Consider the following 72089-nt stretch of genomic DNA (forward strand, 5'->3'; position numbering starts at 1 on the left):
TTCACGCAGAAACGTCGGCCGTTTGTTTCCAGACGTCGCCTTCAGCTCAGCGCCTGCCGGACATGGCAACCTCTGTGGGCACAAGGAGCTGCTGCTCCTCCTCACTGAGAGGGTCGTTTCTGGGACGGATCAGAAATTTATCCTGGATACACCCTGGAAATCTGTCCAAAGCAAACCGGAACAAAAAAGGAGAAAGGAATACTTTGTGGTGAAAAGTATTTTCACGCTTTTTAAACGCATCTATGAAGGTTTTCCAAAGTACTTGATGTATATTTTTGACCAGTTAGACATGCAAACACACACATTGAGACAGTTTTTATTATTTGATGAAGACATTATTTTGTGTCTGTCATCAACAGGGGCGGGTCAGCATTGGACTCTCAGGAACCAAACTTCACATTTTTCTCTCTGAACTGAGTTCTCTCAACTTCCTTCATTTGTCTGCTGTTCCTGTTCTTGTATTTTCCCCTCCAATCTCGCCTGACCGTCCCAGCAGGCCTGTGTTGTAGTACAATCTCTCTTCCCCTGTACCTCTTCTTTACTTTCTTTCACACATTATATCTTTTTCTCCGTAGAGGGCCGCTCCACCTCTCAGGCTCAAACCTCTTACACTCGCTCTGTCTCTCATTCAGTTTTCCTTCTCTAAGTCTGACTGCTGCTGGCCGTGTTAGCTTCATGCATCTGTCTTCTAATGCTCAGAAATCCTGATTTCACCATGTCGTTCCCAAACCATCAGCATTGCCTTGCTAAATCCACTCACTGCAGGCTGGAAAAAAACAAAACAGATTCAGTTTAGAAGATACTCTGATCTTCAGCTAGCAAATTAAAAGTTGCCTAATGAAACCAACTGACCACATGATGAAGACCTGGTGGTATTTGGATTTTTATTAATATTGGGATTAAAAGGAGAAAAGAACAAACCATATCAGTAAATACAGTAAACAATGCTGCTCACATTCTCAGTGAAAGCAGGAAGATAGAAAACATCAGCCTAACACTGGCTTCCTGTGGCTCAGAGAATAGACTTTAAAATGCATCAAAGACTTTTTACTGCATCAAACTTCCAGTCGATTCAGATCTTCTGGTTCTGGTTTGTTCTGCATCCCCAGAACCAGGAGTTTAAAGGCTCCACTAATCTGGAACAAACTTCCAGAAAACTGCAAAACTGCTGAAACACTGAATTCCCTCAAATCAAACTCATTTGTTTAGAGCTTCCTTTGAGTATTAATAAATGGAGCGTTGACTAATTCCAAGCTAGATTGCAGATTTTCATTACTGCTCTTTATTTCACCGCTTTATGAACAATTGCATTGCTTTCATGTTGTGGCACATTTAAACATTTCTCCCTTTTAATGTGTCTATTGAAGTACTTTATATCATGATGAGAGAAAAATGTATTAAAAATGTTAAAATCCTTTAATGAATTAAGCCTATGCTGGAAGAAAGACAAAAAAAAAACAATTTCTGAATATATCAGAAATAGAAGATATCAAACTCTAACAAGGAATGAGTCTTTTTGCATAATGTACGTGATAATAGAAATTAGTTTTTTAAGTACTATCGTATGAATTAAATACTGATTGCTTAATGTGAACGTCGGTGAATAATTGGGTCGGCCTGTTTTATCTAACTCCTCTCTATTCTGGACACATTCTCTCCTCGAAGCTCGGAGAATCTGTCTCTTAATCCATCACCACCCTCCCACAGTGCACAGCCTCCTCTACACCCAGAAACGACTCCACCCGTTTCTTCTCCCAAACAAAGTGAGGAAGGATGGGCAGATGACGATGGAACGGTGGAGGACTTCACCTTTCAGACAGTTTGAACAATAGTCTGGGGATCTCGCTGGGAAGCCGCGCTCTGCAGCAAAACACTTTCCCTTTTCGTGCTGCATGTCTGCAGCCATGACCCTGCAGCAAACACAGACCTTTGGTTTGCCTCCAACACCAAAAGCTGTCAAAGCTCATCTCAGAAGTATATAATAGGCGACAGCTTCCTTGCAAAGAGGAAGGGGATCCATCACTCTGGCTTCTGCGGCTGCCCGGCCACTCATCCTGGTTTGCATGCGAGGCGGGTATAAATGTCTTGTTGTTTGGCCGGCTCTGTGGCCGTAAGTGCAGCCTGTCACACAGGAAGCAGCTGTTAGCATAGAACAAATGGCAAACCTCTCTGGATCTGTATAATTTCGCCTGCCTCTTTGGCTGCGTCTCATCTCCTCCTCTTCCTACTTAACACCAGGCATTAGCATCAAAGCTCCTGGTCATGCACTCTATATTTTCGGGTTGACAAATTGATGATGGTTAATTTGCACCTGGAGGCGGCGCGGAGCGGGGCGAGACAAACAAAGACATAAAGAAGGAGATTTTATGATAGACGAGCCGGACAGTGCTGGACAAGGTCCTAACTCATCGGTTATTCCTCGGAGAGCCTCAGGCAAACAGCAAGCTTATGTTTTATTGAAGGAGATTTGCGCTTATCTAAAACAATAAAATTCAAAGAAAAGATACAACGCGTTTGTTTATATGTGTGTTGAGTAGAAACCTAATCACATTTCTGTCCAGTTACGAGAATCGGAGCGAACCCGAGGCGGTTGCTCATTGGCCCTCAGAGTAACTGGAAGTGAAGATGATTGAATTATCTGCAGGCACAAAGGAGCATATTGGAACGTGTATCTCCGCACACTCTGAGGCCCAAAACACTGGAAACATAAACCCCTCTATTCAGCTGAATTGATCTCATGTTTCTCTGTAATTGCATTGGGGAAGTTGTGCAGTGAAGGAGGGAAAATGGCTGAGGGCTCAGGAAGGGAGAACCTGCTGTATCGCTATATATTTGGCGCTAAAGCAAACAAGAGTGACTGTAATCACATTTTCATTCATGTATTTATTTGCACTTAACACTTCCAGTTTCACAGGTTTTAGTCATAAACTGTTTGAACAAATCAAGACCAGTAGGATTATAAAATTGCCGGAGCTCCATCTACATTAGATGAAGTAAATGTTGAAAACATTTATTTTAGTTGAGAAAACATTTTTGTTAACTGAAATAAATGAAAGTGGTCGTTCGTAGGGAGAAACTATAACTAACTGGAATTATATTGAGCTTTTATAAAACTAAAACATGCTGAAATTATAGATATGATGTCCTTTGTTTCCATGTTTATGAATCTATTTATTAGCCTTTTATTCTCACGTCAATCCTTTTTCCTTTTAGCTGCTGTTCTGGTTGGTTCAAAATCAAAAAATTATGACGTGTAGATCATTCTAAATAAAATAGTCAGCTGCCATTTCAGGTGATGTTTGAATAAGATTATGGAAATTTGGGATCTATGTCACAAGAAGGAAAATGTTTATCAGAGAAATGTCCAAATACTGAGACGAGCTGCAGGCTGCAACCCCTGCATGTGTGACCTCTCATGACCTTTCTGAAGGAATGTGATGCTGACCTTCCAAGGACTAAACATGGCTGTGCTAATGCAACACAAACAGAAGCCCAGACAGCATTCGATGACCTGACCTTCACCTTGTCACACCTTCTGTCAAACCTACACACATGTAAATGAATAGATCTGAAATTTCACTGTTATAAACGTGGCCTGTCTCTTACATAAATGGTTAAGTAAGCTGAGCAAATGACTAAAACAAAGTGTCGAGTAAACGTTAGAATACCAGAGATTTAAAATATTATTTGGAAAAAAAATTATAAAAAAGAAAAAAGTCAATTTTTAGGACATGTAGGGTTTCCTAAAACTAAAGCAAAGTGCCAGCTACTGGAATCCAAAAGTTCCCCACTCGTTTCTGTTTCCATCCTCACAACCATAAGAGAACAGCACAAAAAGTTTTTAAATTCAGGAGATTCATACTGTGATCAGTCAATTGCACCAGAATTCAGAATAAGCACTTTTGCAAGATGCACTTACACAACAAACAGAAAACATCAGGAAGATGATGGGGGTGCAGACGGAACAGCAGAGCTGTAAAATAAATAGATTCAGAAGGTGAATGAGTTTAAATACCTTCAGTCAACCTTCCAAAACCAGGACTGGTTCACAAGAGAGGTTAAAAAACGAGTGCAGGGATGTTTACTCAGAATATCAGGACCTGGAAAGAGACGATGATCTCAACTGCTGCTGAATTTCTCAGCTTTATCGCCCATTTCTGCGGTATTTACGGCCGATCCGGCTCGCTCTCACCGCTTTAATTGACGCGCTGCACAGTTCAATAAATGTAAATCCACTTGATGTTGAGCAGGAGCAAAATTAATCAAATATATTCAGCAAGGCTCTCTGCTTTGAACCACAAATTTATATGTAAAACGAGGCCAAAGATATATAAAATAAACAGATGAAGAAACATTGAAAAAAAGAAAAACAGGATAAACTTGGAACAATGGCATGACAGAGAGATGGAGAAGGAATCAGAAGATCACAGAAATATAGAAACACCAAGGAGGAACTTTTACTGATCACATTCATTAAGTATTCAAGTAAAAAGAAAACTGAATTCGACTTAGTTATTAATCAAATGATATGTTCCCCTTTTCAGGCATTTAGAAACAAGGAAAAGGACTGAGGGTTCTCTTGTTTCCATAATCAGACATCTGGTAAACAAACCACTAGACTAATCAGAAACAGGGTTTTCATCAAGAGAAATTCCTCCTTTGATCATTTGAAGAGCCATTTATTATTTTAGTTTGGTAGAAGAATCGCTTTTATTCCACTGTCAATAGCTCAAGGTTATAAAAGTCAAAATGCAGAATCTCGTTTGTGCATTTAATTAGCAATGCAGGAGAAAGCAGCGGCGCGTTGGTCGGGTCACAGGGACAAAATCAAACATCCAGCGAAGCCTCATCGTTTCTTCCACGCACTTTGACATGTGAAGTGAACGCAGCAGCTGAGTTCTGCGTCAAAGGAAGGAATGAGTAATGTTCCTGATACTGTGAAGCGTGCGCTGCAACCAAGCGGACGCCATTTTTATTGTCACTTTTGGCTGCCCACTGACAGCCTGGCACCATCACATGTAGCCTAACCTCACACCACAACTCTCAGGCCTAACGCACATCGGAAAACGCTTCAGGAACACACACACACACACACACACACGCACACACACACACGCACACACACACACACACACGCGCGCACACACACACACCCCCACACGCACACACACACACAAGGCCCATGCTGCATTTCCAAAGGGGAAACAAACACTTACAGCCATTTAGGTCATTTTTTGCTTGGTTGGACGCAGCTGATCTGCAGCCACAATATTTTGAAAAATAAGGGGAAATAAAGCATCGGCGGGTGACGAGGTTTTTATTGTTGATCACATGAAATCTGATCTGCTGACCTAATCCTTGCAATCTTAATGGACTTGAGTGCTAACCAGTAAATCCAGCTCGAGCGTGCTTCCTCCAGAGCGCTCAAGGTTATTCAGCTTTTACTGCAGCGAACAGGAAATAAAAAGAACCGTTTATATTCAGTTGGGATGTTGGTTTTTCATTTTCCCTTCCATCACTGAGTGGAGCTTAATTTTCAGTCATCAGACATACACCTGCCTTAGATCAAACGAGATCTGCTTTTTTTAACCAGCCAAAAGACAAATCTCTTAAAAAATGGATGTTTTTCAAAGAGCCAGATTTGAGAATGGAGTCTGGTTTTCCTGGAGGGAAGCATCTCCATGTTCAGTGTTTCTCACTCTGGCTCTGTTCAGGCCCAGCTGATACTTTGCCTGTGGCTGCAGCTTCACGTCGGAGCTGTATCTCTGCAGCCCGGCGGTTTGCAGGTGTCAGTCCGGACTCTGAGCCCCGTGCAGCTTTTAGCTGCACTCTGTCAGTCAAAGCTGCCACCGGGCCATCATCTGTTAGTCATCTGAGCTGCTGGGACCGAGCAACAAGCCCACTGACTGTTCATGTCACATTAAGACGCCAGCTGAGTTCAGTGGCTGCAATATCTGTAGGAAAACCTGCTTCTGTCCAGCTGCTGGACACTGAATACACTGAATATGTTCAGAGAACAATTATCCTGTTGTGCTCAGTCCTGACACCATTAATGTGCTTCTCAGCGTTTCTGTCATCAAAATAACCCAAAAATAAAATGCACCAGATAGCTGTGTACACAGATGAATAAATAAACTTGATGGATCTGTGTGTTTTCAGCTCCAGTCCAACGTCCTCCATCATCCTACCACTGCATCTGAACCTGCGCTTCTGATCCTTTTAGGACTGTAATCCTCCTCTGCAAACAATCTCTCACGGTTCTACTGTTAGCTGTTTTCCTGTGATGGTTTGATAACACAAGTAAATTGGAAACTAATCCTAAAATGTTGTGTTTTTCCTCTGCGCTCTCTTTGGCTCTATAGAGGATGGAGGTGGATCTGCTTCTTTCACTTTAAGTTTATTTTATACCATGAAACTTGAGCACTTAGAAATGAAGCTTATTAATTTGTTTTTATATAAAATTGGATCTGCACTTTGTCAGTGGAGCCATAAGTAAATGTTGATTTTTGTGATTTTTTATTTTCTTTTTTAAAGCTTTAATTTTTTGTTGATACTTAGAAATATTTGTGAAATTTCTTCTCATAAAACCAGATCCAAACTCTATGTACTGAAAAAAGAACAAAGGTAATAGACAAACAAACAATTTTATTCATTAAAGAATCCAAAAGCTCGATTATTCTCACCCGCCATGTTTTTGACAACATTTGCGTAAAATTTGCTTACAATTATAAATTAGAACTGAAAAATGTGGAAATCTTTTGATTTTATGTGGAATCACAATAAACTGGATAAAAAGGAGAAACACAGTCATTCACACACTGACAAGCTTTTGTGTCTCTTTATCTGGTAAAGTATAAAATGCATCAGCAATTTGAATCAGTTTAGAATCAAAGCACTGAGAATTAATAAGACAAATGCATTTAAGAAAAAGCTTTCATGTAACTTAAACGTCAGACCAACATCTTCATGACAAACAGATCTGCATTGGGAAATAAAACTGTTTACTGCAAGCCTCCGTCTACTGGGACAATCCACCAGAAACCCTCCAGACCAGCTGAAGGAGCAGAATATCCAGTTTGATAATGTTGACCTTTACTCCAGAGAGGTCAATCAGATTAAGGATCTGTAGTTTGTTAGGGACAAAATAGGTACAAAATAGGTCCAGATGAGTCTGTGGTTGACAAGATCAACCTGAATATATGTTCAAAATTTGCTCCTGAGGTCGTCATGTTTCTGAGAAAAACAACTCTAAAAGGGAAGGAAAATACGGAGTTTATCTGTTGCAGGATTCCTGCTGACTGGTTTGCCTGTCTTCCCGCTGTGCTGGTCTCTGCTCCTCTTTTGCTTGCGTTGGCATCTTCTCCGCTCGCTCGCACATAACATGCATTCCAATACATTACACTAACAAAGAGACGAGCGCCGCCGCAGACAGACACGCACATCGGCTCGGTCTCAGCTCATGAAGCGGTTAGTGAGTTGTCCCATGTGTCGGACACATGGGTCATTACCCGTCCACTGGATCGCCTTAAACGCTTTGGCACATTCTTGTCCTGCCATGATTGTTTTAATGGATGGCAATAATATACAGTGCATGGGAGAGATCCAGCGCTCGTGGGTGGATCCATATGTTTTTCTTTGGGGAAGATGAGAAGTCTGCTTGTTTCTTTCTCTCTTCTTATACTTTTACTCTCAACCGTGTGTGTTTGTCTTTCAGCGCATGTCTGAGGAGTACATGAGGGGATGTTTATGTTTATGACTCTGTGGATGTAATAGACTGCTTTACTGGGATTAGTTGTTTTGCAGCCGAAGCACTTTTGGACTCATGATACAGTTCTGGCTTTTCTAGAGGATCCATGAATGTCTTGAATTATCTTGGCATCAAAGTTGCCGCTGCAAGACAATCCACTTTAAAACAGGCTTTCTGGATCACAACCTAAGCAAATGTCCGTTTCTCTCCTCGTCAGACAAATAATCATTTGTTTTTGGACTCTTAAGTCATAAAAATTTAATTCAGTTCAATTCAAATCTGAAATACTGTTTTGTTCCTCTTTAAATGTCTGAGTGCCCGTATGGTTGGAAAGATGTTGGAGTAGGGGATTTGACTCTGGTCAATTACGATGGAGTTTGATTTTCCTTTTCTCTCTGGTCTTTTGCTCCGACCGTATTTATCAGGCCTCCATTTCAAGTTATTCAGGTATTATTGTTGCTGTTGTAAAGTTAAAAACAAAAGTATTACCATGTTTCTTCTGTGTGAGAGAAAATGATTTAAAAAGTTAAAAAAGCACGTATTTTATATGGTATTTAGTATAATCCCTGTTTTGAAATTTATTGAAAATATTGCAGAAAAAAGTAAAAAACACATTTTTTATTCTATCTATATTTAAAATATTAATTAGTTATTTTTTAAAATCTCTCATCCAGCTGTTAAAATGCCACTGTGGAAGATACAAATATTTCTCTTTTGCTTCTTTTAGATATTATTTCTCATCAGGAGACGTCAAACAAGAAAACGCAGTTAGTTTGTCACTGTGGGAACATGGATTAACTTATCATGTCCTGATGATGAATGATAAAACAATATTGTGATTCTTAAAGTTAGTACAGTGAGTTTTATGCTGGCTTAATGAGTTCCTGCTCATTTCTTGGAGACAGAATAGCTGAAGGTGATCCAGAAAATATGCACAGATAATGCAAATATTAATCACTGAATGAGCCAGGATGGTCAACCCCCACAGGCCTGCTGTGTTTCCAGTAAACGATTAGAAAGTTTGATATATCCTATAAATGATGATGATTCACTTTAAATGCTCTGTGATTCGGAAAATGTTTATTTCTAAAACCCTATTTTTGATGCAGCTTTAATGTTTTTTATAGTTCCATCCTCCCTTTACCTGAGGGACTTTATTTTAAACATCAAACCTTGATACACATCCTTAATCTCTTCCTCATCTATTTGTAAAATAAGTAATCCAGTCTCATGCTGCTTTAGCTGAGATGCAGATACTAGAAATGTTTGTTGTCACTCTGAAGAAAATCAAACACATCGTAATACCCATGGTTATGCCTATTTTCTGGTACATTTCTTCTACACCCAGAAAAAAATGAATGTATGTTTATCCAGACCAGCGATGGCTTTCTAAAGGTTTTGATTTGTAAAGGGCTTGCAGGTCACTGATGATGTCACCAGTAGCATCCGACGGTCGGTCGGCACAGAGAGAGCAGATCAGGCGGCGTCACACGCCGTTCATGGAGTCATATTGTGTGTCTGAATGAGGTTAGGTCGTCGTATCTTGCGATGGCCGACACATGGCGGGCAATTTCACTTTTCCCCAACTGCCAATTAACACTGTCTGCGTGTTGAAACTAGGAAAACGGAACAGTTGGTTTGAGCACGACTTTAGTTCATCTGTAGACGGGAGAAGAACTGCTGCGTTCAAGAGCTTCATTTCATCAACCTGAACAGAATAAAGCTGGAAACTTTGTTTGTTTTCTTTGATTAAATTCTTAAAATTGACGCTGCACATCTCCAGTGTCACAACCTCCACACACAAACGCATCACATCCTTCCACACACGCACACACACACACACACACACACACACACACACACACACACACACACACACACACACACGCCTTCGATACAAGAGTGTGACTTTAATTATCACCTTGCCTTGGCCTAAATGAGGGTGTGAGGCTGAGCTAATCACCACATGAACTGTGTGAGAAAAGTTCCTCATTAAATCATCCCAGCATTCTGATCTTCTCACTCATAGAGTTTTTTTTTTCTACTTAAATGTGACAGAATTATTTTTTTTTGTCATAACTGATGATAGAGTGTTTCACCGACTGTCGATGTTCACCACCGAACCCAAAAACCTCTGTGTCGGATATTATTATGTTCTAAAGATTCATCTGTTTCTTTTTAAATCACATATACAGATATGTGTTCAAATATATAATCACAAGGTCTTTAATTAAAAATAGTTGTCCTAAATCAGGGAAGTGGATGGTTGCTGGGGTAACTTTTGCAAATGGAGCGTCCTCATGTTGGATCGGTTCTGCAGATCTGTCACGTCCCCTAATGCGACGTTTCTGAGAGTTTCTATGATGTATGATTTTATTACCATCACACATCTCTGACATTTCAGTAAGCTGGAAATCGACGGATCTCAATGCAAAGGATGTATCACAGATAAATCAAATCAGCTCTTCACCCTTCTGTGACATTAAATGTAAAGAACAGCAGAGATGCTGGGTGGAAAAAAAAGTTTTAAAACTATGAGGAGAAAAAAAAAGAAGTTGAGCGATGAATACAGATAAATGTGGGGAAAGATTAGCACAACAAAGAGGAAGAAATTAAATTTTCAAAGGGGCTGGAAAAAATGAAAAGATTAAGATGCAGGAAAGAGATTAGAATGAAATAAAACAGATAAAAACAGATATGGTTGCTATTAAATTACAGATCACTCTGAGATGTGTGTTCAGGCCTGGAGCTTCCTGTCGGAGGAAAATGTTTTAAAGCAGTACCAGCTTCATACTGTACACACACATAATGTCCACCTTCATGCAAACCTGCATTTGAACCTGTTTAATTCACCTGACCAGCTGCATCAGAGTAACCCTAACCAAACCCTAACCAAACCCTGACCCTGACCCTAACTTAACCCTAACCCTGACCCTGACCCTAACTTAACCCTAAGGGAACGGCGCTGATTTCATGTCCAAGTCCCGTCTGATCTCTGATGCGGACAAACAGACTGTGACAAACATCATGATAAATTATGACACTTTCAATAAAAATTTGATATCATTAAAAATGTCTTTGTTACGACAACTTGACATGAACCAAGAAATCATGTTCTCACATAAATCTGTTATAAACGTACAACTGATTAAACTTTAAAAAATGATGTAGCTTTATGTTATTACAGCTAAAGTTTAATCAGTAATACTTTTATAACAAATGTATGTCAGCTCATGATTTTCCTGTAAATGTTCTTCAGCTGATAGAAGACTGTCTTTGTAACCGTCTGTTTGTGACTCTGAAGGTTCAGGTCAGAGTTCAGGCCTTACTGTTAGTTTCTAGATGTAATAATAACTTGATTTTTGTTTCTGTTTGTCATGGTTTGCTCCCAGTTATATCTGTCGCGATATAACTGGGTTCACTGTGACACATGTTTTAGTATGTCCAAGGTTGGACTAGGCTCTCACCTCAATCCTATTGAAAATGGATTTATGTGCTTCAAAGTCAGGTTATTGTCAGAAAAGTGACCAGTTTTGTTATTTCTGAATGGTGTCAAAGAAAAAGCAAGAGCTGCATTTTCTCCTGTGTGTAAAATCTTTAAAATTGATAATTGCATTATCATTTTTGCCCAACAAATCATTGGGACATTTTTTGCACCTTCTACCAAAATCGTTTTCAATAAAGTTCAGAGGAAGTTACTTTCAGATTCTGTCGTTTTGCTAATGCTGTTAGGCAAAGAGATGCAAACTCGTGTTGACTTCCTTCTTCCTGTTCAAGCTCAGCATGAGGTCATTTGGTTTTAATTTCTGTGACATTTTACGTTTGGTTAAGCCTCCCTATGTAAACTCCTGTTTTAATATCCACATGTGTCACTGCGATGTTTTCCTGGTTCTTCCACCAGCTGCTTCCTTCTCCTGGTGCACCTGCTCACAACATTTAATTAGGACTCACCAAAAACAAGGCACTCTTTGAGTTTCCAGTAAACAAATTAATGCATCTAATAGAAATGGGAGAGGCTGTGAGTTCACCCTGCTGCTGCTGAAAATAACACAATGAAGCCATATTGTTCTGGTTTTATACTGAAACTCGTGAGTTGTTTACTTTGTCTTAATTAGCTCTTCTTTAAAGTTGATCTATTTTGAAAAGGTCACCTATTTCCTTTGTTTTGTAGCTTTAATCCTGTCACATTTTATTTCTTGCCCTCCAGGCCATTTTATGGTGAAATAAAACTCCATGAGGATGAAATAAGACTTAGATCTGCAAGATCCAGTTGTATTATGAGATGTCGTCCTTCTGCTACTCTTCAGGCTCCTTGTAAACAGAAGCAATCTCATTCAGACAATAACTTCTCTACTCATTTCTAAAAGTTTGATCACAACAAAAACAAATGTCGCCTCTCAGTGTTTTATCAGCCCAGAAAAGCCAACGTTGGCTTGATGATACTAAACAAACGCAGACATCTCCTTTTGTTTGCATTGATTGATGAATCTCAGAAAATATTGAGACAGCAGAGTTTGTTTTAATCAAATGTTGCTGTTTTGATGTAAAATCAGAAATGCCTGCTGGACATATAAATGTTTCAGTGACCTTGCGCGCTCTTCCTCCTTTCTTGGGAAATTCCCATCATTGTAAAAGTTTACGAAGAACTCATTAATAGTGTGCTCGACCCGACAACCGCAGACCTGCCTGTGAAACGTCTTGGAGGGGTTGGACTTCGTCTGAAGCTGGGGGAGGCGTTGTCCAGGGCTTTATCCTGTGCAGGTTGGCAGGTTTGGTGGGGGCCAATTCAGGAATCAAAATACAAATCTGTGAGCTAACGCTCAGTTTTAAAGCATTTATATACAAGACCTGGTCTTTGTATACACCAGACTGCTGTTTGGAAACAGACATTATCAGATATTAAAGCTGCGTTATTCCACTTCTATAAAAAAAATCTGTTTTCTCGTGATGAGGCAGATAACCTTGAGCTGCTTAGCGATCTGCTACGGCGATCTCATCTAAACAAAGATGGAGAGCCTCTAAATGTGGAACATTTTCCCACATATAACTTCCATAGAAAATATATTTCTTTACATATTTGTTAAAGCTATCATAATGAGACATCTGTGTACACGAGCCTGATTGTCAGCGCTACGACTTTACGTCACATCATAACAAAACCTTTTCTTGTTTTTGCGATATAATATCCATCCATAATCTAATTTATGGTCCAAACATCAGAAATATTTTGTTAGAGCTGCATATTCTTGTTGGAAGTTAACAATTTTGGTTTAATATGCAAACATGAATATGTTAGTAACCGATTGTAGTGTTCAAATGTGAAAATATTTTACAATAAGATCAAATTATATTCTACAAACAGGATATTGCTAGAACAATGTAGCCTGAAACTTATAATGTAATTGTTTCATCTTTGCAGAAAATGAATAAAACAGCAACAGCTGCACAGAATATTTTAAATCTTATAACTGGATTAAAGTCAGTTAAACATATATAACGTACATCAGTACATTTATATGCACTAATACAACTTCCACTAAAAATTAGGAGCAGTACATGTGCGGTCAAGGGCCAAACTTCCCATTACGATGGTTATGCAACAGGACAAAGTACAGCAAGGAGCCATTACTGCAGAGCGTATCAGATTGAGGAGTACATTCTCCATTTGCATGTAGATGTGTATCAGGAAAGCCTGACAGGCATGCAGGAGCCGCTGGCGTGTGTATGGTTTGCATTCAGCCTGACATAGAAAGCTTCTGTGTCACGGAGTTAAAGTAAAGCTGCCATGTCAGTGAGAGTTTTATGCTGTAACTTCAGACCAGCCTGGTCCATGTTCTGCTCCAGCTTCAAATCGAGCTTGTTTTAAATCAATGTGTCTCTAATATTAACATAAAATGCTGGTTCCATTGACATAAATTATGATGTTACAACATATTTTCTCCATGTTGGAAGTGAAACGATCTCGCAGTGGATGGCAATATTCTAATAATGTGCTTCCATATTTCAACCAGAATTAATAACAATGTTAATTGTTAATAAAGACATTTGCACAAAACTAGACAAAAATGACTTGGTGAGATGTTGTATTTTGGCATTGAGAGGATTTTGAAATATTTCAGTTTTTTGTGGATGCCTTCTTGCAACCTTGCAGACTTTGAAAAGATAAATCAAGCATTTATTGGTTTTGTTCAATAAAACCAATGCCTGATTTCCATTGCTTTCTTACCTCAGAAGGTAGTTCTATTTTCTAAAAAAATTTAAATGTATCTAAAATGTGAATCTTATAATTAGACATCGTCCATTATTTTTCCTACTCTACTTCCTCAGCTCTTGTTTTAGTGAGCAGGATGTTGTGGACTTACTTGATAAGGACAAAATGACCTTAGGAGATAAGAAAAGATATATAACATATTTACCAGGTCATTTATCATCTGTTCACTCCTGAAGATCTCCTCTGTATCCGTCTTCAGCCCTCGGCTGCGTGCAGGGATCATCCCTCTGAGTAGTTTTGATGAATCGTCCCTGGAGGTCCACTGTCTTCTCATTCCCATGCTTACTGTCCCCTGCCCTGCCCCTTCCCCCCGTACTCCTCCTGCCCCGGTCCCCAGGGCCCTGTGGTGCTGGCATCCACCCAGAGTCCCTCCATTTCCTCCACATCTGATATAATCAGGACAAAAAGAGCTGAGAACATTCTTTTCCCATGATTCTTAAGTGGCACCAGGGGCCGGCCGCTCGCTTGGCCAACTGACTGGCCAGATTCCTTCCCAGCATGCCAAGCACTCATCTGTGACTTTTGACAGTGTCATCTGCATGGAATGAAAACTTAAGAGACATATTGAAGTTTTTTTTATTATCATTATTGTTTTTATTCTCCTGAGGTTGTCATTTGAATTAACCACAACAAGATCAACACCTGCGATTCATTTCTGTTCCTTTCTTCTTCTTCTTCCCCCTAAAACACTTACATACGCTGGCCATTTAGCCATTCGTCACGGCATGCAGCAAACTCCGCATCACAGAACCAATTAGGTTTTGAAGTTTAGTAAAAGTACAGTTCTTTGTGCAGGTAATTAAAAACATAGATTATGCTGCGATGAGACGGTGCAAGTCGTTTACTTTTGAGTCCAAACAACGTAACGATCTCCAGTTTTCTATTAATGGTCTTTGCTGAGATTCTCTCTTGCTGGTGGTGCAGTGGCGGCTGCACATGCTGTAAGTTATTCTCATCACAAACTGCTATCATTAGGGAGAATTTCGGCCATGTGTGCCCAGCCACATTCATCAGATAAAACGGAACCAGACCGTTTGGGCCACTTGCTGCTGCTGCAGACTCTGTGTGCAGATCCGCCACAAGCAGGGCGGCTATCACCGTTTCACACGTACATTTAGATTAAACTCAGCGCTTCGTTCTGGGAAGTGTCAAAGAAAACTCTGTGCCAAATATTGACACACTATAAATATGCTTTTGGCGAAGATAATTGAATTGAAAAACCTTCACGATTAAAGATGAATGAGATTAAAAATCTTATTATTTCATTCAGACACACTGGATTGAATCAGTGATGAGGATCCTCTGAGTATTAACTCATTAAAAAACATAAGAATCGTTTACATTTTTCATTATTGAGTTGCACTGTATCAATCAGTAGCTAATGCTGCTAATTAGGACTGTTTTTAAGTTAATGGAGACAGAATGAATATGATGACCTTCATTGTTTCTAAAAGCTCCTTACAGCCGCAGTGAGTTTCTGGAGAAAAGCCTCTCAGCAGCAACACGTCCCAACCCACCAGACCAACAAGCACCGTTCCTGTGAACACAAGCACTAATTGATTGGTTGAATGACGTGCTTTAATAATGTGTTTCTCTTTCACACGGTTGGAGTTTTAATGTTTGCAAGTGACAGAGTAGCAGCAAGATCCCATGAAGTCACAATTTCGAGCTGAAAACTCAAAGTTTCCAATGAACTTGGACTTTAAAATGCAGAACTGCTTCCATGTGGTAAAAGCTGAGTGATGGTATATGACCTTTATTTCAATTTAAATCTCATTAAACATTTTGTACACAGAGTTCTTGACAAACTGCTCGAACACTTAGGTTTTAGTTTGTGTTACCAGTGGTGGTTAGAATGGTAACAGAACACAACAATCAGCAAATAACACCGATTCTGAAGTTGGAGCTCAAACGAGGTTCGTTTGGGTTTGATGTCCCTTCCAGGTCCAACTTGTAGACCCGTTGCTAAGCGGGGCTCCGCCAATGTTGCCCGTTTGTTTTGATCAACAAAGTGCAACCAAGTTTTCTTCTGCGTTTGTGAAAGGTCTGGCAGAGCAGCTCAAGAACCGCGTCAGAGGATGATGATCGCAGGTATATGAAGCGAAAACCACCGGCTTCCTTTAATTTCTTGAGTGTTTAATCGTTCCTGTTTGTGGGAGGGAAACGTTGGGTGGTAACATTTTGTCCTGATGAGGATTGGAGTGATTTACAAAGGATGAACCGCACAAACTGAACGACTCCGTCAGAACCGCAGGGCTTTTTTTTTACGTTGTTCACACTTCACCGCTTTTCTGTATTTTTAAGAGGGGTCAAAGGTGACAGTGACAAGGTCATGAGCAGCCGGTCGTCAAGAAACGAACACTGCAAAAAAGTATTTTTGTTAGTTAATTATAATAACCTTCCCGTTCTCTCTAACATGCCATATGCTCACCACATGATGTATGTATGCTTCTGTTTATTTATCTGTGTTAATCTCCTCTGCAAAGTTTCAAACAGTGATCTGGATGTGGGGAGATCGAAACAAAATGATCCAAAATGTCGACATGCTCAGGAAGATGCAGCCTTATTCTGAAGACGCATGTCTACTTCTTGAATGGGCCGTGACGGACGCTGGGCCAGATGAGGGCGGCTCTGCTCTGGCTCCGACCCAAAGCTTCAGCCTCACTGACAGCGGGGACAGAAGAGGTGCCAAGTTCCCCTGCAGCAGCGACAGGAGGCCCAGGTTCTATTCAACGCGGCGGCGCCGCATGGGGTCCAGCGGGAATGTTTGCTCTCTTCAGGAGGTTTTATTGATTATGGGTGGGCATTTATGAGGCTGTTTATGTGGACTGATGGCGAGCGAGTGCAGGCTGCATGAAGAAGTGCTGACTTCTTGGGTTTCAAGGTCAGAATGAAGCCCTTCAACAGCAGTAAACAGAGGGGATTAGCACATACAGTCCTTATGATAGAAAAATATTAGATACTTTTTTGCAAAGGTATGAGGATTACACAACTGTGTGAAAAGATTTAGCCTCAGGAACAATGTTCGCAGGATATTACTTTGCATTGTCTTGAAAACAAAAGGTACGAAGCAAAAGAGGGAAAAAAAAGAGAAACATTTTACAGTAATTCCCTTTATCGGAAATTGGGAAAAAAATGTATGCATCCACAAAGCTCAGATTTGACTTCATAATCCCTGTTCTTCCCACAGTCAGGAGCGTGCTGAGGGAGAGTTTTGATTAAGTGAATTAAAGCGAAGCACAGCTCTGGCAGACGGCACAGGCATGCTGTCCTTGGGGAAAAATGTAGGTTTCTGGCAGCATTTTCAAGAACAACAAAACAACAATTGTTCTTCCCGCTTCGCTCTGCTGTTGGATTCATTGACGGCAGATCAAATGTACGTTGGTGGTCTGGAACATGAACAAATCCCCTTAATTATATCCATCAAGACGCAGGAAGTATCAGGGGGAAGCGATCTCTCATTTAGTGAGTTTCTGAGTCACTCTTAACCTGCTGTGACGACGTCTGTGAGGACGATTCGAGAACTGGCTCTTCTTCCGGGAGAGGGAATTCATTCTATTGGCATTTTAAAACAGAGAAGTTTCAAACATTTCACTAAGAATGGTAGAGTTAAGTTGTGAGGAACACTTTCATGGAGAATTCAGACCTGAAAGTTTTTCCAAGCCTTTAACTTTGGACAAAATATTTGCACTTGTCCATATTATGTTCAGTTTTCAGCCTTTCACCCCAGAAAACCCTGCAAAGGTGAGCAAGTGCAGACAATGGATGGACGCATGAAATGTCAAACATGTCAGTGAAAGTCAGCTTGACTGAAACCATTTCAGATGACGCAGCGCGTGCGTTTAAATGTCCTAAAATAAGATGGATCTGTCAGAAAAAAAGGACAAAAACATGAAATATCAATACAAACATGTGCGTGTATATTTTAAAGGCTTTAATTTGTTTATTATTATTGACGATTAGTTGACCTTTCCTCTCTTTTTTGTGGTATTTGATACACTTAAAGTTTGTGATGTCATTTTCTTGCGTGTTATTATTATCTGTGGCCGATGTAAGAACACATCGCAGACGTTTCTTAAGCCTATTTTGCTTTTGTTAGAGAGAACATATTTACCCAAAGCTTCAAGTAATTGATGGCATTTTAGGAGGAAATCAGAACAAGTTGTTAAGGCACCAGCTGTTTTTTTTACGGCATAAATGGCTGGAGCCAGACAGCAGCTAGAAGAGCAATAAAAAACACTTTGCAACGAATATCTTGTTCGATATTTTGAACACAGAAGCGAGGCAGTAAACACATCCAGTCCTCAGCTGATGAATAATTCAACTACAGTGTTAAAGATCCCTCTGACAGAGACGCAGACACAAAGATCTCAGACTGGCATGCAGGTCAGGAAGCTCAGTCTGTTTGTGGCAGTATAGATTTTTAAGTGAACCTCACAGGAGCTGGAGTGCCATCGAAGTGAAAGCAGATGTTAATATTTCATTGAGGAGGTGGAAGTCGAGCAGCATCTGCACAGACTGCATTGTTAAACCCTGCTCAGCACAGGACTGGCATTATTTCAATCTGTGGGCACATTTAACGGGATACAAAACCTGATTGGTGAGTAAGCGCATAAAACTGCTGGAAGATTTATGAGGGTTTAAAAGATGAATAATTTAGGGCGGTGAATTATGGGCTTTGTAGAGAGGGCAAGAAAAGGAGCACATTTCTGACAAACTCAGACATTTTTAGATTAATCTCAGACATTTTCTAGAAACATTTTGAGCTCCAAAAGTCAAAGTTTGAAGGGACAAGATAAAAAACACAAATTTTAGATTAATCTCAGAAATTTTCTAGAAAAACTGGACATGAAAAAACAATGTAAAAATCATGCATGTTTCAGTTCATTAAGGCAAAAATAGTCAACTAGTTATGCTAGATGTTTCCTCAAAATTTTAGATATTTTCTTTGCAAATCTATTTTTTTTCTATTTACAATGGCCATGTTGGGCCATTGTAACAATTAACAAAACAAAATAAAAAATCTGCATTCTTTGTCACTCATTCCAGAAAGAGAAACTCGAATATTATTTTGAGTCCTTACACATAGAGTGAATTATTCTCACTCTTCATGCATATTAGATCATTAAAAGGTCATTTAATGACCTTTTAATGGTCATTAAATGACCTTTAACCACAGGATATCTGTTCAGATATCCTGTGTTTCAGGATATCTGAATAGATTGTCGATTATTGTCGGTTTCAACATGACGCAGCGTGATGTCACGGCTAAACAGGAAGTGTAAACACATTTAATCAAAGTGTATCCAGAAAACGAAGCTTTCTGGATACACTTTGTAAGACTAGGAGAAGCGAAGTGCAGCTGAGGTTTCTACCTTTAGCTGTTAAAAAAACAACCAAACCGGAGGAGGAACAGAAGGAGTCGAGGTTAAATCTGAACTCGTTTGAAATTTCATGAACTGGCAACTCACAGTCTATAAATAGTGAGGTAACAGTATGATGACAGGTGGTTTTATAGAAAAACAACATAAAAATCACGGAGAACAGAGTTTACCACATTTCCAACACCAGTCTGGTGTTGAGCTTCATCAAACTCCCAATTATCAAATTGATACGTACAAGTGAAAGAATGGCGGGTGCGAACGCGGCTGTCGCTGAACCGGCAGGAAGCCTCTGTTTGCTCATTATCACATTCAAGCAGAGATGATGAAAGCAGCTGGAATGAAACTGGGATGGAGAGCATGTCGTGTTGCTCCAACGTCTTTGTGTTGGATTTGTTAACGTCATCCGTCAGATTCCAGAAACTTCGTACAAACTGCTGCTGCTGATGATGTTTTTCTGCCGAGACGTTTTCAGCGTCTTGTTGATGCTATCAAAGAGTTTTTCCCGTGGTTTCTGTGGGGCGGAAAGATTTGCTAGATAGACGAGAGGAAATCTGTAAACGCTTGCAGAAAACGCTGTAGTTCGTACTCCGTCGCTCCCGACCGTCAGATTGAGATAATCTGCAAGATTCACAAATAATCTAAACAACGAAAAGTTATGTTTTCTACAATGTAGTTCAGTTACTTCTGATTTGTGGTTTAATTTTTTTGTTTTTTTGCATGAGACATTGAAAGTTTGGACAATGGTCCAGCGCCTCTGAAAAAATACTCATAATCCTGACTTTAGGCCCAGGATTTTGACACTTCTTCCTGTAATTATGACTTTAAACTCCAAACTGTGAGAAAAAAAATCTGAATCTTCTGATATTAAAAGTCAAAATTAATATTTCCCTCTGGAAGCCTTAAGCCTCTCCCATACATTTTGGATTTGTTTTTGCTGAAATGACTTTTGCTCTTTTTTAGTTTTGAACATTTGTCAGTGATGTATTGTTTTTACAACTGGAAGTGGTGGATTACCATCTTTAAAGCTCATATAATGCCTGAACTTTGACCCCAAGCCGCAGAGGAGTCAGAAATAACGCTTCACTGATGCAGAGAGAAGAAAGAAGTTCAAACCATTTTATCCAATCAGACTCCAGATTTCAGAACAAATCATTTACATAAACAGAGCATTTTAATTCTAACATTAGTTCATGATATAAGCTGTTGTGTGACTTAGACATGTTTCTATACATGTTGAAAACCAGGTGAGTGGCTGAAATGCCATCTGTCCATTCTAGTTTTCACTACTGACATTTAAAAATGTACAATTTAGATCCTGAAATCAGCCCAACGTCCAGCTGGACCTCACTGAGAGGAAACATCACCGACCAGAGCTCCACCCTGCAGCCTGGCGTCAGAAACACAAATATGTTTTTGCAGTTTTCCTTGGGGAGCTGCGGGTTTCAGATGCTCTGCTGCTTCGACTCACCAGGGAAACATCAAAAGCTCGCAGGCCAGCAGGTTTCTAACGACCAGCACTGAGGATCTGCCTCTGCAGGGCATTTTAAACTTTATTTGTTTCCAGAGTCTGCAGCCAGTTTACATTTTTATATATATTTCTTGTACATTAATCTCAGCCCTTTAGCTAACTTTACCTCCTGTTACCTCTATGCTCTTTCGCCCTGGTGAATTTTCCCGAGCCCGTTTCCTCTTTCAGTGTGAAACACCTGGTGCTAATAAACCCACCTGAACAACAATTATCACCACCACAGCCATCAGTTTCTACTCAGATCCTCTCTGCAGCCTTTGTTGTGTTTGTTGGCTTTCTCTTCATGTTAAACCTGGGGTTAGCGACGCGTTTGCTTTGCAGCCTTTGTGCATCTGCAGCACTTTAGGTCGATTTATCTTCACCTGTGCGCCTGCTGAGCTTACATGTGTTTCCTCTCTGCGCCAGTGGTGGGTTAAAAAAATATCACTTTTCTCGTCTTCAACCGCGCAGTCTTTAAGAATAAGTGTAAATATTAGAGTTGTGATTTTAGTGGCTCTCTAAAGGGTGGCTGTGCTTGTCTTTATCTGTTCAAAGACTGCGCTTGATGAAAAGTGAAATTAAACTGACCTGTATCTGAGGTCATCGGCTGCAGCGGAGACTCAAACAATCTCTCTAATTAATATTAATGATTTCAGGTCAGCAGCCATGTAACTATTACAGTTTGCACATTAGATCACGGTTTGCCCGTGTTCTCTTTTAAAACCTATTTGCATGCATAATAAAGAATATCAATAAAAGGTCATCTTTTATTAATACTGTCATTTATATTTATAAGCTGTGTGCTTCGCAGAAGGGCCAAGCGTGCAGGTTCGCTTCGGATCAATACGTCTGAGTACTGACCTCTGTTTGTTAGAGCCCAACAGAATCACAGGACATCATGAAACCTCGCCAAGTCAACTCGACTTTCTGCTTTTCTCAAAGATCTGGAAGATTACCGAAAAATGAAAACAGGTTAAGGTTGTTTCTGCAGAAGGAAGAGAAACAACGCAGTCCTGTCTGCAAACTACTAAAACTGATGTAGAAATATAAAATATTCATGTAGATTTATATCAATGAGGGTATTTTTTTGATTCACTTTGTCAAATATCATTTGGATAAAATGATTTTTTTTATTCAGTGGTTTTGCTTTAAAAAATAGTTTTCTCAAAAAGATATTTAAAAAAGTGAATCAACAAATTTATTGGTATTCATATAGCTACTTGAAAACTGTTAGATCAGTTGGTTTAAAGACAGGAATGCATTTTCTTTAACTTCTATAGGAACAATGATCTTGTAATTTTCTCAGTGAAATATCAGACGTAAGTGCTTTTCTTGCTAAGTGCAGTATAACGTTGCAATCTTCTCCCTTCAAATCAGAAAAAAAAACTTTTCTTTCATACTCAGAAGTGGTCATTATGTTGCTATCGTCTACAATGAGGCTGCTGATTAGCCCTGGCTGCCAATAACAGCTGAGGCAGGCCTGAACCAGGGCAGCAAGGAAACAAAGGGGAGAAACTGTGTGATGCATATTGACTGGAGGAGGAGACCAGAGGAGAGTGGACAAGGTTTGAATGTTTTCCAGTATGAGTGGATGAAGTGTGACATGCTTTCAGCTAAAAGCAGCAGCTTCCCACAAATGTCTGCCGATGGGAACAAAGAGCTTCACAGAATCTGTGAGGCTTCAGCTTTTCTCTCAGAAGTCCTGCAGCTCTGTGGTTTCTCATATTTTGTCAATATTTCTGCCAGATGTGGCCTTTGATGGGTCAAGTTGGTGTCATTTATAAGAGCAGCTTTTTACAAGACGTCCTTAATTGAGGGTGTAAAAATGTGGAGACGTCAACCTGTTGAGTTTTTGCAACTGGCCGATTTGTCGATACAATATCAGAAAACCAGTTTGAATGTTGTTTTCAGAAGTGAGGAAAGTAATTCTGACTTAGTGTCTAGTGCAAATAGAAATTTAGAAGTACTTTCAGCAAGAAATAGGAGCTTACTGGAGTAAATAATTTCTAAATATTGATGGAAAAATTCCACTAGCAGATTATTTCACCTGTGACTATTTTGTAGGTGCTTCAAAATGTAACATATTTAAATTCAGTCAGATACTGAAATGCTTCTCACCTAATTAGTATGAAAGAAAATAAAAAATCCTAAAACACAGAGAGCAGGAAAATGCTGAATAGCTGGTTGCTGGTTACGGAGGGAGGAGCACTGGGACCACAGCGAAACACGATTCATCCCACCGGCAGACAGAAACACAGAAAACAACTGAGGCAGTAACTGGTATCAAAACATTTCTGGAGCTCAGAGAGACCAAACCTTCAGGATATTAAATAATTAGTATTGAAGTATAATAACTGTGAGTATATAAAACTGCTTCACGTCGCCGTTCTCCCCCGGATTTGAACTTGCAAAAACACTAAATCTTGTCATGTAATTTTGGTTTAGTTTCTGGTGCAAATGCCTTTGTTTCCTTTAAATAAGACAAAACTAACTTGCAAGTTAATTTTCAGCAAGATTTAGGTAAATATTTTAACTAGGTAATTCCTTAAGATTGATTTAAAAAAGAACTAGTTCCACCGTTTAACGTTTTCCCTTGTTATAAGTGAAATAATCACCAGCTTTTCATCAATATTGAGGAATTATTTACATAAAATAATTTCCTATCTTATGCTGAAAAGCTACTTGTAAGTTAGTTTTGTCTTATTTAGTAAATCATGACAATTAACTGGAAATTAGGCCAAAAATTCTTGGAAAAATGCATAAATGTAGCAATTTTGACCAATTGAAATGGTTGAAATCTTGCAGAAAACATGTTGACAGAAGAGTGAAGTTGGTATCTGGTTGTGATGACAAAAGGCACTGAATCAGCAGCCAATCAGATTTCACCAAAGATATTCCAGTTTCTTCCCACCTGTTTAAGGTCAGCAGTGAGAAGTTTTCAGACTGCATGACCTCAATGAGGGGAGTCATTAACAATTAAACTGCACTTAAACTGAAGGGAGTTTTATTCATGATTCATTACTGCGAAAACAAATGAACCACACAGATATGACTCAAATGTCACTGATTTAAAGATCGAGCAAGAAACAATAACATCACACCCACATGGTTACAGTTTGGACATGTTTGCCCATGTTTGCATGGTTCATGCACACAAACACGCATGTTTAAATGCACTGTGCCACAGTAGGCGCATTTACACGTTCGCAAGTTTATTTGAGTTGCAACCGCTGAGAGACTTCAATGAGATCACTCAACAGATGGGCAAATGATCCACTCAATCCAAACCGGGTTATTTATAATGTTTTTGAGAGTGCAAAAATACCACCCCTGAGAGCGCGAAGAAATATGGTGTGAAGAGGCAAAAAATAAATAGAAATCTTGCACCCTCGCAAAGATGTCACACTCTACATGAGAGGCATCATTTTTAATGCAGAGAGAGGAGACTCAAGTTGGAGCCCCCAAAATAAACCCAGCAAGAAAGAAGGAAAAAAAAAAGCAGCTTTCACATGACCTCTGCGAGAGCCAAGCAGATTTGCCGCCATCTGTTTGTAGCTCTGACAATGATAGGAATTGAGTTTTTAATAAAGCAAAGGAGGCCAGGCCGTGCAGAGGCATCCAAATGAGAAGCAGCGCGAACATGTCTGTTCTTATTACTGTGAGCTGGGAACAGTTTGTGCTGCACTACATGTGTGTCGCCCTTTGTATGTGTTCATAAAGAAGTAGGAGCCGAGATGTGTTGGGAGTGTGTGTGTGTGTGTGCGTGGGGGTGTGTGTGTGTGTGGGTGCGTGCGTGTGTGTGTGTGTGTGTGTGCGTGGGTGTGTGTGTGTGTGTGTGTGTGTGGGTGCGTGTGTGTGTGTGTGTGTGTGGGTGCGTGTGTGTGTGTGGGTGCGTGTGCGTGAGAGAAAGAGAGGAAACACATTCTTCATCGGCAGGAGTGTGGGAAGGAAGAGGATGAAAGAACGAGGAGAGAGTAGAAACGACAAACATCTCGTCTCTAAAACATCTCTTCAAATCCACGCCATCCCGTCTCATCAGACCTAACTTCCCTAAAACAAACACGTCCAAATGAAATTTCTAAAATTACTCTGTTGAAACCTGACTTGGCTTGTTAGGGTTAGGGTTAGATCATTGACCGCTGGAACAGACTCCTGCTTGCCACTGATGTCGACGAGTTAAACAGCTGAAATCAAAAGTTGACCGTTAATAAAACCTTTCTTAAAGCTAAGGAAAGTTTCCAATCAGTCTTCTGACAACGATTAATTGATTATTTGGATGAATAGTCGGCCACGTTTTGCCCAAATTTACATATCTGTGCATCCCCAACATACTCTTTTGTAGCTTAGAAAATTAAGCCGTAAAAATAAAATAATAGTTCACTTTGTAAGTCAACATGAACAAAAACAGAAAATATGGAGAAATTGTTTTGTGTTGTATGTCATTAGTTTAAAGGGGGCAAATTATGCAAAATCCACAATTTTTTTTTACTTCCATTTGAGTTTCTGCTGCTTCTATAAACAGCCAACGACAAAAGGTTTATGTTTTTATGTGTCTTGAAAATAATTTGTTTCAAAACCTTTGGAATGTAACATCACACATCACACAACGTACAATGGCTGCTGGAAAAGACAAGTGTTTTGTTGTTGACTCATCATCCAGAAGCCGCTGGCTGCGTTCTTGCTGGTTGTGCAGGTGACTCCACTTCTGCTTTTCAAGGATTCAAGGATGCTTCTGTTAGCAGCCATTTTTGATTGTTAGCATAAACGTTGAGTTTGGGGCTTGTTTGAATTGAAAGTCTCCTGAAAAATGATAATGGCCCACACATTTTCATCAGTCAATAAAATCCTTCCTGTTTCCTCTGACATGATGTGGAAACTGATCATGTCTGGGGGAAAGAGAGTGTTTGCTAATAGTCAGCAACTAACAGGTGGAAGTGAGAGCGTTGTGCAACACAAATAATCATTTGGTGGGAATACGGCTTCCCAAACAGTAAAATATAATCAAGGCAGGCAATTTGCTGGACGAATTTAAAAAAATGGAGGCTCTTGAATCATTCCATAAACCGTTATCGCCCTGAAATCAATAAATGTGCCTCCTCTACTGTTCGATGCATACTGTAAAAACCAAGAAATCCACTTAAGGTCCAAACCTGCATAGTTGCTTTGCTGGAGTGAGCATATGGCTTGGGATGCAGAAAACACCATACATCATAAACGCAGCCTGAGAAGCATACCAAAGCATCTTCATTATGTCAGGCAGTGGAAGATTAATAAGGTGATGTTTTTCAGCTATAATTGACCCAGTTAATGAGACCCTTGTTTTGTGGTTTCTTCCCCAGTAAACCAACTGTGATGGGGCTCCGAACAAGTGCCAAAAAACTCCCAGCTCCGCCAAACAAAATTGGCTTATTAATTCCAATTATACTGATCATTGAACACTCAAATGAAAAATGAAGATGTTTCAACTTGACTAATTGGCCCCAGGAGTGAGCGGATGGTTTTCTGCATGTGTGTGTTTGTGTATATACTCTATCTGAATGAGAGGATGGAAAATTAACTTTTCATGTTAAATATTCTGCACGACATGGATTGTTCATGATGAAACCGAGGCACTCGGCTCACACACACAGTCGGCTGCTTAATAAAACATGCAGCTCGTGTCGCAGAGGGGGCTCAGGTGGGAGACGGGTCCAGCCGTTAGAGTCGGGGTCGAAGGTTTGAAAACCCAGCTGCTCTTTCCTCACAAGTTCAAAGTGTCCTTCAGGAAGAACCCGACCCCAAAATCACCGGCCAAGAGAAAAATAAACCAAAAACAGCAGAAAAAAGGAAGAGTCTTCTGAATGTAGACCATCACATTGTATGAACTGAACTGAACCCATAGCAAAATTAATTATTTGGAGTATTACGGCGGAAAACCCATTTTTTGGTTTTGCAGGCATTCTAGAGACACACAATGTGTTGGAACACAACATCCCATTTGCAAAGGACTTCTTGGATGCAATATTTGGTAGAATAGCACTAAATGAGAGTCAAACTCTGAATGATTCTAAATTTAGTGAGTTGGATTACCCTCGACGCTCACACCACAGCTCAGATGCTAGAGCTCATAAAGGGGTGATAATGTAAGATGCTAAAGAGAGTTTGGTTGGTCTTGAGTAATTTTCTGCTTGACGCTTTTGCTAATTTTCAAAAGTTAGCGCAGTTAGCTTTCTATATGAATTCTAAAGATATATTTCATTTATTTAAACTTTCAAACTGAATAAAGTTCAGCATCTGGTTTGATGTTTTTTTTTTAAATGACTGATAAAAATTCTTCCAAAAGTTAGTAAGACAGCAGAGAGCAAGATGCAAATACATAAATACAATAACTAAGAGCATCATAAAACATCTCAGTTATAATGACAAAATGAAATCGGTGTTTGAGATTTGTGGGACTTTCAGGTGCAGAAATAAGTTGAATTGAAGTTAGTGCTTAGCATTAGCTTCTGCAGTTAGCATTAGCTTGAGTTGCAATGCCAACCCAACTGGCATGGCATTGCATGGCATTAGCCTTGGATAAGCTAGCATTGAGCATATTTAGCCCTGTTGTCCGCAGTACTTTAGTTGTCTCTAATTAGCACTCTAAGATTAGCATCAAATGGACATTAAAGTGATGCTTGAGTGTCATTTTTCAACAGCGGCGAGGATTTAAAAACAGTTTCTTGAAAGATTAGCTCACAATCAGTTAACATAGCATCGCCTCACATGTGAACAATTTGAATTTAAGCTGTTAGTCAGTTTTACAAAATATCACGCCTTCTGTCTGACGACTTTCCTTACAGAACCACCCACTGGTTGAAGATGATTGCAGAGGATTCCTCAGACTCGTTGCTGTCTTTAATTGTGAACAAGTGGACTCACTCAGCACGCATCGTTTAGCTTGTGTCAGCAGTGAATTCACTTTCCTCTGACTGAATAAGGGGAAATAAACTTCAATAAAAAGGCGCCTGCATTTTTTTCCCCCCGCAATGCTGTGATTTATACGACCTGACCAGACTGAAGGCCTTTTCTTTGTTTTGTTTGCAAACCTGGTAGTTGCAGTAAACGTTCAAAGATTTATGCAGAAAGCCACGCTTATGTTCAGTCTCAACATTTCTGCAGCAAAAATCAATTTCATATCAAGTCTAAACAAGTTCTGCACTGATGTTTGCACTCACATGTGCAGTTTTTTCCCCCCCCTAAGAAGTGATTTAAATGCAGCGTAGGAACTAATTTCTGCAGCATTGCGGGGAACAGTGAAGGCGAGGCAACACTCAGCACAGACGACAGACCCCACAGCACGAAAGCCCCCACAGAGCGGTCTTTCACGGAGCCGGAGAGGCAGGAAAAGTGTCGAGCTATTTATTTAGCTTTGGGGTTGGGACAAAAAGGCGAGCTGATCGGAAATGACACACATCCATGCATGCACGCAGATAAATATACACATCCACAGCATGTACACACAAGGTGCTTTTAGAGCGCTGCAGTGTTTGCATGCTGCTGTCTGAGGAAGGTTTTTGCAATTCATGAATGAATATGTGCACAGAAATCCATTCTGATTTAGCAATAATTTCATCCCTTTAACTAATATCTTCATGATGTGTTGATTATCGTAAAGCTTCATTTTAAATCTGGTGATGAAGATTTGAAATAACTTCATTGGAAAAAAGCATTATATTTATTTAGTTTTAAATCAAGATGTCATCAGGACATTTTTCATGAAAGCAGGTCCAATTCCAGCCCAGGTTGTCATAAAATTGTTGTCCACATTTCCTCTGATGCGTCTAATATGTTCCGAGTCCAGTTTGACCTCGCTGAAATGCATTTGCTGACAATGACATTGAGGACAATCAGAACAAAATTCAAAAACCCATCAGATGGTTTTCTATTTTTACTCTGATGCAATATGTTTATCCTAAGCAAGCATGGACTGGGAATGAAAAGTAATAGCTGGTTTTATAGCCAGTCAGTTTTGTATTTTAATAACAAGATGTATAAATGTCTTTTAAAGATTTTTTTTGAAAGTTTTCCTGGCATTGGGGCTCATTATATTTTTACATTTCAAACAGAGGCAACATTGTTTTACAAATTATTTAAAACAAATTCAAAATGATTTCATCTGATGTTAGCTATTAGCACATTTAGCATTTCAAAAACACCTTTCTGCATGCGGCTGTAACACCAAGAGAACATGTTAGCCTTCCTGTTAGTCACTGATTGTCTTGCTCTCTCTTGCTATGGCGCAGTTGGGTTGTTGTGCACCCAGTACAACAACCCAACCTGCATGGCATTAGCCTTGGATAAGCTAGCATTGAGCATATTTAGCCATGTCACCACGACTCCCACTTTCTTCTTTCAAAAAAACTTTAAAAGAAAATGGTTGACATGCAATATTTGTAGCTACATACATTAGAATCATTGAAATGTGTCTTTTTGACATTTTGCAGGAATCCAAGGTGACGCCAAGCGTGAACATTCTGTAATTGGCCCACGATTGAAGCTAATGCAACTTACTAGCTTCCTTGTCATTAGCCAGAGCCGGTTGCTAAACTACACACACATCTCAATAATTATAACAATGAAGTTATCTTCTAATACATCTTACTTCATATCCATGCTTCTCTCAGAAACATCTGCTCTGAAGACTGTTATCACATTGTGGTTTCACTGGTTCGGAAAAATAAACAGCAGATTTATGAGTATAAAAAACAAAAAACAATTTACAGCAGTCTGAAAAATATGAGGCTGTATCAGCACAAATATTGACATTGATATTGCCATTTTCAGACATGATATTTTCTTCTGCCTTTTTGATTTCTCTCATTGTACCACTGCTTTCTGCTTCGGTGCTCTAAGGCATCTGTTGCTCTCCTTTATCTCCCTCCTCCGTGACTCAGACGAGGAAATAATTGGCAAGTTTGATAGACAGAGTGGATAATAAACATTACTGCAACAATGATGAGGATCTTCCACCACTACCATTAATATGATGATTCTGTTGTTCTTACTGACGCCAAAGCTTAAAGCCTCACACAGAACGCGGGGGTGTAGAATATGATTATAGGCTTTTATTATGCACACAAATAAATGCTAGAGACAGCCAGAGGAAAAAAGAAAACAAGAGGATGAAGAGGTTAGCTTATGCATTTGAGCTGAAGGATGAAGACAATAAAAACCATAATGGCTGTAAGAAAATAAGCAAGCCAGGAAAAGTCCAATATTTTAGGCAAAAGGGACAGAAAAGAGAAGGAGAGCAATATTAGATGTAAAGGAAGCAGCACTAATCCACTTGCCTCATGCAGAGATGTCAACCAAAGTGACTTCTTCACACAGCTGGGATTAAATCCATTTAGTTTGGTAATAGCTGCTCCTATCGTCGCCTGACTCAGTATAAAAATATAATGTAATATTTTTAATGCTTCCGTCCAGGAGCAGAACTGGATCTTCTGTTCACTAAGCAGAAACCTTGCAGAAAAACTTTGCTGCTCTTTTCACTTCTTGCAGGGGTTAAGCACCTCGTCTTTTACGTAAGGGAGGAGAATCTATGTAAACCCTTTTCTCCCGAGGCTTTCTGCTAATCTGACAGCATCTCAGCATGTTGTGCTATTTTTGTTAAAACAGAACAAAGATTTTTTTTTAAAAGTCTTGCAGGCTGTAAAACCCCCTCTTAAATATATCTACTGTTCTCTGCGTTTTTGTCACCTTTCATGTCAGAGTTTGTTGGATTTTGAGTTTCCTGCTGCGCTCATACTGATTTCTCGTTTATCTTCTTTATTAAATCCTCCATTTCCATCTGGGTCCTCAAACAACTTTAATTGTGACTTTACATATTTCAGAATATTAAACAAACTAATATCTGATGAAGATGAGCCGAGTAAAGCCACAAACCGTCTATAAAATAAAACATATATATTACTTGAGAAAAATAATATATATTTTCCAAACCAATGTGACGTCAGGTGAAAAAGTATTTGACCTCTAAATATTTTTGCACTTCTTTTCAGGCTACAGATGTCAGTGACTCTTTTATTTATTTACATCATGCGCTAATGTTTTGCTTCATTTTGTCAGACATGTTCTGTCTATTTGATTATCCAGATCTTCACTACAAGAACCCAACAAAACAAATAAAAAATAGATTCAACAGGTGTATTAAATGGTGTAAACACAGAATAATTACAATTACAGTTTTTTGTGAAGAGGCAGAAGCATTAAAATAAATTTGATCTAATCATTAAAATGAACAAAACGGGGTGAATATTTTCTCACCATACTAAGTTGTGAGAAAGATTTTGGTTTCTTGTCTTGTGTCTGAAAAGGTGCAAAAACTTTTATGTGGAGTGGAAACGATATTTAATTTGTTGGTGCTGAAACACCTGAATGTTTTCAATGCAGCTGAATCTTCATCTTTATTTTAATTTAACAAAAATGCAAAAAAAAGTTCAAGGAATCCAAACAGGTTCTGAGGACGACCGGACACTGAACGAGGTCAAAGATCGCGGCTGAAAGTCTGTCACGGTTTCCCTCGGCTTTGTGCCTCCTGCTGTGAAAAAGCATCAGCTGATCTGTGGCTGTAGCTCTGGATTCAGGCAGTTAATTCATCCCCTGCATCCGCTCCTCGCTCTGATTCCTCCAGAAGCTCTTTCAGGAACTTCCCATTTATGCCGTGGATTGGTGCGTCATGAGCTGCGTCTCCACCAGCTGCTGTTGTGGTCGGAATGGCAACGCGGCGGCTTTCCGTCCTTTTCTCGCTCTGCTCGCCTCAACGCCGCTCAGAGCCGGCGACACTCAGGCTCACGTATTTAGAGGACAACAAAAGTTTATTTTCACACTTTGAAGGATTATTTCTGTACTGAAACTTTTTAAATTTTAATGGAGTGATAGTTGTTTGTTTTTCTAAACTGTTATTTGAAAGTAAAAAAAAGACATAATTTGGAAAGTTATTCATTAATTAGAATAATAATAATTTTTTTGCAATATTGGGACAAAAAGCTGGACTGCGATTGCGCTGCTAGTTCAGTGATAGATTTTTTGTGAAGCAGGTTAGACGTCCAGGAGGCGACACTCAGCTGATTGCTTCACACTAAATGCTCCAAGTTACGGCTTGACTTGGACTCTTTTATGCTGAACTTGAAATTATGGATGGATCTAAACAAAGATTTTATAAAATAATCTTCTTTATACATTCACTGAAACCCAGTTATTGTATTAAATGTCAGGTTTCAGGGAAAATCTTTGCTCGCCGGAGTGTTTTTGCCTTTATTCTTAAAACTATTACGCCGCTTTTATGCATTTTCATTTGCAGAAAGTGTAGCGTAATTAAATCAGAGCCAAATCTGAAGCTGGGGTGAATGTTTTACAGGATGATCCCTGAATACCAAAACAATGTCTGGGCCTGAGAGCCACTGTGCAGAGCAGCAAAGCTGAACACTTTGTAGGACCAAGAAAAGCTGCAAGAAATTGTTTACCAAAAACAGACACTTAGAAGATGAATTATTTATCGCTAATTGACTTCTGCCTGAATATTTTATGCTAAGAGAGGAAAGACTTTGCACTGGTGCAGATAGGAGAGACTTTAAAGTGCGACCGAATGAACGCACACCACACTGCAGAACCTGATAGGAGTGGACAGGTGAGTGCCGACTGAAAACACACACACACACACACACACACACAGCGTGTGGAAAAGCAGTCAGTGTGTCTCAGTGCAACAAAAACACGTCAGATTATAGGGAATCTGAAATTACAAAGACTAAATCTGTGTTTTTATGAGTTTACCATCTTTGATTTGTCTGATTGCGAAGCTTTTAAATTCATCCCAACCAGGTGGAACGATCACAAGACGACTTCCACTTAAGAATTATAAACTGAATTTAACTGCTTTGTTTGAGGTTGGGGAATAAATTCATCTTTTTATTTTGCAATATTCTTTGATATTATTTGTGTCGTTCCAGGAACTTGTGCAATAAAAATAATGTTTTGTTTATTTGATTGATTTTTAAATTTAAATGCTGTTTTGTGCTGTTTTGTCATGTTTGCAAAAGGTGCGTAATTTGAATCAAATTCAGGAGAATTTGCAAATCTAATATGAGAAGCTGCAGCAACACGCTCATGCTCAAAGTCACTGAATATAAACTTTATTATGTATTTTACAGCACAATCGTTTATCTGTTACCTCCAGTAACATTGCTATATTAATCATAAATGACTTTAAAGAAATTTGATTTCATAATTTAACGCCACCAGATATTTGCTAATTCCACCTGGCTAGTGTGAAGGAACCGAGTGGGTTCGAAGGTCGGGCTGCTCTGTGAGGCTCTCGGTCCAACCAGGAGATTAAAGGATTTCCCCAACAAGCATGAAAGAATCAAGTCAACACTCCAGCATGTTTCTGATGAGGAAAAACATCACAACATGATGTAAAGCTCAAAAAAGGTGATTTTATATCATTGTAAGAGTGGACTGAAGAATGTGGCGTACCAGAATCAGCAGTTTATGGCGACTAAATGAAATGGAAAGCTGGGAAAAAGTCCAATTCCCAGTTGCTTTGCTCAATGCACTCCTCTGAAAATTATTCATGAAAAATGTCGCTGTTGCTTTGTTGTTCTGCTGACCCAAAAACATGTTTCAGAAAATGTTGGACAGATTAAAATATCCCCCTGCATCTCTTCCAGGTTGTGCATCACTCCCCGCCCCGGGCTCCTCCACCCTGGCCCCCATCACTGCACAGCGACGCCTTTCAAGGCGTGGAAAGATGAGAGGGTCTGCTCTATCCACCAAACTGGGAAGAAGTGAGACACCTTAGCTGCATCTCCCTGTGAGAGTCGGCAGCCACAATGAGGTTCCCACACACGAGGCATCGGGTTCGAGTCTCACCCTCGCCTCCTCGCCTTTCACCATTCATCCTCGTCTCTGATAAGGAGGGAGAACGAGACGGGGGAGGGGGCAGGAGGAGGCATTAGTGTGAAAAAGAGCCAAGATGAATGGAAGGAAAACGAGAGGCACTTGGGGAAGGGCGAAAGAAAGGCAGGAACGAGGGGAGCGATGAGAGCAGCGTGTGGAGGAGAGAGCAGGAGAGATTAGAGAGGAAGAAAAGAGAGAGGAGAAAGGATGGAAGAATGAGGCAGCAGATGTTGGTGATGATACTGTTTCCTACTATAACAGCTGTATTATAATAACAATAATAATAATAAGAGGTGGTTATGTTTAGAATCCTGACCGTTTTCCTGAAAACTCACAAACCGTCTTCCTAACTTCATGAACCTCTTCACCGATTTGCTTTGGCAATTATTGAGATACGGTACAGTTTCTGTTTGAGGCGCCTGAAAATGTTTAGCAGGATTAAATAGTCAGACTGAAAGCGGAAAAGTTATTTCATCTGCAAATACCTGAAAATGATCATCGCAGCGTTTTAAAGGCCGGTATCCATGTTTTCTCCAGGCTTTGCTTCAGATCCATCAGCATCCCAGGACTAATGCGATGGGAACATAAAGGCCGGCTTCGGACCTGTAATTGGCTTGGAATCCAGTTAATTAGAAAATATCTTGTAGAACGAAACTCAAAGTTGAAAATAAACCACTTTTGATTTTGAAGGTCACGCTCTGGTGGCTTCGGTGGTTCAGGAAATTCTGCTGAGCAACGAGAACATTAAGCTGCAGTGAGGTCAGCAGAAAGGTCTCACTGCACTCAAGGATTTGCTCCACCCACAAAAATGGCTATAAAGCATGAAAAATGTTGGATTTCTGAAAAGTAAGCATCCATTGAAAAAAAAAAAAACTACTGGTAGACTTTATGCAGCCTCTAAATGAACCTTGTTGCTGGCTTATATTTAATCAAAAAATCCCCCTGCTTCCACTGGACTAACTCAAATCCTAACCCCAATCCTAACCCTAATCCTAACCCTAACCCAGTTTTACAGAATGTTCCTGCTGTAATGTGCAAATCAACATCAGCTGGTTTAACGTTACCTGATCCGCTGTTGAGACAAAGAGTTATAACTGAATTTATTAACTCAGTTTTACAATAAACATCTCAAAAGTTACAATAAGAGAGGATCTAAAATGCTTTTACGTTTCCATTTCCTGTAATTAGTTACCTTTAGACTAGTTTAGTAATTAACTTATTAATGTTATTTTTAAGTAACTGGTAATCATAACTAATTATTTTCCCAACACTGCATTCATAAACCTCTTTATCTATGAGTAGAAAAACTTTTATTTCACCACCAACTGGCCTCGACCAGGAGCTTCCTGTCATATTTATGGGCGAGGATTTAAAATAATGATCAAAACAGCTTCAGAAAACCTGGAAACAGCAGCCAGATAGTAACTTACTGCAACTTGAAGCTTCATTAAAGGTGTAAAGTTAACTTAAACGTTCCTGATATAATGTTATTCCCTCGTTAAAAACACACCTGGAGTTTTGTTTTGATTCGTTCGTTCATGTTTAAGAAAGCTCCATGGCAACTATTCAGATGTGCAAAACACCTGGGTGGATCTACCTTCGCCTTCGAGACAAAAGCTCCTCCTCAGAACTGCAAATTCGAAGCTCCTGCACTTCCACCCGACAGAGCAGATCTCCACTCAGCTCCTGCAGACTAGCCAGCAGCAATTAGCAACCAGCTGGTGGAGCTGCAGAGCTCATTACAGCAGCTACTTCTCAGTGAAACGCTGGTGAAAACGTTGCTAAAAGGTTGATGGGCGGAGCTTCAGAAAAAGCTGAAGCTTCTTAAAGAGACAGAGGACCAGTTTCAAGGTTCTAAAGTATGAAATCAGATTTCTTTTGTAGCATTTTTATAACATCTCTTAGCTACTTGATTGTGCTACAACGTGGCACTATGGGCCTGAGAAACATATAATACGGCTCCTTTAAAGTTTTCTGCTGAAACCAGTGAAAAATGAAGAAAAATTAGGTTTAAAGCTCAGAGGTTTTTATTTACAGAAAACCAGGAAGTAGAACAGTCCTGCATTTAATATCAGTTACGCCGTGATGAAATGGAAAATTTCAAGTGGGAACATCAAGATGAATGGAAATAAAGCAGAACATTAATGCCAAGAATCTGAAGACGATTTCTAAACAAGATGCTTGGAGAATCACTGCTTTCTGACAAAGGAGTAATAAAACGTTTAGATTGGCCAAATTCACCGCCTGACCTTTATTCAATTGAAAATGAATGGAAAAAAACTGAAGGTCAAAGTTCACAGAAAGAAAGAAAGAAAGTTTCTGTTCAAGAAAAGATTAAAAACACGTCAGAGAAACTCTTGTGATTCTTTCACATCTTTAAATTGAGATGAACAAAAACCTGCTTTTTCACAAAGCCAGTAATTATTTCATTTGCTTTGATTCCTTTGTCTTCTTGTGCATAACTAATTATGTCGTTATAAACACCTGACATGATGTGATTTCATTAGAAATATATTTAGTGGTGAGAAAACTACTGACATTTAAAATAACCCCCTCCCACCCTGCTGCTCAGTATGCTGCATTTAAACAAAGTAGCAGCCAGAAATAAACACACTCAGACCTGCACACACCCACAGAAGATAACGCTGTTGTTGTCCTCACACACACACACACACACACATACCCCCCCCCCCACACACACACACAGATCAGCAGTCTTTTTACTGAAGTGGATTAGTCTGCACAATGCCAGCCTTTATTCCCAATGGAATGTGACTTTTTGGTAAGAGCCCCCACACACACACACACACACACTCACACACACACTCACACCGTCACCTCCACCACTCAGGAAAAACCGTCTCAACTATTTTCACTTTTTAAAAACAATATCATCAATCAAGGCAGGTGGGCGGCTGTCAGAGGCCAGAATGCCCCACTTAGACATCGCATGAGGTTGATTTTTGTCTTCATTGTCGGGTGGAGTTGGTGGGGGTAACACCAGGAGGGCTGGGGGCGGATATGACAGAGTTACCCTTAATAAAGCATCTATTGTCTGGGCAGAGTCTGCTCTGTTCTAATGTTGTATTAAAATAAGCATATGATGTAAATATGACATTTCTTTTGTCTTAGTTTTATAGTGAATTGAATATTTTTCTATGCTCATCTGTGCTTGCAACCTTTCCCACAAGTCCTCTGCGTTCACGTGACTCCTGTTTCTATGACGACGTGTACGGTTGAACAGACGCTGCCTTATAAATATGCTTGGTTGCATCATGACTCAAACCAACACGCTGATTTTGTCCTGGCTGCTGTTGAAGGATGGAGGTCAAGTCGAGTCAGAGGACTTCCAGCCGCCGCGTCGTTTTGCAGCAGCGTTTTCCTCCTGATGCATGAGTCACAAAACTCAGCTGTAGGTCATAATATATGCATCTGAGTCGACATCTTACATGAACTGAATATCAACAGCCAGCGCAAATGCAATGTGACTGCTGCTGCACGTCAGGGGTTAGACGATATAGGAACGCATAGGAGCAAGATATGTTCATTTATTCATGCATTACATTCAGAAAGTTTTCCTTTGCTACACAATCACTTCACTTTGCGAGGTATTAATTCACTTCTTCTTTTTTTTTTACACGTTTTGTGCCTGCTTAGGTTTTGCTAGACTTTGCATCTAATTTGCAAAGCAAATAACACAGACAGGCTGGTGAAAACATGTGCTAAAATATGAGCCGTTTGCACTCTTTTGCATCAGATAGCAAGTGTTGTCACCTCAGGATGTAACTTTAATCATCTGCCAAAAACAGCAGGCAGGAAAAGATGGATAAAGATGCTTGGTGTTTCTGTAAAGAATCACTTCTCTGGTGTTTTCTTTCTGAATCAGATCCTTTAACAAATTCATGGATAAAAATACAAATGAATCCTTTGTGTTTTTTGTGATGTGCAGTCCGTCCAAAGTAGAGCTGATTTTCAGCCATTTAGCATAACTTATAAAAATATTTACTAAGACATTTTACAGTTTAAATGGGAGGAGACAAGACACTGCTACAGAAATGTGATTTTCTTGGAAATGTTCAAATTTGGTGAATTTACACATATTTTACTGGTGGTAAAATTTCTCTGTTATGCAGAAAACATAAAAACATCTTTAATAGTTTAAATATGTGTTAATATTGGATAATATCGTTGTTAAGTTCTGCAGTTTTCTTTGTCTTTGCTTGTTGGGAAAATGACGGATTGGTTGATGTGCAAACGGGTCGGGTTGCATCGCAGGAGCTGCAGCTTTTCATAAACCAATGAAACTGAAACGTTTACTGGGGAATAATATCATCTGAAATATAAGCATATTTGAAAACCATAAATAAAAATGCATTTCTTTGCATTTTGTCCTTTTCAATACCTTTTCACAGAAGAAACCTATGAACTGTTCTTGTGAACAAAATATGTTTGTCCTTTAAATGCAAGAGACGTGACTTTATCTCTTTAAATTCAAACCTTTGGGGACCTTTTGGTTAGACGTTCTGAGCTGCAAGCTGAAAATGTAACACCAGAATAACTATAATTTGACGTACCATGAAGGGCAAATGGATTTGATGTTGTTGTTTTTTGACATAACCTTTTAAATGATATAGTCCATTACCGCTGTTGGTTGGAAATGTCCAGTTTTGTTTTCACTGAGATGTTACTCCATTTTATTCAAGCTTCTTTTTTAATTAAAAGTGTCGTTACGACTGGCTGTGACTCACTTGATCACCTTTGGTTCAGAAACACAATAAAAATCAAAACTAAACCATTTCACCAGGTAATCCTGCTTTATAACGACATCACAAACATTTTCATGACTCTGTATTTTAGAATTTGGTGATTTCAAGACACCGAACTCCCAAAACAACCTTGAGGATATGTTGTAGCGCCATTATTTCACGCTGTCAAGGCATGTCCCCTGGGAAGCAGCGTGCTACTCATAACTCCACGTCTAAATACGCTGCAGCTTTGAGCAATGAGGGGAAATGCTGCGTGTTCCTCGGGGCAATGTTAAAGAAGTTAATTAGCTCTTTTTAGTGGGTGTAGCGTTTTATAAATGTGTTTAAGAACACCGCCATCGATGTAAAATAGCAACACAGTTCACTTTTGTTTTTGCAAGCACAGCATGGCTATGATGTGACACTGAAAACTGATTATGAAGTCAGACTGATGTGTAACTTTGGTTTAATATGTTAAAACATATGTAGAAGATGTGCTTTCTATAAAAATGAAAACACTTTTTGTTGTTTTTTGTTTAGATATTGTTACATTACAACCACAAACCTGAATGAAAATAATCAGGTTTTATGTATTAAAGAGCAACTTTTATTAGTTAAATTACATCCAGGTGAACTATAATTAATAAAAAATGACTTCAGTTGTATTAAAATTTACTTTGAGGTATCAGAATAAAGGAAATTGTCAACATATTCCAATTTTTCTGCATTTGCGTCATATTCAGAAACATATTTCATCATTAAATTGTTTAACCAGGAAGGATTTTATCTACTGCAGACAATTTAAATGAAATTTAAAGATTTACCATTTTGCTCCTCCTTTATATCAAAAGCTGTGGAATCATTATGAGATGTTATAAATATTTTTGGTCACAAAATGTTCTGGCAGCAGAGAATATTTTCCGGTTGTGTTAAACGCTGAAAGTTGCCGTCTAATGAGAGGTTGCCACGGTTACATCAAAGAGCAGGTTGAGGTGTTTTGATTGGTCAATAATTATTTCAGCTATAACTGAGCTCAAACCAAAAGGAAACCTGAGTCACTCACAAGATATTCTCAGCGAAGATCGATTCTGAAGTTTTGTCATGAAATCAGCGAGTAGTAAAACAAAAACTGCAGCGTTTCGTTTTCACAAACAAACGCCGTAAATGAATTTGGTTTGGGAGTGAAGCTCTGAGTCCTTTTGTTTCCATGTGGCTGACAGTTTCCGACTCCCAGCAGCAGCAGCAGCAGAGCTTCAGATGTCTGTGATTTATGGAGTGGCAGAAGCTGTGGCAGAGAAAGGCCTCGCCATCATCCGCCGCAGATGGAGCCCGACGGCTTTCTGCGTCCAGCGGTTGCACACGTCACTTCAGAGGCATGCGCCTTTCATCCTGAATCGCTGCGCCGCTTTTATTGCGACTGTGTGCAAGCTGGGCCGCGTCACGACACTTTAAATTGCGCCCCGGCCTTTGACGGCCTTGATGTTGCTCTGGAAATGGGATCTTCCAGCCGGGAATCGGTTTGCTTTTGGTTCCCCGTTTAACCCATAAATAGAGACTTTATCAAGTGGAGGTTAAGGAAGTCGGAAACGTTGAATATTCTCCTTAATTCCTCAAATCAAATTTCGTGGCTCCCCTTCTCCAACCCCGTCTTCCTCCTCTTCCTTCCTCTTCCTCCCCCCACTCCGCCTCCGTTGCTGTTTCTTTCTTGCAGGGCAGTAGGTTATGCCACGAAGGTTCAGACAGGCAGGATATAGTCACTCAAACTGTCAAAAGTCCTGATTAATGCTTTTCCCCCTTCAGGGCAACCTCGCCAGCCTCTTTGCATCAGTCCATCCATCCATCTACTCCTCCACCCTGCTGCCCATCTTGCATTGCAGACCTCTTTTTATACGTCCTTTCATCCATCTATTAGTCAGTCCATCCATCTATCCATCCTGCTTGCACAGCATGTATCCATCCATAAAGCCGAATACCCGATTTCCTATTGATTTCCCTGCCTGCCACGCCTCTCCATCCATCTGAAAAACTTTTCTTTTTTTTTTTTTGTCTGGCTCGAAATCACTTCTAGCACTTAAAGAATTTAAACTTTGTTTTGGCTTCACCTTCTAAATGTTGCTTCTGCCTCTACCTTTGGAGCAGACCCATTTCAGATTAGTTTCTTTTTCTAAAAAGCCTGCTAACATTAATAACACCTCTGCCACCGTTTCATTTTTCAGTTAGCAATAGCAATTTAAGAAATGAAGAGTGAAACTGGAGGGAAAAGTGGGATAAAAGTCCCGCTGTTGAACTGAATCTGGCAGCAGACGTTTAGTTTCCGAAATGTTCTTGGTTCTGACGGTGAGCCGAGTCCAGGGACGCCGTTTCCATTGTTTCATCTCACTGCAGCTACTTCCTTTGAATTAATGATTATTTTAGGTTATTTGGCCTTGTATTTTATTTATTTTTTGGCAGTGTGTTTGATGTCAACCTTAGCAGCTGTGGAAACAAATCTTCCTTATTATGACAAACACTGTCAATCTGTCAGCTCACATTCTCTTCTGCCCAGATATGGAGGAAAGCCAAAGAAAAATAATCTCTCCTATTTGCTTCATTCACTGTTAGAACCATTTTAAGCAGTGGTTAGAGACTACAGAAACGGCAGCATAAATGTTATGAATCCGTATTGGGTGTTAGCGCTGTTAGTCATGGTTGTGTACACGCTGCTGAATGTGCTAAAAGTGAAGAAACAGCTTTGGTTTAGCTGTCATCGGTTTCCATACTAACTAGCCTTAGCATTCATGCTAACTAGCCTTAGCATTCATAGTGCGGTGAACAAGCTGTAGCGTAGCAGAGAGCAAAGCGTGTACACGAGGTTGATTGACAGCACTAAGACCCTCCTCCTGGCTCTGATTGGTTGTGTTAAACGGCTGCAGGAGCAGAGGGATTTTCTCACTGATTATCTGTCTCATGCTGTCACAACATACTGACACTTTTAACAACAATAGGATGTAAAAAACATAGTTTGTAAATATTTAATAAAATTTACGTTCTGTAAACGACCATATGATGCATCGTCACATCAGACGAGTTTAACCAGCTCAAGACTGAAAATCAACAAAACTCATAAAATATAATTCACCCCCTAGAAAACAAAACAGACTTGATTTTTTTCACCTTATTCTGATTTTTTTAGCTATTTGGTAATTTATGGTTTAACTGGATCAAATTCACTCTTATTACCAACCAACTTCCACCTTCAAAACACTTTAGAGACGTTAAACTAGATCTTAATGACTTCTTGTGTTAGTCTGTGTTTTTATTCCTGAGTGTTTTGTTGAGAAGTTTCCAGATAATGAAGGTGGTTTTTGAAGAGAACAGGGATGGACTGGAATGGACATATTTTATTTTTAAGTGCCAATTACGCTACAATCAAACATTGATGTAATTCTGTGTTTTTGCATACCGATCCAAATCCTGAAACTGAAACACATTTTTTTCCAGCGTTTGTCTCCAGCCTGCTTGTGTTTATGCTTTCTCTGTTGCGATCATCAATATTGCTCATTTTAAGGTTTTAAATTGTTCCTCAGTGGTTTTAGTTTGTTTATTTTTTATTTGAGGACTTGAACTGGACTCAGCTCAGTTTGGCAGCGTCAAACAGAAATCTGTTATGAAATGAGCGGCTGCTGAAAACTCAAAGTTTTCTAAGAGAAAGTTTAGATGCTTCAGTTTGAGGAAAACCTGAATTTTTTACTTTCACCCGGTCTTAAGAGCTGGAGTTATTTGGATCTCATGAGTGTTTCACTCTGTGTGCGGTCCCGTGTGATTTCACAAGGTTTCTTATTTGTGTGTAGTTCCGGGAACTGACGGTCTGACGGAACATTTTCCCTTAGCGTCGCACTAAGACCATGAAGGTTAAAAACACAACATTGTTCTCTGCTCTGCACTTCCTGCGTTATCATGTTGGTTTACACCAGATACTTTCTAATTTTCTGAGTTTGTGCATGTTCACACTGAAACTATGAACCAGGCCAATTAATGTGTTTCCATGCAAGAAAAATCATTTAATAACGTTTAACAACCTTGGACCACTGATCCTGCACATTCAATGCAAAAACTAGATGAAAACAAAGGCTAACAGCAACATTTCTTACATCAGAAACAAAAGTCTGATCTGGTTTTGTCTGACCCCCAGTGGAGGGGCTGAGGAGCCGCAGGCTGCAGACCCTGACAGAGTCTCTGGGGACGGATCTCTGGACTCAACCTGTTGCATGGATGAATAGAGAGATGCTTTGAATATTTTAAAATGTGTTAAAAATGACTCAAATAGGATCATCTCATAAACCTTTGGTTGAAGGACGGAGTTCTCTCTTCTCCTGCAAAATCACAAAATCTATCAGAGCAAATATCTTATTTGCTCTGATAGATAGTATAGTTTCTTATATTGATGAATACGTTTAGGCAGATTATTTCCTTTGTGAAATGGGAAAAATGTCTTGTTATAAATGATCTGCCAATGAACCAAATTATTGACTTAAAACAAGCTCCTATATCTAACTGAAAACTTCCTTCAGTTAGATATAGGACTGCAAGATAATTGCAGTGGAAACTGGACCAAAATTACTTGGTAAAATTGTTTGTTTCTGCAGCGTCTATCAACTCACTGGAACCACAAACCTCACCACCATGAGCAACTGCAGTATTCACTTCCTGTTTTCCCATCTCCATGTTTGAAATCTGTCAGGAATTAAACACGCTCTGCGCATAAGGTAATACGGACGGGAGGCGGATTAAAGCGATGATGAACACACAGGAGTGGAGAAGGAAAGTCTCAGAGACGGTAATGCTGAGTGACACGGCGGGAGGCTACAGATGCGGACCAGAAAGGAGAAGAATGAGCGCGTGGTCTTGTTGAACACGGGGACGTAGCGTGCGTGAGGGGGCTTAGAGACGCACATAGACACGCGGGGAGACGCAGGACGGCTCAGACTGAGCTGACAGGTGTAATTGGAATCCAAATAGCGGAGAGTGACGTTGATTGACAGCGGCTTAAACCTCCCTGGTTCCCTTTCCTCCCCTCTCCGGCTCCCACTTCCCCCGACACACAACCCACTCACCCTGTGAGAACAGCACACACACCAGTTAAAGGGTTTGACCCCTGACCTTCTCCACCTAACCCTGTGCCCCGACATTTGCATCTCAGCCCCTATTGGCGATTTGAATTTTGTCTGATGAGCTCAAGCAGCTGCTTTTCAAACAGGCTGGCTGCATAATAATCACGATTATCGTCACTTTATTACCTCCAGATCAGTTCCTGGGCTTCTTGTCAAGAGTTTGAAACTCCATCCTGAAAGTTGCTTCTCTCTGTAAACAAGCACCAAAGCTGTAGTAACTTACATATTAGCGAGCAAAACGTGGGTGTATGAAAGGTGGTAAGTTGCCGGCGCTCTGTTAGTGGGGTAATAGAGGAAGACTGTTCCCATGGCAACCACTGTAACACACACACACACACACACACACACACACACACACACACACACACACACACACACACACACAGAGACGGCATTGGATCTAATTAGCCAGAAAGCTGACAATGAGATGCTAACTCTGGTAATGGAACGACGCAAAAGGGAGCAGACGGTTTGGAAAATGGCAAAGCGTCGTGTTGTTGATCCACCTCCTGCTTTCCTCTCATCTCCAGACTCCGGCTTCCTTCCTGCTCACCGGCAGCGTGGGCCCCTCCGCCGCGGTAAACATGGATGTTATGAAAGCCTTTTAAAAAGACTTAAGAGCTGGAATATCGCATGAAGATGAGCGCCGACGCGCCTGCTGCCAGAGGGACGTACAGGAAGCTGTACATTAGCTACAGTACATTAGCAGACCTGGCAGGTCCATTAGCATCTGAGAGGAGGGAGGAAATACCTCACACTCAAAGAAAACGCAGATAAAATGCACTTTTGTGGAGAAAACCAAAAACACTGACATTCTTGACGGCACCTGAGTGCAAATGAACAGCAGTTGTCATAATAGTTTAATTATCAGCAAAAAGATAAAGTGTTGTTTTTAGGTAACACCACTGCAAAAAGATATTCAGAATATCCACATTATATTAAAATTTAAGTTTCAGGGTTCAAGGATTCACCCAGTCGCTGACTTTTCTGCGAAGCACATCTAAAATATCTTTTAAAAAATGAATCTGGAAGCTGAAACACGATGCGTCAGTAACAGGGATTAGCGTATAAATAAGAGATATCTTTATTTGCTCTGCAGCAGGTGAGGAAATGTAGCTTTAACTAAAACATTGCACCTGAATCTGACAACAATGTGACGTTAAATGAACAAAGAGTACGCCACCATGCTGGACAGAAGCTGGGTAAACCAGTTGGTTATACTGAGCAGGCTCATCTCAGAACGGAGTCAGTATGCTACCAGATAGAACGTAAATTCAAAAAATGTTCAGCAGCAACTGAAAAATATAGCTGTGGCTAAATGTCTCAGAACCTCAACAGAAATTTCCAAAAGGATTCAGCTTAAGTTAGCGTACAACAAGCTAACCGTTGGTTTGACTCGCCTGTCTTAAAATTGAAAGCTAAATTGAACTTGGTGTCGATGTTCAGGTCCAACTCTGATACAATGACTCCAGGAAACCGGAAGGGAGATTCTGTGTTTTTTCTACATCAGTCATGTTTTTTGAAGGAAAAGCTGCTTCTGCGTTAATAACAGCTGAATGTCTGGAAATGTCCATTTGCAGAGGATAATACTAATTCAGAGTGAATCACATTTTCATGGACGCCGCGTATGATTTAGCATCCAGTGAGTTACAGAGGAAGAAGAGCGGCCTTGGAGGTTTGATAAAACTTATAGATATTTTCACCTAAAGTTTTTTAAATTTTTGCAGTGTATAGAAACGTACGTTAAAAGATGAAGCAGCAAAACAACGAGGCAGAGTCTTGACCCGCATCCAAAAGCTCATAATCTAACGATTTAACGCGCTAAATAAAGACGTCGACATTAACAGCAGACTTTAAATTACACCCAGAATTCCCGTTTACCTCAGCCATAAAGACCGAACATTATATGGCTCCACATTACTGTTTCATTAAGCCTGTTTTCCAGCTCCGTTTGTTCAAAGGTGTTCTCGCTCCAGTGACATCATTGGGTTTCAGGGCAGCTACAGCTGAGGTTCGTTCAGGGCCAATTTCTCGGCACAGATATTGGCAGGTTTTCCTGTCCCCCCCTTCTGAGAGCCAAGGCCACTAAGCTTATTTGTGGACCCTTCATTTTAGCGGCACAACAGCCGAGGCGCCTCGCAGCCCTTCGCAGAGCCCAACACTTCTGCAGCCGAGGCTCTGTTATGAATTATGTTGTCTAAACTGCCTCACCTCTGACATTTTCTTTTCTTTAATCCTCACAAAGAAAAGTACCGTCGCTCATTTTCTTGCAGCAGTCTTCGTACAGTAATAACCATAATTAACATGCCATTGTTGGTTATTTGGGTTTGATTGCCATGGCAACTGATTCACCTAAGCCCGCTGAAGGAGGCTGCTCTCCAGACCCCTGAGCCTCGGCACGGCGAATCCATGCGAACGGGAGGGAGAATAAAGGGGAAAGAATGCATGGAGGAGGGAGAGAGTGTGACAGATTGCAGAGTGAGTCAAAAAAAAGGAGGGAAAAAAGAGGGAGGGAGCAAAAGCATATCAAAAAGGGAATGCTGGCGGATATAACAAGGAACAAGGAACAAGTCTTTTATGCTTGATTCATGGTGATTAAAGAAGATGTTGCCTTCAGGGTCCCCACTGATCTTCCTGCACGATGTGCTACCAGAAAAAAAGGGAAGTATGGAGTGTCGCCAATATAAATCATATTAAATAAGGATGTGCTTATTATTAAAGATCAAGTCTGTGAATGCGCTGCAAACTTTTAGGAGCAGTGGGCAAACTGTAAAGAGATGAAGACTGATGTAAAACCAGCAGGCTGTGAAATGTTTCTTTGTTTTCTTTATTTTCTCTTTTAACTTTTACTTACCTATTAATAAGTCAAAGAAAATTAATGTCAAAGCATTTCATTGCTTGGCGTAAGTCAAATACAGGAGTTATGCTGACAAAAACTCAACTTGTAATACTGAAAACAATGTGAATTTTATACAATTTAATATCAAAAAATAGTCCAAATAGAATACAAATATGATTTTCTGTCCTGAGTTTACCAGTTGACAAATGGACCATTTTAGTTATTAAAAACTTTTCCAGATAAAAAGAAATGTGCAACTGAGTGGGATTGTTGAAAATGTGCAAGATGTTTGTGCATAGAAAAGAGCAACAATCTTCACAGGAAGGTTTTGTTGCAAACATCAACGTGACATGCAAAAGAAAATCATAAACATGCACATCACGACTGAGTGAGGAGAAATAAAATGGAACATTTGTACAAAGTCAAACATTTTGAAGTAGTTTGACATGAAATTTGCTATCAGGCCTTCATAAAAACAGCCTCATCGGTTGGCAAAATTTCAAACAATGAAACAAATAATAGATGCAAAACAAACCATCCAAACTGACGGAGGCAGTTACTCATGTTAGCATGAGCGCAGCGCCAAACTCCCGAGAGCCATTGCTCCGTAAATCAGAGCTGGTTCCTGATTTACTCCCTAATCTTGACGTGGGAACCATTTAGACAGGATATTGACGGTTCAGCAGTTTCCAGGATTGGTGTTGCAGCAGATCCAGATTTATGCTGCTGATGAATAGCTACCAGTAACAGTTATCATATACTGTCAGCCACTATAGGAATAAAGTATTTTAATCTGAAGGTGAAGCTTTGTTGCAGAATCTTCCTGTGACATTAAGTGGAAGCTCCAGGATTTGGTTTGGCTTTCCAACTTAAATACAAACTCTCCAAAGTACAGCTTTCTTAAATAACCTTAGAGATCAGAGCTGAATGTATGAAGTTATAAAGAAAACCCTGGATTGGCTTTAAAACCTGCTGACAGGTGAATTTATTTAAATTTGCAATCAACTCTACCTTTTCCAATTCCCTCTGCGGTGCAGCTTAACGTTACTTTCCCGTTTTGTTTTCATGGCATTGTTGTTTTTTTCTTTCTTCCACATCGCTGCGTGTTTTAGCCTGTTGGCAACTCAAGAGTTGTTTTCACTTCAAAGATAATAAAAAGACATTCAAGTGGTTAATTTTCTGCCAGCTGCAGCAGAATCAGTCGCTATGCAAAACAAAGGTACAAAGAGAGGTGTGTTTCTGCGTGCCCAATCTAATCTGTCTCCTGCTGCTCTGCAGATTCTCTGAACTCAGCAGAACAGAGTGGAGTAAACTGGACGGTTAAACTGTTTGCACAAACATCATTTCTTACAATAACCTGACTGAATTCCACTTTTAGCATTGAGACAGAAAAGGGTTGTAAAAAAATCTAATCACGCATGAATGCAGCTAAATAAATAGATTTCTAACACAGAAATTTGTTTTGCATAATCATCCGTATTTTTCTCCTGAACAGTAATTATATCTCTTGTTGTTTTTGAGGCACTTTTATCGTAAAGCAAATCCCTCCGGACAGCTTCCTGGCAGTGGCCTCTGTAAATCAAATCCGATTGCAAATTGTTTGCCTGGCTTCCGGTGGTCAAAACTGATTTTACGCGACTGCTGCGTCGCAAACACAAGGACGGGCGAAGAGATGTGACAGCGGCGTTCTCGCAGAATGCCGTGAGCAGATAAATTGATGGTCCTTGGGTTGTTTGTGTGTGACTAAGAGGCGGTCAGCTGTTTGTTTCCATGTCTGCATTCATGTCTGAGCCCTGCAGCTGCCAGGGGACTCAGGCAGCCTGCAGGACTTTGTGAATAAATCATAAACTCCCTGATCAGTCCGAGGCGAACGTGTATCTGAGAAGAATCGAAAGAGAGAGCAACACATACCTCTAATCACACTCCAAACACACACAGAGCCCCTCCCCCGTTTGCTCTCTGTGCACTTTATCCTCTCAAATCTGTTCCTACTTGCTAATTCTCTGCTTCACACATGCAAGATCTCTTTGGCCTTGATGCATGCCAGTCTCCAGTACATTCGCCCCCTCCAGCTCATTTTTACTGGAAGTCCTCCAACAAGGCGGCTTGTATATGGACGAACAACAATGGATGGCACTGGGGGTTGCTCCAAAGTGCCATAAACAGGATATAGCATGCGTTTTATCACACAGTGATGTGCAGAAGTCAGCAAGGTCTGCCGGATCAGTGTAAATGTGCTTCTTGTTAGCAGCGTTTTCAACACACCTTTACACCCTGCACAGCTTTTAAAGCATGTTGCTTCCAGCCATCTTGATGTACATTCATTTATTTATTGCATGTTTGGAGGGGAAAAAATCTCTCATGTTCTGAAGAAAACATGCAACAATTTGACGCTAACCAACTGTCTGTTGATAAAGTGGCCAGTAATTTGTTATCTATTATGCAATCATGTTGAATGAATTAAATAATGAGGCTTGTTTGTCAGATCAAAAGTACCTTTAGAAAATAACAACCTATGAGAAGGCCTTAAACATTAAGACCACATCTCTGAATTACTATTTAACTATAATTTTCTCATTGGCCTGATTGTATTTTAATCATAACTGCTATGTATTCTTCAGCTTTAAGTGGAAAATGGCCCTTCTTAACAGAAACAAAGGCTTGAAAACATCAACCTGGGTGTTATCATCCTGTAGGATTTGCTTCATTTATTTAATTTACTGAAATAAAAGTGCTTTTTCTATAATATTACAATTTATAATGAGGTATTGTTTGTAAAAGAGACCAAGATATTTTTAGCCAAAAATCCCAGAGATGATTTGAGTTGTGAATTCACATCAAATTTAAGCTGCAAAAATAAGAGCATGCAGGCAATATTTAGCATTTTCAGTCTGTTTGATATGACTTGTTGATCATTTTAATATGAGTCACTCAGCTTAAAGTCTTGGGGGGAAAAATACTTCTCTGTCTACACTTCCAAGTCATTCTTGACTAAATATTGACCTGTACTAAATCTCACACTTCATTCAAATCAATGCCATGGAGGCTCAATGTAATGCATGTTCATAAAAATGTTGCATCAGTATTGCATGGTATCGTTGTTGTGCATCGCTACACTCACTCCCCCGTGACTGACAGGATGCTGCAGTCTGTTTTCTTTGGCATTGACAGAGATTTTGTCCCAACCAGAGTTTCTGCAGGTCAGGCTGAATATGTTCCCTCAATATGTGGCTAAGAAATATGCCTTAATGTTCTGACAAAATGTCATCTATATTGGTCAAAGTACTGAAAATATGTCTGCTTTGGCACACAGATGCACTGTGTAATTAAGTCCTATCTTTCTGTTTTTGATAGCGTAACTTCTCTTACGTGGCAAGCAATCTTCAGCATTTTCAGTCTGTTTTGATATGACTTGTTGATTAATTTATTTATTTCAGTGTAATTCCAGCTCATCATGCGCAGATAAAACAGAAAAAGTTCATGCTAAATGAAGTGCTCAATCAAGTTTAACACTTCATTTTGGACATAAAAAATATAGCCATTACTCATTTTTTATTGTTTTTGAATCCACATTTCTACATTGAACAAGCATGAGATAGACTAGAATGTGTCAAAAATGCATTAAATCAAAACTATAATTATTTGAGGCTGATTCAGTGAATGGCTGTGGCAGCAGATCCAGAAGGGAAAGGCCTCCGTCTCTTTCCCCATTTCTCCAACTCATTCATGAGATCCCAAAACGTCCCCAGAGTAGAAAACACATGCACTCTCTCCGGTCTGATCTGGGTCTGCCCCGGGGTCTCCCTTTGGAAGTGCTTGGAAAACTTTTCTGGAGAAGTGCCTGGGAGGCATCCTGATCAGATGCTTGAGCCACTTGAGCTGCCGTCAGTGAAACGAAGAGCAGTGGCTCCATTTTAAACTCATCCGCAGCGCTGTCACAGTGCAGAGGAAGCCGCTTGCATCCAGGATCCAGGTCTCATAACCAGGCATAAGGGTGGGAATGGAGTCAGAACCAGAAATCTGTAGGTTCACTTTTTCTTTATTAACCACAACCGATTAAACGATCCATCGTGCCATCTGTCATGGACAAATCTCAACTGCTACTAGTTACTACTATCATCTGCTTCACTTTCCCAAATCAGTCAGCCTCCTTTCTGAGGTCTTACCAATGAAAACCAAAATCTGGTTTGGTTTCAAGGAGCCACCGCAATGGACTAGAGAATGAGGGCACAGCTCTTTTCTCTGGGTGGCAAAGATGTAAATCTTTCAATGCCTTTTGATTCAATTCCGATTTTTAAGATTTGATTCAGAAAGCAATTTATGTCTTCAAAAATTGTTTGGAATCAAGAGATTGAGTTCAATTATGTGACAGACAAGAGCAAAAGACAGTAGAAACAAATTTAGTTTCCATACTGGATCAGAATTTTACGCACAAACCTATTTTTGTTTAATCAGAAACTGTGACTTAAATTACTAGCATTAGGTTAGCTTAGCTGTCTAGCTTTTTCTTAAATGAAAAAAATACAAAAATGATTAAAAGTGCATACAGTGGGAGAGTCGAGGAGCAGGAAACACAAACAATTTGAAACTGATTTTTGAGCATTTTGAATTGATTCAAAATTCCCAGAACTGAGAATTACGATTCTTTATGGAATCAATTTTTTTCTGCACCACCATTGGTTAAAAAAGGACAAGATGGCCGACACCTGGGATCAGATGCTGACGCCTTTTTATGTTACTAATAAACTTGCAGCACAAAACAACAATCATTTTTTGGGGGGTTTCGCCTTCGATTGGCAGGTGACTTCCTGTACCACCAACAGAACCGTGATTCCCATGACGCCCTCTGGTGGCCGTTATAGATTTTACAAACTGAATAATTTACATCTCCATCGCTGGTCAGATTGACCCAATTAGATTCAAATCCCATTACTCTGTCCGGTGTTCTGAACTGTGTGCATATCCCTTTGCCAGACTTTGAATTTACAGTTTAATGGTCAATGTTCACTTCAGCAGTGAACTAGAGAAAAGCGCCTTCCTCCTCCTCATCACCGTTTTTATTGCTCTAGACTTTAACTCTTTCATGATTTGGCGACAAAAATACATCCACCTGGCATCCAATGTTTAATGTTTTACATTGTTGTCACTGAAACCATAAATACAATCAAGTGCCTTCCCTCCGTGCAGCGACGCTGAAAGCTCGGTATTTATGAAAGCCACTGTGCTGTGTAAGGGGCTTTGTAGAAAAACAAACTTTCTGCGAAGGCAGCCATCAGGTCGCAGTATATCTCGTTAATTTGTTCTCGCAATTAACAGTAACAGAAATGCATGCGTTGATTGAAAAAGCTTCCCCCTCCTTCCAGCTGGAGGAGCGGCGTGTCATTCTTTGAGCCCTTAATGGACCACAGGTCTGGATTTGTGTCTGTCAGTAAAAACTGTGCCTAAGCCCCACAGAGCCAGGATGGATGAAGCATTTACTGATATTAATAGAGCTGACTAATCTTTTCATATGTAGATATGTTTATTTAAACATGAAACAAACAGCGTGAATTGCATTTCACAAACACAGGGTTGAATGAGGCCATGTTAATTTGTTGAGCGGAGCAATTAGGTGGAACAGAACGCTAATTTAATCTCTTCTCCGCTGGGAAATGATAATGCACAGAGCAAAGAAGCAAAGGTAGACGCCGCACATTAATGCTTATTTAGGTGTTTTTTTCACTGTGTTTTACTGGGATTATGACATACAGTCTGAGACCAGAGGCGGCTCCACGACGGGGAAACGACCAGCCTGATCTGCACGGATCATGCCGGAGAAAATGGTCCATAATCCTGACCACCCGGCTCTGTAGACGGAGTACTGGCCCGAAGCGACTGCCATTCAGACGGCTCTCTTTACAAAAGAGGTTGTGATGGAAAGATGAGAAATGGAGGACGGGGCTGTGCACATCAAGTTCATGTGACGTGACCTTGTCAGACAAATAGTTTTGATGATGGGGTTTAGTGCAGCACACCAAAACACCAGGGGGTCTTTGCAAATCAGGTGGTGATGAAAACCGTCCTGACTTAAAGTGCTTTTGAAAGCCAAGGCCAAAAGGTCAAAATACTGCAGCTAATATAATTAAACCAGGTTCATACAGGTCCCGAGCCCCAGGCCTCGGGTCAGCCTCTCATCCAGAGGAATGTCTCCATTCCGGGGCCCAGGAGGAGAGTTATGGCTCCAGAAAGAACCCGCCCCTCCAGGCGAGCACGACTCAGTTTAACCCAGATACCAGGGGGTACGGCAGGGGGAGAGCGGGAGCTCAGAGGCCCCTGTGCTGGGAGAGTAATGAGAGACAACATGGAGGAAGGTGTTTTGAAATGAAAAGAGGGATGTGAACCAATCCCAGTCAGGAGGTTCCATTGGATCCTGACCCTTTAGCCTGTGACCAGGCAGATTAGTCCCAAGGGCCTGGAGATCGACACGGACTCCAGGCAGGGGGCCCAGCTTCTGTAGGGAACTCCAGGCCTGAACTCCAATCAGTCACATTTCACCAACATATGCATCTTATCGTTTCTTCGATTGTAAAAGTCGGCATACAAAACAAACTTACCTCTGCATTCTGTGTACTTCACTAGGAGATAATGGTTTAGCCATTCATCATAAAATCAGAATTACAAAAAAAAAAATGTGATTAATGGAAACATAACAGTTTTGTAAAAATAAAACCATGTTTTTCAATAAAATGTTTTTGTGCTAGGATTAGTTTAGTCGTATTGAAGTCGATGTATTTCTGCAGTATTTCACATCATATGAGGATGATTAACAACCGGAGGTTACTACTGGAAGAAATGACAAAGAAGATAACGTCTCCTCTGATTAGCTGAAAGCTAATGAGCGCTAGCACGATGGTTGAATTATAAATATGTCTCATGCAACTGTTTACATCATTTTTAATGACTCATCAGCAAAAGTATTCACATCTGATTTTAATTTGTTTTCTTTTTTTAATGGAAATTGTGTTTTGTTTTGTTTTTTTCGTTAGCAGAATATTGACAAAGGCTTGTGTACATTTCTAATGGAAATGTTATGATGGCAGTAGGACCACCTTCCAGTGGTCCTACTGCCATCTGCAGAAATCCTCAGCTCCCAGTCAGAAACAACCAATCCGAGCGGGAGGAAGACATCAGCACTGAGTAGAGCCTTTCCTGGAATCAGTGAAGGTTTTTCCTGCGGCTTCTGTTCACTTTGGACGGGAGATTAATGAAACAAAGTCTCTAAGGTCTTCTAAAGCTTTTCATATTGTTCAGATGTTCAGTTTCACAATAAGTGCAGTAAACTATGTGTGTTTTCTATTGCAGAATTCCCTCAGATTACTTTTGTTATTACTTTATAAAAGATCCAGATGAGAAAGATAAACTCTGATACAATCTGGTATTTGGTTGTTATTTAGCTCTGTCTTTTATTTTTTCCAACACCTGCACAGACATTGATCTCCCTGAAACTCCCTGAGATGGTGTGAGCAAAGGAATCTTCTTCTGACAGATATCCGGCGAATGTGTCCGTGGTTCCCATTGATTTCCCATTCTTGACTTCGCTCCCCCCTCGGTGTCAGCCAGCGTTGAACAAAGCCCACCCAGTCAGCCATTTAAAGACTACAATGTTAATCTGTGTGAAATCTATTGATCGCATTAGAGCAATGTTTCTAGACCTTATCTTTCTTCCACAGAAGGTCTGGATATGCAAAGCACATCTCTGATTACCTCTCTGGTTTTTACTTTTCATGATCTCCTGCTTCCCCAGGAGACATCAACTGGAGAAAAACGCAACAGGTGGGTTTCTGATGACACAAACAAATAGAACCTGTAAACATTAAAACATAAATGTAGTTGGAGGATCAACATTTGAAGGAGCTGATTTGGTGGCAGGATTAAATGTTGATAAATCCTGTTGTACCAAATGAATCCCAGCAGCAACTCTACAAATAAAAATGAACTCAAGGATTTTCAGATGGAATCAAAACATTATATGTATATTGAGGCTACAATCAAAGTCCTCTTTGAAGACTAATTGCACACAAAGTGCCTTATTAATTTTTTAAACTTGTCTTGTTGTAGCTTCGTCCAAACATAATTGATGGTGCCCTGCATGGGGGCAGCAGCAGCAGCTACTAGATGGTATGAGGTCTGAGTGATTAAAGTGAAGCAAATGAGAGAGGAAGCAGCATCAAAGTGATATTAGCATAGCAACGCGCTAATATAATGACTTCATTAAGCAGCCTGTCACTTTTGTCCAGACTGAATTGTCTCTTTAATTATTTCACACATTGCCATTCTGGGGGGATTCAAACATAAGGCTTTATTTTTACATAACTTTGTATGATCATCAGTAATGTTTAAAGCCTTTGAAAGATGCTGATGTCGTCTTCTAGGGTCTTATAAGAATACATGTGACAAGGCATGTTAGGCTTTGCTGCGATTCCAGTTTGAACTCAGCACTTTCTGGATGAAAGGGTGATTTCTCCAGCAGTGGCAGCATTTAGGGGACCCGTTTGAGTTTGGTCATGAAGAATTTAAAAGCCAGAAGGAACATGCTGTGCATAGAAAATGATCTCACTCTGGCAGAAGTTAAGGTGGTTTGATCATTGAGTGTACAGCTGCATCCTGATGCATCTCCAGAGAGCTGCACCAAGTACCTGCAGGGAGCCATTTTGGAAAAGCTTGGTTATCATGTTGTAAGGAAGTATTTTACAGCTGTGGTTTCAAAACCATAAAAATATCACCGTTCCAACATTAGCTGCATTTCCATTACAAATGAGCGCAAAACGCTGTCGACAATCTGCTAATTGCGGTGTTTCCATTAAATAAGAAGTGCAATTAAAATCGCACATGAATAAGTTTGTTCACGCGGTGAGTCATTAAAAACATGCAGCGCCATCATCCTCCAACTACTTCCTGTCGATGTTGCTTGGTCATCGAAAGTCTTTCCAGTGCGGTTGTGTGAAGTAAAATGATTTCAGTACGGCCAGAAAAAAAACTCATTGTAGAGCCAAAACATGTCGTCAAAAGACGGGAGTTTTTTTTCACAATTGCAGCGTTTTCATTATGCAAATTTGTTTTTGAAATGTCAAATTGTGCAATTATATGGGGAATGGAGTCGCAGCTCGTTAAAAGTGGCTCACCAGAGACAGCTGTGAAGAGAAAACCAAGAAACACAGATGAGAAACCGTTGGGACGGTCGGATCATCTGGAAAGAAATCTTGGCATGCCTCCTGCTGAGATCTAGTTTTTCATACGATCTCATGCGATTTTTTGAAATGTTGCTTTGCTGCTGCCACAGTCTCGTCGTGATTTCAATTTCCTTGATGAGAAATTGCAAACGCACCACGTTTTGTACAACCTCAGTTTCTTCTTAGCGTTTCCCGCATCTTCTGAACTTTTTCTTATACTCACTCGATTCGCAGATGGGATTTATCCTTATCAGCTCTTTGTTCTTGGGATCTGGCAGTGAAAAGGCCTCCAGCGTGTCCAGTCTCACTGATGGGGACATCTGCATTCAGACATATACCTTTTCCTGCCTAGTGCTCCGGCGTGTGGGCTTGGATGTGAGGAGAATGCTTAAATTGTTCCATCTCGATGATATTTTCATCGCTTTGGGAGAGAGAGCGGTGAAATACAGGAGCTTACAGTTGACTATCAAGGAGGAAGGAGAGAAGAAATACAAGCATTTCATCTTATTTCACATCTAATCCCTGGAACATGGGATGAAATTCATGAAGATGCGGACAGGGAGCAGTAGCAGGAAATGACATCTGATAAACGGGCTTGGCTGCTGCTTCTATTAGCCATCATTACGCCGGGACAGGATACCGTTTTCACTGCGGATCGGATCCTCTGGGAACGAAGAGGCCGAAGTTATTACAGACGCCGCATAAATAGAAGTGTCATATCTGTCCAATCGCCGTCTTTAGGGGAATTCTGAATTGCCTGTCTCTGGTCATTTACAGGCAAACCGCTGAAAAAAATAAAAACACAGTTTTTCCCTCCACTCTCTGTTTTTGTTTTACTTTGACAGCAGGGACAGTAAAGCTCCATATTACTGAGGAGTTTTTAAACTTTCAACACACAGCAATAAAAAAAAAAAAAGTTGTTTATTTGCAGAAACTTTTCAAAGCAGAACACTTGGTGCTTCTTCTGTTTGCTGTGCACATGGCGGGAGATCTAACAGTAGTTGGTGACAAATACTGAAAATAAACATGGAACTGTATTTTTTTTTATTCTTCTTCTTTTTAGCAGCTTTCAAGCAGCTGACCTCCATAATGCTGTGCTTGTGGGTAGAAAAGATGGAAATTGACTCCGGTTTCTCTCACAATGCAACTGCTCACTTCTTTATCGTTTCTGAGGAGCAGAAAGAAGAATTGTCCTGCGCAGCACAATGGCTGCTGAAAAGTGACAGCGGGAGGTTGAAATACCAGCCAGAGATGGATGATAACAAACTCCGTCTCGGTTTATTTCTTTCGTCCTTTTCCTCATTTCGTTCCCTCTTCTTCCCATCACATCTGTTGGAAGGAGTGACCCAGCCGGACGCCTCAGGCTGCATCAGGCCTGACAGCTTTGTTATTGGGTAATTGGTTAAGTGCAGCAGATTATCATGTGCTGGGAAAAAGAAGAAAAAGCATCTTGCTAGTAAAAAACAAATAAACAAAAGATAACTGGAGTGAGCAGACCTCTACCAATAAGTCAAGTTTTTGTTAAGCAGTGTAAAGAATAAATAGAAAGTAATAACAATGATGTCCGTCTATCTGCAGCTTTGCAAAACAAAACGGCGATTCAGTAGTGGAGCGGTTGTCAGTCAGTCGCTATGTATAGGCGACAAAGACAGTGAGAAAAAAGAAGCGTACAAGTGATTTTAGGTCGTTCTTCAACAGTTTTATCCAGGTTTCATTTTGCGGACAGAGTAAAAGAATCATGTTTTTACCCTCCGGCGTTGTGCACATGCACAACATTTCTGGCCGTAAACGACAATATGCAACATGTCTGTGGTTGCTGTGACTTGCTGTAGTTTCATAATTTTGAAAAAGCATTTTTAACTCAGTTAATCTGAAATAAGATTAAAATGTTCCTCACTGGAAATATTTCACTAAATACGTCTTGCTGGGAGGATCTGTGAAGCAGAAAGAAAATGAATAATGCTTAATTTATTTGAGCAGCATTATTAATGACCAAATTGTGACATGGTCACATCTCCACAACTCCAGCTCTGTGTGAAGTCAATGACCTGCTGATGTCAGGAGCAACTAAAAATGGTTTGAGGAGAATATTAGTAGAATATTTCTGTGCTTAAAGAACCAAAATTTGTAATTATTTATTCTTAAAGTGTAGCTACCGTCCTCTTGAAAAAAATTCAACCAAAGTGGGCGGAGCCAAGATGCACAGAGGGGCGTGGCCAAGTCTGGGGATCATAACTTCTTTGTCGCTTTGTCTCCATTTCTTTTCTTTTCTTGATGCATAAATAGCTTAACTGGAGTGGCGGCTCTTTTAGCAGTTAGCCAGAACGACAGAAAGTCTTTAATAGTCTCAACAGGGTGTCAAAATAAAACATGCACCGTCACATCGCTGACTCATAATCATAACTTCAACTTACTTCACTAGATGAGGCCAACCAAATGGCATCTCGCGTCGGCAATTCCAACTAGTCTGTCCATAAATTCAGGTTTGTCTTTCCTGACCATGAAAGAGAAACATGACTGCTGCTCCTCCAGGGTTTTGTTTACCTTGTTCCTCCTGTGGCTCTAAAGCGCAGAGACTGATGTGTCTGTCAGTGCAGCAGGACTGATAGAGGTGAGACAAAAAAAACACATCCCAACAACAAATAGGAAGTGACACGCATGTGTGCAGGCGAGCGTGGACACACAACCCGAACGACACTTAACTCCTGGAGAGACTCGTCTACTTTCTGTTCCCACACACACACACCTACACACGCACGCACACGCACACACACACACACGCACACACACACACACACGCACACACACACACACACACACGCCGTCTGTCGGAGTGGAGGGACAGCTGGCTTAGCGTGCTCCGTTGTGTGTGACCATGGCTGCCGGAACCACTTCACACTGTGTTTGCAGTGCTTATCTGTGTGAAGGGCCAGGTCACGAGGGGTCACAGCTCGTATTTGCGATGCTGATAGAGTAAGTATTGAAAAAAGAAAAACGTATAGTAGCAGAATGCTGAGTGTTTACTCCCAAGCCTATGTGGCTTCTGCACTGCCTGCTCGCTCTCAGCCACTGGCTTTGATCCACATTTTGTTTTGGTCGTTGCAGCTTCAGTCAGACGTTAGAAATCTGGGAAACGAGTGATTCTTTCTCATCGCGAGTCAAATGTAGACACACTAAAACAAAGCAGAACGAAAATCAGGGTAAACCTAATCTCTTTTTTGTTGTTATTTGTTTGAGAGTTTTCCAAATGTTTGGCAGGACAGCTCAAAATAGAAGCTGGCATGATATGTAGTATTAACAGATCCTGTCTGAAAGTCAGGATCTGTGAAATAAGATATTTCACAGTTTTATGGAAAATAATGTAACACTGGTTATTGGTGGACATTTAAAAGCTTTGTTACCTGCACACACACACCTCAAACTGAAGCTCCAACTCTTTATAGCATGATTTAAAACTCCATGAACCCAAACATGGAAAAAAGTCATTCACGTTTCAGCTGTGTAGGAAGGAAGTATTGCTCAAATGTCTAATTTATGTGTTTCTAAGCTAAGATGGACCTTCTAATAAAAGATGCTTTAAGGTGAAAATGTTGGAAACTTTACCTTCGAAACACTTTCATAAATTTGGTTTTTTCTGCAGTCTAATTTAGACACAATCTGATGCTCAAAAATAAGATGCAGATTCACTTTTCATGCTGAAAGTTACACGCTTCATTAGAGATTCCCTGCTAGTTTGCAGTTCTGCCTTGAATCTCCAGACTTCTTGGCACAGATTCAGTGAGTTGTGGTGAAATATCACACCATATCACACTCTTTCATCCATTTCTACTGGACAGAGTTTCACAGTGTGGCTCATTTGTCAGTCCTCCATCGCTTTGAGACACAGCGACTCAAGAAACCAGTTTAAGATGGTTTGAGCTTGCTGTCATGGTGATCAGATCAGAAGATGGAAACAATAAAGAGATGAACATGGTCTGCTATTCCTGGAGTTTATAATTCCCATCAATGTGATTTTTTAAATCATTCCTGATTAGTTATTTCTTTCTTCTTAGTCTGTTAGACTCACCAGATTCAGGCTCCATGAATCATCCTCCTCAGTTTAAATACTTACTTTTAGGACACATTTTGTCGTTACCACACCAGTTACTTTCCTCAGTTTCTTCTCTGGAGGGCCACCTGTTGATATCCTCCTATAAAACCCATTCTACTGTTATTCTTCCATCATGTTTCTTGCATTTGGATCCTCTTAAGCCTAAAAACTCGGCATGTTGCTGCATTTATATGATACTCAGTTGGTACGTCTGTGACATAAAATTATTTTTACACCATTAAACATCAACCACTGGTTTAAACTATTCATGAAAGGCAGGATGAATCCAGGGTCCAGACTCCCTGGATGTGTTTTCAGTCTCATTGTCTGGTTTCTAGTTCTTCACCCGATGTGGCCTTGCGCCCGTCGCCTTCAACACTTAATGTTTGCGAACCTTCATGCTTAGGCTGTGGTTATTTGAGCTGTTGTTGTTTCTTATTGTCTCAAACTGATCTGCTGATTCTGCTCAGACGTCATTGACTGATTCTGTCCATGTAGCTGCTGCAGAGAGGACAGTTTCTGAGATTGTCGTCTTTGAACCTCATTGACGGCAGAGAGTGGAAATCCCAGCAGATCATCAAACAGACCAGAGATCTGCCACCGACTTTCCTGCCACTTTCAGCTACACCTTGCATCGTCTCTCCTGCTGGGTTTGAAGCTCGGCGTGAACTGAAGTAAGACATCATCACAAAGTCCAGAAGTGTCAGAACTCCATGAATTATATAGATGGAAAGGCTCCAGTCTCTGCAGCTCTTTCTCTGCTGTCTCATTCAAAAGGACTTTATACCGTAGGAACGGCTTGGCCTCTGCCTTCCTGTTTGATTCTCATCTCCCTTCAATGTGCTGTCTGAATTTCTCCCATTGAGCTTTGATTTCTCAGGATTTCATTGGGGAGAAGTTATGAAAGGTGACGTCCATTTATCCATTTATCCTTCCTGATGTCTTTTCAGCACCCTTATTATTCATATCATTGTTATTATTACCTGAAGAACATTTCCAAGCTAAAAGAACTAAAATAAAAGAATTAAATAAATTGTGGAGTATTTAGCAAACCAGAACAAGAATTAAACATGGAGATCCAACATTTAGCTTTTTACATTTGTGGTTAAATTTGCTTCAGTCTTTTGCTTCTGCAGACCAGTCAAAAGAAAAGCAGCTTAATTGCCCCCAAAAAGTCATGCTTATCAAGCCGCAGCAGTCTGCAGAGTACGGTGTAATGTCGTCCCAGGTTGTCGTCATTATGGGTTTGTGTTTTTGGGGAGTTTCTCACTAGGTTGGTATTTTCCCGATGTCATATTTCCTTTCAGAGCAGTTTGGCTTCTTTAACTCAAAGTGAGGTGATGTTTCATGCTTCCACTGTTTAATTCTTCAGCTGATTAAATTTTACATATATTTGTCTGTTAAAAGCTGCGGCACCAGTTAAAGGTGAAAACTGGAGCTTTCAGGCTTCTTTCCCTCAGAAGTCCAGGAACAAAAATCATGTTTTGATGTCACACAGACTGACTCTGCACCAACACAATAGGCAGAGTTTCCTGCTACTCAGCATCATTGTTCACTTTAATCATGCAGCTGATATAAACTCGTTTCAATATATTCTGATCTAAGTTAATCAATGAAGTGTTTGCACCAGCAGAGCATGATGAATTCCAGTCTGCGTAATTGGAATCGAGCTCCAGTAGTTTATATGTCTCTTTTGCATATTTGTGGTATTAACAGTTAATCTTCTGTTGCTTCAACAGGTCAGCTGTGATTTAAAGGGACAAATCCTCTCATGAGTAAATGCATTGGGATGAAATGCTCCTGAAATGCTCAGCATATTTCCTAGATTAGTTTGTATTGGTATGTTTGAGGGTTAGAGAAATGAAGTGACACAATAAAAACCTTAACAATCAAATTAAGGTTAAAAAAAGTGAATTAAATGTCAATTTTTTTGAATGTATTAATGCCAAAAAGTGCAACAGTATATAATGTGCATTGCAGACAGAAAAGGAAGAGTAAATTTCTGCCAAAAATGTCTGAAATTTTTTAATTAATCTCTAAAAATGTGAGAATTTTCAATTTTGAAAAGTCAAATATTTGCTACAGAAAAGCTGTAAAATGTTGAGATTATTCTAAGAAATGTAAAAAAAAAAAACTGAAATTTTTGTAGTTTTTTTTTTTAGAAAATTTCTAAGGTTTATCTCAGTAATTTGACAAAAATGTACTCCTTTAAAAATCCCACTCAACGAAGAGACGTGTCGATCACTGGGACTTAAAGGAACAGAAATATAACAAACGCTGCACTTTTTTTAAATTTGAGCTTGAATTTAATTTTAATTTCTGTTTTACCCAAAATCCATGCGTGAATGCAGATGCCTGAAATAAGCAATAACTCGAACTTCTCATCCAAAACGACTTATTTACCGCCCTTTGTTGAATGATAATTGCATTGATTAATGTCACACTTCATGCACTTTCACTTCAGAGATAATTATGTTCATCCTGTCCACTTGAACAGTGAATAAAGAAGAGTTCACTTGAGGCTATAATGACTGACATCCATTTTACATGCAATAAATGTCAGACACATGGGCCCTAAATCACTCCTCACATTTAAACCCTTCAATTTATTAGCTTCGTCCTGCTCCTCTTCTTCCGCCTCCTTTCCATTTTCCCTCCTCTCCTCTCTTCTCTCCGCCTGTCCATCCATCACCGCAGCTATCGTGTCGCCGTCTCCACTTGTGTAAGCAATAACAGCACCAGCAGCACTAGCAGTTGCCAACCAAAGCCCGAAGTCTTTCAATCACCTCGATATGGATCTGCTTCAGAGTCAGCCCCCTGACTGGCTGGGCCCAATCCGTCAGCCGGGCTTCAGATCGGCAGCAGACGCGGCTCCGATAAGATGTTCTCTGTGGTCGAGGCGTGATGAGGAGCAGAGGAACAGCCGTTGGCTTTGGGTCGCACGGCTTTCCGGAGCACTCAGAGGCTTAACGCACCGCTGACGGACGAGAACCATTAGAGGAATATTTGTGGTTGTGACTACGGATTGTCTTTGCTGCTCACAGAGCCAAACTGGGAGATTCATTAAATTAGGGCACTGGGTTGTGTAATATTATGTTTCTGTTGATTTGTTAAAGGACTAAGAGCTAAATTGGATGCCTGCCCTTGATCCTCGGCTGTTGTCTTTGTCTCTCCTGCAAACCCCATTGATCATTTCCAGGTTTGCTCTCTACTGCATTCGTTCAGCAAGTGTGTACGCTAGGAAAGTTTATATATATATATATATATATATATATATATATATATATATATATATATATATATATATATATATATATATATATTCTGTGAATCAGCAATGTCAGCTGAAGCCAGGAAACAACTGGAGTACGCCCAAGGACAGGTAGTCCAGAATGGGGTAATGTTGTGTGAGCTCAGGCCTCCACAGATGGTGGAGGTCAGAGGAACAGGGGCCTGCTGGGAATTGAAACCAGGGCCTTGATTAAACACCAGCCTCCCTGCAATGGAGCCCTGCTGGGGAACATGAAGGAGCCTTGTAGGCTGCAGTTCTGCTGCACACACTGTTTGTTCCACTCATAACTTTTCTAGCGTCTGGGTCAGCAGGAAAGATTAGACCTAAAGATACAACACTAATGTGTTTTCCAAAGAAAAATGATAATGGCAGAGATGCAGAGGAAGTTGAGGTCAAACTTTGGATAAAAGAGGAATAAAATCATTTTTGCTGTAAAGGAAAAACAGCTAGAATGAATTAAAATTAATCTGTTGATGCTGCTCATGTTACATTTCTTCAGTGAGCATTATTTTTACTTTATTATATGATTGGAAAATGCATTTTTATACATAAATGTCAGGAGGAAGGAACAGTAACTGTTTCAGTTTTCTTTATTTTTATAACCCTAAATAAAACCCAGTTTATGTAACTCCCTTTAGATGTGATTTTACTGGTAAATTCAGGTCACCTTTGAGTAATTTAATCTCATTACTCAGGTCTGACTTTTTGATGCAAAACCGAGGAAGGCAGCCACAGTTCTGGAGGTGTTTAAAACAGGATTAGGTTACAAAACAATATTAAATATCTGAAAGGTGAAAGAATATGAGAAATCTTCAGACCTACCAAGACAAACCAGCAAGAAAAACCTGAACCAGAGAAAGCAGCTGAGAAACTGATGGAGCCTTTAGTCAGGTGAGAGGAAGTGCAAACCTTGAGGGGAAGAAGAAAAGAACGGCTTGAAATAAAAAGTAAGTTTGAAATATGCAAGTCATGAAAAAGTGCATGGACTGCAATGAGGGTTAGAATGTTGTCTAAGTTACACTGAACACTAGAAACTGTTTTAATAAAGCTGGAAGAAAAACTCATCTGAATCTCAGCAGAAAGTGAGTCACATCATATCAAAATCATAGGATGATGAAGAATATTAATGCAAAGTCGCTGTTTTTCTAAACGTTTGTGCATCTCAGGTTGAAGGAAAGTTAGAGGACTTGTTTTGAAGTTGACGGAGCTGAAGGCAAAACATCCTGTGAGAATACCTGTTTGGGTCTGGACAAACTGGAACCAGGGTCAAAGTTCACCTTCCAACATGAAGCCACAACGGCGTGGTTCAGATTAAAGCAGGGTAATGAGCTGAGATGTCCTAGTTAAAGTTCAGAGTGAAATATGTGTTGCAGCCAATCTGACTGAGCTTCTACAGTTTTGCAAAGAAGAACAGACAAACATTTCAGTTGATGCAACTACAGCTATAACATAGAGCTGCAGCAACTTTATGAGAATATTCTGAACATATGAGGAAGATTCTGTGGACGGGTCAAACTCACCATCCGGATTTCATAAATAAACATCCTCTTATCCCCCGTCCTCTGCTGCATGTCCTCTAAGATTAGAAATCACTCAGTCAATCATCAAACTTCCCCTCCTCAAGCGAATCAGGAAGCTGGGCTCCTCTCTCCAACCAATCACCTGTTTTTACTTTCCCTGATTTCTCTTCCTTTACAGCGAACGACTGCCTCCAAGCTCGTTCTGCTTTGACGGCCCAATCCAGGTTATTTAATAATTCAGCGAGCAATCTACCTGTGGTGAGGTCTGTGGACAAACAGCAGCTAAACGGAGGGAAAAATGCAAACAAATCAGCACCACAGGAAGGCTAAGAGGCCTTTTGAGCACGTTAAAGATGCTTGTGTCCATGTGGCATGGCACATCTGCAGGATGAAGAGACTCACTGATGAAATCAAAAATGGCATTTCAAATGAAAAACACAGGAAACAGTTGGTGGATTCTCTGCTGCAGTTTCTCGCCTCATACCTGGAAGTTTTCTTTGTAGTAAAGAATCGATGTTCAATGTGGGAAACGTCATTAATCAGACAGGAATATTTTTCCTGATTTAAAACAGGAAACATTTAGTGCTTTTTTAATGCTGTTTATATAAATATGTGAGTCGAACTTTAAATATATTTGGAATAAATTTTAAAATGCCTCATATTTAATCACTGGTATTGAACAATTATTTTATGTTTTTACTTTCTATAGTTTGTTGCTCAGTTCTTTATAATCTCCATTCTCAGATTACGGCACACAGAATATATTCTCCTTTTGGTTGAAATCAAGACAAGACGCCTAATTTAGTGAATTAATGTTCATCCATTAAGTGGTTATTTTCCAGATCCACTTCTCACATGCAGATAGAATATTTTATATCTTTTATTCTGCAAATTCAATCTGTAGATCTGGAATTACAGTCCCATATGTTTGACTTATTCAGTGTTTACAATATCTGGTTGGGCTCCAGAAACCCAAACGTTCATGCATCACAAGCTGTTCTGAAAGAAAAACACAGCAGATTATCGACTTGTATCTGAAGGAGCCGCATCCATCCAGTGTTTTCTACACTCAGAGATCAGAGGCAGGAGGAAAATGAAAACAGTAGTTGAGACTTTGGGAGGGTGAAGTCATCCCTCACCTGCTGCCAGGGCTGTTAAAGCAAAGAGAATTAAATCTAACACAAAATAAGAGCTCTGGTTGTTGAGACCTCCACTGTCAGCGGGACCAGGTGCACAGAGCAGGCGAGGAAGCAAATATGTGAGAAAAAGTGAGGCAGAGGGAAAAAAAAAAACAGAAAGCAAGTATGCTCTGTGCCTTTTGAGGAAAATACACAAAGCACAAACTCTCTCCTCTGCCTTCTCTAATTCTGGTTTGGATCTTTGTGCTTCTTCTTCTTCACACAAAGCTTGACTGACACATAACTGACGTCTGAGGCTCAACTCACCGATGTCACCATTATTACCTCCTAGAAGGAGTTTATGGAGCCAGAGCTGCACAGCGTTAAATATAATCACAACAGACACGCGAGTACGATTACAAAGAGCCAGTGCTGCTTCTCCAAACCCTGAGAGCAGCAATTTTCTGTTACCAACATCTGCCTGCCTCCTCCCTTTTACAAATTGTTTAATCAGGGAATTATTTGTGAGTGTGGGGTTTCTGTGCACCCAAAATGAAAACATATTGGCGTTGGGTAATAAGCAGCCAGAAACAGGCGGAGTTCTCCTGTAATGTGTCTGACCACATGGGGATCTGCTTCTGAGGAAAGGAAGGAAATTGTTCGGAGCTGCAGCTTTCAGGCGGGGAGCGCTGAGGAGAAAAACGGGGGGATGGAGGAGAGAGAGCAGAGAAAGAATGGAGACGAGAAGAAAACCTCCAGGATGGAGGCGGTGCTGCTGGCTCTCACAGCGGCAGAAAAACTACAGGTGGAGGAAGGTGTGATTGTTATAGTTTCAGAGAGGTACAGTCTAAATGCATTTTATCATAGTGCTTATTTTTGCATCTATTTCAGTCTGTTTCATCTGAATCAAACTCATATCCAGCAGCTAAAGTGGAATTTGTGAGCCTATAACTGTAGCTGTTGCTGAAAATGTTTGTTTATTACAGTTTATTTTTTTATTAGGATGATTTATCAGATGCAGACAGCCTCACAACAAAACTCATTCTGACAATGTTTTCTACCAAAAACGATTAGCTGACTAAAGTCAAGGAGTCCAGCTCCAATCATTTCAGTCCAATCAGGACACTGATTGCCAAGAACAGCAGAAATCATTGTCTTCTTCTACTGCAAATGTCTGCCTCCAAACAACTAAACGCTTTCCATAAAAATGGCTTTAAAATAATATCGACTGTGAGTTTTGCAGCTAAAATAAATGTTTTTGGATTTGCTGGACCCAGACGGTCCAGCAAAAAAAAATCAACAAAAAAATCTTTGGAAAACGTTTTCTGCAAATCAAATCAGTTGTGCAGGTTTTATTTTTCAGCTGTGTTCCTTCTGTTCCCTCACAGTGTTTTGCTTGCTCATGGCTGAAATCCAGAAATATGTGAAACGGTGAAAAGAAATAAAACAATAAGAACAAACAGCTGAGGTGCAGCTGCACGATGAGACAGAGTAACAATGTCATGTTCAAAATGCCAAATTATGACTTCAGTTCATTGAACAATAACTATCCAGGTTCAAGTTTACAGAGTGGATTTATTTGATGAAATCTCCACGGTAAATAGTGACCAATTGTTACAAAAACTAATATTTAAAAACTCTAAACTGATAAAATTGTGACTTCTGCTCTGGCTCTCTGGTAATATTGCCACAGTAATGTGCAGAAACTTTCATCAGTGTTGTGCCAACAGATTGTTTAACTTTATGTTAGCGAACATTTTAGTGGTCGTGCAAGTCTCACTTTTTTCCACATAAGCAGTTTGTGTTTTATTCTGAGTGTTTAACTCTTCTACAGTTCAGCAAGTCATAAAAAAACATGTTTTTGTTTTTTCACAGCAACATAATTTTTAGCCTCAAAAGTCATTTCAAAGAAGTTAAACTAATATATCAACAGATTGACTCTGCAGACATTTACTGTGATGTTTTGTACACATAGAAATTGTTTCAAATATTTAAATGCTATAAAGGAAAACATTCTTATGTCTGACTTAGACGTTCATGTAATCAATGGCCACATGTGGATATTATTTGTTCTACCAAGAATATTTTGTTGTGCAATGGAAAGCTAATTATGATCTATGTATGAATCATACTTTCAGTACTTATAGGTAAAGAAAAAGGAATTGCAATTATGTCATAAACTCAATAAACCAGGTTATTAGTTGACAAGCCTATTCAATTTACAATTTGTGTTTACTCCACTTGCTGATTAGATTCCCATGCATTTATATATTATTATTATCGAAATATATTGTAGTATTGATTGACAATATAGTATAATCTGCAACACTGAAACATAAAAAGAAAAATCTATCAAGTATTCATGCAGCAATGTTTTGTTTGTTTGATCTCAAAGCCTTTAATAATAATAATGTTTACATTTTCCAATACATGTCACTAGTTCTGATGGAACCATGTAAAGCAAAGCAGAGCCTTTTCAGTTGAAAACGTCCTGCTTGCTGTGAGATCGTGCAGCAGAGATGCAGCAGCAGAGGGAATAACCTCTGTGATGGAGCACGGTGAATACCGCCTGCGTCCTCTGTAGTTAAACAGCATTCAGCATAACTTATGCGAGTGCCAATCACTCCAAATGAAAAGCACAAATTAAACTCTCATGCTCAAATGCATAATTAGACCTCTGACTTGGCAGTGGAGCATGAACGATTGAGGGTGGAGAGATGAGTGCCTGTGATGGCTTTTTATTTTTTATTTTATTTTTTTGCTTGTACTCCAGAGGTGGATACAGAAACAGTATTATTACGTCTCACTGGGTAAAGTCAGAGGGTCGAAATGGAGCCACGATCAAAAACATTTATGTTGAGTGTTTTCCTCTGATAGCAGAAATGTGAATTTCTTTTTAATCAGGAACAGTTGAAAACTCCTCCCATTTTGGCGGTTAATGAGTTTCCATACTGCAGCACAGACGTTTCACAACAACTGAAAACTATGAAAGTTCTGCAGAAATTCTCCATTCCAGCACAAAACTCAAAAGCAGGTTGGCACATGGCAGGCAGAAATACAAAACTCTTATGAATTTTTTGTCTCTGGCTCTTTCCTGTCATGAGTCCAGGGGCGTCTGGGGGGATAAACACCTGCAGAAAACTTTGAAACCTCTGATTTTACCGACGTCACGATATCTGCAACAGGCTGATTCAGGTCCAGAAACAATACTGAGGAAAACAAGAACCAAGACTATCCACTACAGCAGGGGTGCTCAATGCGTGGATCGCGGTCAACCGGTCGATCGCGGGAAGGTTTTGAGTCGATCGCTGCAGCAGGTGACAAACTGAAGGCCTCCAGGACGCTGAGACCAGAACTTCCTCTGACAGGCTTATCAAAATATTCACCAAGATCCTAAATGTTTGTAGCTTCATTGAAGAAGAATTTTAAAAAAATCAACAACACGTGTTAAAACGAGTATTCTCAGTAATTATTGTGAAGATGCGTCCCGGATTCATTAACAGATAAAAAGGTGACTCAAAGACCAACTGACTAGAAGAGCAGGTATTTAAATGAGCTAATCAAAGTTCAGATTTACCAGAACTGACTGACAGCTACTGGCCTCAGGTTTGCAACCAGCTTCTGACTGAGAAACCAGTAACCTGCTCCCAGTGTCAGAATCTCACTGAGGAAGAAACTGCATTATGTTTCCTGTCACTTTATCATTTCTGATATAACTGATGTATATTTGTATAGAAAATGAGTCAATAGGGTTTATTTTACAATTTTTATGTCTTCGTGTCGTGAGGTAGATCTCAGTCGGCTGGTGGGAGAAAAAGTAGATCTTGGTCTCAAAAAGCTTGAGCTCCGCTGCACTGCAGCATCTTAATGCATTCCTTCAAAATCACAGAAACATAAGAACATCAACCAGGATGGCAGGTGAAGAAGATACAGGGACATATTCTGAGAACTAATGTTTTTTTAACATCAGTTTTCCAAGGTCACAAGACATTTCTGTGTGACTCAGAGCTTTCAGATGATGTAGATGTTGTCATTCAAAAATAGAAAACCGCTCAGAGTCACCAAAAACCAAAGTCTTTGAAGAAGCAGAGTTTTTGAAATTATTGGTAAACAAGAATTAAAATGCTCCAATCTTACAAAGCTCAAATGCTTGATTGCCTTCAGACAGGAAGATAATTTTCCTCTTAAAGGCATGAGTAATAGTTGTCTTGATGACAATTTCTTCCACCTGAACTACGGATGTCTGCAGCTCCTCCTGAGTTACTAATGTCAACAGGGACTCAAAATAAGAGCATGTCAAATTTTTTACATTTTTATTTCCTACAAAAAGAAAAATGAAAACTAAATCCTTCACGACTGCATCGTTCTTCATGTTGGGCTTATGACCATTAAAACATCGTATTTGTGGTTTGTAACTTGACAAAATGAGCAAAAGTCTCATTTTGTCGGGTATCGACCTTAAGGAATTATTGACTCCTATATCTTGCTGACAAATTATTTGTAAGTTAGTTTTCTTGCAGTTCAAGACTATTAAGATATTTGCACTAGAAACTAAACAGATAACACTGTGTGAGATTTTGTGTTTTTGCAGTGTGTTGACTGTAAGTTGTGTTTAAGATGTTTTCATTTGAACTGCCTTGTTGCTGAAACTAAATCGATTGGTCGATTGGTTAAACTACAGCTAAACCATTTGCTCAGTGGCTCCGTTTGTGTCGTTTGACCACATTTTGTGATTATTTGCATAATTTATTATTAACTATTGTTTCTTTTTGTATGTACAAAGTAGGAGGAATATTAGTAGTTATGATCTATTGAAGATGGGGCTTTTTTTCCCCATCATTAGCAGTTTTATGCTAAATGATCCGATGCTGCTTCATTAACTAAAGCCAAATGAAGTGATGAGTTACTTTAGCATTGCAGGAACAATAATGGGTATTTTGACGTCCAGTTATTACAGCTTTGGATATCACACCCTTCCTAAATTAATGGTCTGAGTCATTTTTTGCTAAAAATTATTTATGCAAAAGAAATAAAAAACATCTTTAACTCCAAAAGATAATTTCGGCACACTCACAAAATGACTTTATTTTAGGGAAGTGACAATGTGATCGTTTTTGTTCCAAAAAAAAAAGAAATTGAGGAAAATATATGTTTTTTTTCTCATTGTCATCAGTGAAACCCACATTAATTAAAAACTGTGATCAAAGACTATGTCTCTTGTGGATGGTTTATGAGCAAAAATAGAACAAAGTTGAACGAGGAAGATCAGTATTCATCTTTTCAAGACTTCGAAACAGCTATATGTTGGCAGAAATGTGGTGGACAGCGCGCTCTTCATGCTTCTGCTGCGTTTCATGGCCATCTGACAAGCAGCAGTTGAGATATCACTTCAACAATCAACTTGAACAACAAGTAATTGAAAATGTTATCCAGAATGTCATCTAGAACCCTTCAAAGTAGACATTCTATTCTTCCATTCTTCACCCGCAGTGTTATCGGCTCTATTTCTGCAGCCGAGTGAAACAGTGTGAATAGCACACGGCTGCCTTGGAAACAGAGGCCCTGGAGAGGATGGAGAGCTGATTAGAGAGAAGCTGCTTGTCTCCAATCAAACCCGGTGCCGTGTCTGTTTACAGTCAGCGCATCCACTGAGCTTTCCACGCTGACCCGGAGGGAAGATCCGAGGGGTCAATATCTCCATTTGCAACTGCCGCAAAAAATCCAAAACCAAAGAAAATGTCTCAGAGCGCAAGCAGTGTTACACAGTCTCTGCCCCTGAGACCGAATTATACTTGCAAATATTGTGTAGCTTTGTTTCTTTACTGGCTTTGCAGCAGGAGCTGGATGTGGGATTCACACAGTATTTTCTCTATTCTCTTTGACTGGGATTGCAACCTGAGGCAACCTCGGCTCTCTGGCTGGATGAGTTAATGAAACAGAAAAACGCCTCATAAATGCAACATGACCAAACCTGCACTCAACATACGGAATCTGCAGACTTGTGACCTTTGACACTGTAGTGAGTTGTTGTATCTTTGTGTAAGAGTATCTCTCTATATTTTAGAATATATCAATTTCATTAGAACAATATGTTCTACTCACTGCTTATCTTTCATTCATCTTCCGATGAGTTACATGTCACTTAAAACTCCAGTTTCCCATTTTCTGCTAATTTAGTCAAAACATTTTTATTGTCCAAAGTGATTTTATGTTTCTAGTTAGCTGTACTTGATTTAAAATACATGCAAACAACTTCTAAACTGTTCATAAAGGCTCAGAGTAGTTAGGTTTCTAAA

This window comes from Poeciliopsis prolifica, unplaced genomic scaffold, assembly GCF_027474105.1.
Source record: "Poeciliopsis prolifica strain line A6 unplaced genomic scaffold, Auburn_PproV2 SCAFFOLD036, whole genome shotgun sequence".
Taxonomy (NCBI): Eukaryota; Metazoa; Chordata; class Actinopteri; order Cyprinodontiformes; family Poeciliidae; genus Poeciliopsis; species Poeciliopsis prolifica.